The sequence below is a fragment of the Podarcis pityusensis genome (genome assembly GCF_964106645.2).
Source record: "Podarcis pityusensis genome assembly, chromosome: 10".
In the NCBI taxonomy this organism is placed as follows: domain Eukaryota; kingdom Metazoa; phylum Chordata; class Lepidosauria; order Squamata; family Lacertidae; genus Podarcis; species Podarcis pityusensis.
Window position 1 is genome coordinate 65679321 of NC_138035.1, and position 72089 is coordinate 65751409.

Consider the following 72089-nt stretch of genomic DNA (forward strand, 5'->3'; position numbering starts at 1 on the left):
GCCATGTCTTTCCACTCACATTTCTAGTGCTGTATATTATTAATAAATTGTATACAGCTGCCCCAGTGATCTAGAAATTAGTAAAGGTAAAGGGACCCCTGACCATTAGGTCCAGTCGTGACCGACTCTGGGGTTGCGGCGCTCATCTCGCTTTATTGGCCAAGGGAGCTGGCGTACAGGTTCCAGGTCATGTGGCCAGCATGATTAAGCCGCTTCTGGAGAACCACAGCAGCGCATGGAAACGTCGTTTACCTTCCTGCTGGAAGTTCCAGAAATTACATGGGGTCTAATAATAAGTGCTTTTGTTTTGTTGAAAGGACTAATGCAGGTGTTTCTAATTGACTCATTTTGAAAAAATATAGTAGATATTGGTAGTGGCAGATAAACCCCAGAGAGTTAATTAAGGAGTCTCTCAGTGCCAGGCTGCTTTCAGTGACTCCCGGCTGGTTGCCCAGGAAGTATGAAGACAAGGAAAAGTTTCTTACAGTCCTTAGAACCCAGCCTCTTGGATAATGGTGTTGTCCAGAGTGAATCTCCACTCCTCTTTTCTCCCACTTCCTCATTCTTCACTTCCACGGGTGCTGCTACGTGCCCTCTGTCTTTGAGCTCTTTGCTCTCCTACTTTTAAGGCTCGCCGGGTTCTGGGAGTTGGTGGGTCTGGAATGTTTCCTAGTGACAACATGTCAGCCAGCTGCTGCTCTAGCTCTGCCTATTCCTCCTCTCCCATTATTTCCCAACTTTCCCTCTCATCTGCCTCTGAGCTGTGATCTCCCACAAACCCCTGTTGTATATCTAGACTGTCTTCCTCCTTCCTGGAAGGGTCAGGATGGGGAGGCAGTCTCCAACATTCCTCCTCTTCTGCCCAGTTCCTGATACTCAGAGAGAACTTTACATGGAAACTTCTGGGTAGGGGAGGTTCGTGTACAGGTCTGTGCCTTATAATGTGTAAAGATGACAAAGTCATTGAATTTTCCTTAATTTGAAGGCAAGTTATAATACTTCCAAATTTGTGTAGTTGTGGCAAAAAGAGACAGAGGGGCTTCCTCAGCACAGCGTTGCACATAGGCGCACAGTGTTTTCCTTTGTTAAGATAAATTAAAAATAGGGGAAATGTTTTATGTAAAGCATTGCATATGCAACAATCACATGGACAAAAACAGACACCATTGAATTATCTTGTAAACACCATTCAGAAGGCCATGCATCTAAACTGTTCACACATTTTTTAGTGCATGAGATGCTCCCCCCACCCTCTCTCCACAAGGAAGAATTGCTTCCAATTAACTTAAAAAGGTAAAGGTAAAGGGACCCCTGACAGTTAAGTCCAGTCGTGAACAACTCTGGGGTTGTGGCACTCATCTCGTTTTACTGGTCGAGGGAGCCAACATTTGTCTGCAGACAGTTTTTCCGGGTCACGTGGCCAGCATGACTAAGCCGCTTCTGGCAAAACCAGAGCAGTGCACAGAAACGCCGTTTACCTTCCCGCCAGAGTGGTACCTATTTATCTACTTGCACTTTTGGGGTGTGCTTTCGAACTGCTAGGTTGGCAGGAGCTGGGACCGAGCAATGGGAGCTCACCCCGTCACAGGGTCTAATTAGGAAGGTTTATAGTTCGAGGCAGGTGTGCTATCTCTGAGGGCCCATGGGGGCTGAGGCCACCTGAAAATTTCCACTGAGGGAACCAGGCCCCTTTAATATTTCACAGCCTGGCAGGCTCCATTGGACCTTCCCACGGCTGTGACTAGGCCCTCATCGAGCCTTTCGGTGGGCACAATGGGCCTCATCGAGCCTCCTCCTACCTCATCGAGCCTACCTTCTACATCAATGGTGGGCAGAATTCAGCACACCTGGTTCAAGGGTAGAGTACCTACTTTGCAGAAGGTCTCAGGTTCAATCCAGGGCATCTCCAGGTAGGACTAGGAGGTACATTTGTCTGAAACGATAGAAACCCATTGCCAGTATTGTTGACAATATTGAGATAGTTGGCCCAATGGTGTGACTCAGTATAAGGTAGCATTCTTTTTCTTTTTCTTCTTTTTTAAGAATAATGCTTAGAATTCAACAATAACAAAGGAAAAAACCGCAGTAGTTACTACATCAATTCATTGACCAATTTTGACAATAAATAAATAGTAATTGAAAAAATACAAAACATCACTTTTAACTTACTCAAGTTTTCATATTTAACTTTTATCTCTTTATCTCATTCTATGTATATCAAAGAGGGACAGACTGAGGAAAGAGGTACAGAAGAAGGAGGAGGAGGAGGAGGAGGAGGAGGAAAGAAAAAAGAAAAAAGAGAAGGAAAGAAAGAAAGAAGGAAACAAAACAGAATAAACACTTTTGACTTCCGATTAGACTCATTGTATTATTATTTCTGCTATTTTTTCACACAAAGTTCCAAATTATTGTAATGCTTTCTTTGTTTTCCTCAGATATCAAAATACAATATATTTGTTATTTTACAAGGATCATTCTATTTCTTCCAGGAGATATTTATTATTATAATACTTTTCCAGATATTATTTAAAGATTTTCCATTCTTTCTGTACTTTCTGTTTTGGGCAACCTATAACTATACCTATCATCATGGTCATCTGTAAATATTCTATCATTTGGACCTGCCACTCATAGGTGTTTTGTCACTTTTCCAGTTTCTTGCAATTAAGATCCTGGCTGCTACTGTTGTATACATAAAAAGTGATCTAATTTCTTTTTTGATTTCTGGTGACATTATTCCCAGGAGGAAGGCTTCAGGTTTTCCTTAAATGAAAACTTAAATAGTTTTTTTAAAAAAATTCATTCTAGATGTTACTCCAGAATTCTTTAATGGCTGTGCATTCCCACCACATGTGCATATATGGCCCTATATGACCCTAAATGCAATACAGATGGCACCACACTGCAGCAAAACTCGCAAATATGTATAAAAACAGATCACCAACTTGCTGTAGGTGTAAAGATGGTATAGGGTCATAGTATAAGGTAACATTCAGTATTCCTCTGGATTGTGTTCCGGAGACAAAGCATATTTTCATGGCCTGGACAGTTTTTTCTGCATCTTTTACAAACAGCAGATAGGTGAAGTTCTTCTGACTGGATCCCAGAATGTTCCATTTTTTGGTTGGGAACTCTGTTGCAGATCATCTGGCTCACACTAGAGCGCCAAACTGAAAGGCGTGTGGGTTTTTTGTCTCGTGCAAGTCAGCTGGCTCCCGCGAGAGCTCAAGACCAAAAAAACAAGCATCCTGCAGGATGCTTGGGAGGTCAGCAGGATGTTGGGAGGTTTGCAAATGTCTTGCTCCATTCACATTTGAGAAGTCTCAATGTCAAGTGAGACATGGCAAAAATCCATGTGTTTAAGCATAGAGGAGCTTCAGTATTGTAGAATGAAGACAGGTGGGTCCATTCTGAGAAGGAAAAGGAGTGCAAAATCCCTGCCCTTCCATGTTACATTTTGGTCCCTTTGTTTTCATTAAATCTCTGATACTTTAAGTCTAGAAGAGCAGCACTTATGAACAGCAGCTACAGGGTGCTGAACTATAGGCAGAGGGAGAGTATGAATGTCTCACGTTTTGCACTGACTACCTCCTAGGAACAAGTGAAGACATTTTTTTGTTTCAACAAACATTTCCACATGTATGAAAAGGTCTGCCTTACGTGATCATCTGGAGTTGTTTTTAATATTATTGCTTTTCACACCTATTTTAGCCACTTTTATGATACGGCTGTAAATCAGCTTGAGACATATATATAATAGAAAAGGTGATCCATCAATATAGTGCTAAGAGTAATAGGAATGATGATTGTAACAACAACAATCAATTTACCATCTGCTTTCGATATGATTGGGGTAGATCCATGTATGTCGCTGACACTTCTAGCGTGGTCATCTGTGACCCAGCAAATTACCCAAAACCGTATGCTTAACTTTATAAACAGAGGAACTACCTACACAATGAATTATTAGCCCATGAGCTTAAACCACTTGGCTGGCAGTGCAAATAACTCCCCACTGTGAAGGACTGAACCTTTGTGAAGTGGGAATGACTGCAGAGTCACAGTATTGACTAAAGTAAATCAACTACAGGGGTCTGTATTGATGTGAGGTTAATGGGAGTCAGGTAAGGGGAGAAGGAGTGAGAATGTATACAGGATACATCTGTGCAATCAAGAAGTCCTTGAGCCCAATTTAAAATTAGTAGTTCTATTAAACACAATAAATGTCAGTCACTTTTTAATCTATCTTCTTCCGAGCGGGAGTGTTGGGTCCTAGTGATTCCTTAACCACACATTGCAGTCTACCAGCTGGCTGCAGTACTAGCAAAAAAACAACAACATGGGACACAGCAGTTATGAGTTACTGGTCTCTGCAGCCACAGCAGCCGCTGCGATTCTCCAGCAATTTGACTTCATCCTCGGAGGTGCATTGTCTTGAGACAGATGGATGCCGACAAGAACACTTCGAGCAGTGCCAACCAACATCCCATTTTAAACTGGGATGCTTGGATTCAAGCTGAGAGTCTCATTGACTTCCGTTGGACCAAACTGGTTTACATCTGAGAATTTCAATTTCACCGAATTGCAGATTTAGCAAGAAGCAATGTTTATATTATACAAATGTCAGTCCGTCTGGGAAAATATATAACAATTTAGCACTTGGAGCTGTATCGGTTGCCTAACTGTTACATTCCAACTGCTACTAATTAAATCTCCAAAGACCTGCAATGGAGGGAGGCCAATTGCTTTATATGTATAAGAGGAAGTATTTACCTAGGATAACTCTTGATTTGTTCTTTCAGACTAGCTGGGCAGGAGTTGTTAGCATGAGATGTACAAATTATTAGGATTAACTTTGTTTATACAGGCAGGCTGGGGGGTTGGGGACCCAGCAAATGGGCCCTCTTGAAAATTGCTTTGCACTCAGTTTCAATTAGATGGCTCAGCTATTGCTCATTCTGTTTAATAGACCTTCTGCCAAGACCGAAGCTCTCCAAATTAATATAGATGAAGGGAATAATATTACAGCAGATAATAAAAAGAAGAAATAACTTTCAACTGTAATTCACCTTTTACCATTCGCATTTCTAAAATGACTACCAAGTGTCTAAATTTATGGGTATGCCCAACAGTGTGACCTCCTGCTCTAAACCAATGGCTATGGGCTTATTTGGTGGTGGCCATTTTAATTTCCTATAGTGCCCCTGGCATAGTGTCACTCTGGGGCTCCATGGGAAGTCAAAATGGCTGCCTATCTCCATCACTGCCAGGAAAGCCAACAGTCAGAGCCTAGAGCACGGTGGAACCTGACAGGACCATGGGACTACAACAGCTACCCAAGGACACCCAGTGCTGGCTCCAGTTCTGGGTATGGCACAGAAAATGAGATAAAACTAGGGTGAATGTTATGTCCACTGAGGTTTTCTAAGAGTGAATTCTCAAGTTCACTTTTGATCAATTAGTTACTGCCCACCCCTTCACCTAACATGTTGTGTTGATACTCAGACTGATTATTTCATGTATTATCTCACCCCTTCACTGTGTGTGTATGGCTGGTGAAACCTATAAACGCCAGAGGTTGTTACACCTGTCTTTCCTTTCGACAGCTCACTTCCATCATGAGAATTGCCGTTTTAAAGCGCTTAATCACTCATTAGCCTGCATTTCAAACGCCGGTTGCTCCAAATCAAAACAATGTTTTCTTCTTCTTGGGAACAATGCCACTTACGAAGGTGTTCGCTGCCTGCGCTTTCTCTTAATTTGGCTCTCCTACGACAATTCGTGGCGGTGAATCAAGCCATTGTTTAATTGAGGGTCAGTGTGGCTGACCCTCAATTAGAGAAGTTTCAAGGCCTGCTTCCCATCTCCCTCTCCTTTTCCATCCTCTGCTATTTATTGAGACCCCGTCTTGCTGTGTTATCTGCGGGAGACATTAAGGAGCAAAGCAATCAGTGTTTCGAAAGTGAGGGGAAGCCAATCACTCTCCTCATCAAGACAGCCAACTCCAGTTACAGGCGCTGAGGTCACAGAGGCTCTTCTCCAAAAGAGGTTAGGCACACTGGTTTATTGGTTACCTCTGGTGCTTATTTTAAATCCCCTCATTATGAATATCTTTAGACACTGAGCTAATAGTCCCCTAAGGAGCAATAGGCTTTTTAGCTGTCTTGAAGAAGGGTCTATTTACTGGATCCTCATTCCCGTATTGCTGAGTTAGGTTATCTTTTCTCTGGTTGGTCTCCCTGCTCTTAGCCTTGTCACCATTTCTTGCATCTAAGGACTCTTCTCGACTCTTTTTAACTGGGGACAAAATGGAGTTGTGTTTCTGCCAGTGTCACTGTAGTGAAACAGCTCCCCCCAATGGCTTTATCCAAATGGCATGGCTATTGGTGCTGCAATCCTTTTTAAAAAAAAAGTTGGACAGTGTTGTCGAAGCATCTGTATGGATCACATAAAGAAGGCTGATCACTGAATAATTGATGCTTTTGAGGAGGAGACTCTGGAGAGCCCCATGGACTGCAAGAAGATCAAACTTATCCATTCTGAAGGAAATCAGCCCTGAGTGCTCACTGGAAGGACAGATCCTGAAGCTGAGGCTCCAATACTTTGGCCACCTCATGAGAAGAGAAGACTCCATGGAAAAGACCCTGATGTTGGGAAAGATGGAGGGCACAAGGAGAAGGGGACGACAGAGGACGAGATGGTTGGACAGTGTTCTCGAAGCTACCAGCATGAGTTTGACCAAACTGCGGGAGGCAGTGGAAGACAGGAGTGCCTGGCATGCTCTGGTCCATGGGGTCACGAAGAGTCGGACATGACTAAACGACTAAACAACAACAACAACAAAGGAGTGTCTGAGATCAAATATTTATTTACTGCTTTAAATACATTCCATACCTTCTGCTGCCTCTTCTTTTTTAACAAAAACAAAAAACAAAACCCAATGTGAAACTGATCCCGCCCCCCTCTAATTTAAAAAAGTGGAAAATTCACTTTGTAAAAGCCCCACATGAATAACTCTGCTGTCATGCTGTAGTTCTGTAAAATGGGAACAGTCATGATCTACTCCCCTGGATTGTAACAGGGATCATTCAGGCAAAGCCACTTCTGCCCTTCAAAGGAGGTGGAGTTGCGCGCTTCACAGCCCAGCCCCATGCGATTGGGGGGAGTCCCAGCCGCATCATCCCCTGGCCAGCCAATCAGCTGGCTCTGGGGGTGTGGCCTGCCCTACTTAAGGCAAGACGCAGCTAGGGATCTCCCTCTTTCCCTGCCTGCCAGCTGTTCCTGCTTTTCCCACCCTCCTGCCCTATAAGGTTTTCATTCCTTGACCTTGCTATGGACCTTGGTTGGTCGCCATTGAGGGGCCTGGTAAGAATTTTCCCACTTGGCAAATTGGCACCAGCCACTTGGTTTTCGCCTACCTCATAGCAAATCGTCACAACTTTCTTGGTATTGGCGGTTAGGCATTGGTATTGTTCTGTAGATGGAAGATGGGAGGAAGCACCATCACCTGCCCCGCATATTGAAGGGTAGTCCGATAAAGGTTTCCATGGGGGGGCCCTGTCCGAAGCCTATGGAGGTGAGGGCCTAAGGCACGCCCCCGAGCGGTGACCCTGGGGGAGTTCCTAGTTGATGTGCATCAGCAGGACTCTCCCTACTGGTGGTTAACCCTTACCGGACTTCAAGTGGACGGGCTGAAGTTGGATATAGTCGGTTAGGACCAATGCCTAAGCCAATACCGCTCATCACCTGTAACCAATAAAGTTGTGGCCTTATTTAGCCCATTAACCTTAATAATTGTGCCATGTGTCTTTATTTCCACTGGGGGGGGACTTGCCACACAATAAGATCAAGTCACAAACCTGTTATTACAAAGCACTGTGGGTCACTGAGTTGATTCCCTTGGCTTCTTAGGCACCAACAGGGGTGCCAACTTGAATAAAATATTGGGGGAGGGGATCAGGTAAGCCCCACCCCACATAATCAATCACACAATGTGGCACTTGTACACCATTGAAATGGCAATGTCCATCAGCTTTAGGGGGGCCCCGACCCCCTTAAATATTTATTACTCCTATGGGTATCAACACTTTAGGCATATATGTAGTTCAGATACTACATACCTCCGCTGCCATGTAACAGTTCTGCTGCTCTGATGCTATGACATGGAGCAGTAGTTGCAATTGTTCCTGGTAAGCTATCTCAGAAGACACCTTATTCCCTGCATGAGTGTTGATGGAACTGCTCTGACCACTCACAGCAGCATTGTTCATTGTTGCAGGACACCTGAGCTGTATGGTCTCCTAACTTCAGGCGTGTTTTGACTCTGCTGTCCACTTTTATGTCAATCGCAGGCACATACGTTTTGCAGCCTATTACAGACTGCAAAGCACATGGTGCAGCAAAACTGCGAGCAATGAAACTAGGCCTATAACTCAAATTTGGGCTGAGCAGAAACAGGCACAAAGCGCTCCTCTTACGGAGAGCACTTCTACATCACCAAAATTAAAAGACAAAACAGAACGGATATTTGCAAAACATAAATAATGCATATGCTCATTTAAATGTGGAGTTGCAAATTTTTAAATAATTGTTATAATTCAGAAAGAAATACAGTGCCACCTTGGTTCTCAAACTTAATCCGCTCTGGAAGTCCATTCCAAAACCAAAGTGTTCCAAAACCAAGGTGCGCTTTCCCATAGAAAGTAATGCAAAATGGATTAATCCGTTCCAGACTTTTAAAAACAACCCCTGAAACAGCAATTTAACGTGAATTTGACTATCTAACGAGACCATTGATCCATAAAATGAAAGCAATAAACAATGTACTGCAGTCACACAATCAATCAAAACAAAACAAAAAAGAGCCACAAAAATGCAAAATAAATAGCACAAACAGACAGACTTCAGCGTAACACTCAAAACAGAAGTGTGGCACTCAAACAGGAAGCACAACATTCAAAACGGAGCACATTCGGCTTCTGAAAAACATTTGCAAAGCGAAACACTTACATCCGGGTTTGGGTTCCAAGTTGTTTGAGTACCAAGGTGTTTGAGAACCAAGGTGCCACTGTACAGTATACATCACCATTGTATGGGAGACCATGATCAAGTGACCAGTAGGCCTGTTCAGTCTGCTGTCCAGGAAATAACTGATATTGGTGAACACTGGCTGGGGGAAAAAAGCCCTCATTGTAGGAAACTCATAGTTAAATAAGTATTCTTGAATACACACTGAATAAAAAGAGTCAATGTGCACAAACAAGTTTGGTTTTTCTATTGGAAGCTCTCTAGTTCTGGCAAACACAGTCATTGGACCCAACTTCTCCCTTCGTATGTTTCTTTGTCTTTAAACCTGACTTGGACCAAATGGCCTTTCAAACAAAAGACTGCCCCCTGTTGGGACTGACATGTGGCCAAGCTACAACCCATCCCATCCCTAATATTAATGGTTTTTGGAGAGATTTTTAAGCTCAAGAATCACATGCCTCACCTTTATTTGCTGCTGCATTCCAAAGGAATTATTGCAATGGTAATCTGGAACAGATTTACATGAAATGGAAATCTCATGTAATGCAAACGCCTTAATAACATCTAATCTCTGAGGTAGGCTTGTACGTTCTTCCACATTTGTTCAACGGTTCTGAGAGTATGAATATCCTGGATCTCTTGTCAAAGCAAATATGTCTCATAGTGTAGCACCCTGCTTGTGGTTAACGCTTAGCTGGAATGAAATATTCAACGCAGCAATAGAGAAATTAAAATAATAATTTATTTGTCAGACAAATAAATGAGAGGCACAGTGGTATATGGTTACCAAGCTCTGGCCTGGTCTCCTGCCATTATGGCCAGCACTTATATTCCCTCAGCCCAGCCCCCTTGCTCCTCCTTTGGCTGCCTCTGTCCAATCAGCCTGGTTGAATTTCCTATTGGCTGATTGCTATAACCAATCCTAAAAGATACACCCATTTCCTATTGCCTTTTATGGGATACAAAAAGCTATATATTCTTCTATCTATAAATGACAAATAAGTAGTCATATATCTTACATTTGTCTCAACAAAGAACCTTAATTACCAGCTCACCTCTTGCCCTCCTTGCCCTATTGCCCTCCAAAACAGATGGTTAATAGTTTTAAATTTTTTTATCTTAAACAGATGTCAGAGATCTTGGGTTCACATTCTCATGCATCATCAATGAAAGATCTCATTTTTGAAGGTCTTTAAACAAAGGCCTGACAACCATATATCAGGAGTGCTCGATGGCGTCTCCTGTCTGGCAGGGGGCTGGGCTCATTTGCCCCTCTGGTCTCCTACAGCAATATGACTCTATGAAATAAGAATTTAACATTTCTTTCTTTCTAGATCCTTTGCATAATTACATTCAAGCCAGTATATTTCATACATTATCATAGATAGCTTTTTAGAAGAATAAACCTTCTCAAAGTAACAGGAAGGAATCAGTTTACAGCCTCAAAATAAAATAAGAAAGAAGCCTCTTCTTCTGTTTACACTCCCCTTTCTCCAGCCAGTTGTTTTCTTTTCCATTTGCTCTTGGCCTTTAACCTTAGAAAGATATGGCTCAAGTTTAATGGTTTTACTATTTACCAACTCTTAATTATGTAGGGTGGTGTAACCTTGCTCTTAGCCTGTAATTCCCTTTTACGACTTTGAGAATTGTTTTCTGCTATAAATCAGGGGGCCCCCTTGTCCAGGAGGATAAACATCTTGCCAAAGTACTTAGGCAGCTGGTCTTCTGCCTGGCATAAAACATTTGAAAATCTTTAAGCTCATTTTAAAATACAGACCCTAATCAAACTATAAGCCTTGATAAAAATGCAGGCTATGATTAGATGCCTCAATAGTTTAGTGTTTCCTGCCCCATTACATTTCTTTTTTCTGTGGTTTAAAACTTTAAAGGAAAGCTACTAGACCAGGAACATGAAAAATATTGTTTTGATAGGGATTCTGTACCTTTCATTCTTGTTCATCAAGAGTAGCAGAAAATAGCAAATGACCTTGTACTCTTCAACCTTTAAAGTTATATAGTTCATGAAGCTTCTCAGCATCTGAATCATTCTCTCCGGTTCCTCCCTATATTTCCCCTCTCTGTCTGTTGCTACATCTTTGTAAAACTGTCAAGAATTCTTGAGAACAATATAGTCTTTCTTTTTTACTTCAAAGTTTGTTGGAAGATTGATTACAGACTTCTCTATTGATCTCTACTTGGGTCTTTGTAAATATAATTGTGGAAATATGTTCAAATGACAGACCAACATTTTAAGCAACACACTATTCTTTCTTTCTCGCATCGGCTTTTAGCACCTGAAATTGTTTTTCAAAAGAAGGGGAACAGAATGCTGAAGTTTAGCTCCTCGGATCTAATAGCAAAGAAATCTGTATTTCGATAACTTAATTATTAAGAAACCAACCCATTTTCATTAAGACCAACGGCATCTAACTGTTATCCTTGTCCTGTGGATATACAGACGTCCTGTGATGAAAACCAAAGTCAAATTTTCATTTTTTAATCCTTTTCCCATAATGAATATTTCTTCTGAACCTTCCTTTCATGACATATTCCATGTCATGAAAACTAATGCAAAAGCTCACTTCTGCAATAGAAGGCGTCAGGACCACTTCACTTATTGTAGTTTTAGGTATGCATTGAAGATGTTAAAAGTAATAAAGTAAATAAATAAATGTTTTAAGTGGACATCTAAAAATATCAAGTGTGACTATGACTCACACTTGTTTGCAAATATGTGGATCATACAAGTATTATCACCAGAGGCCCATGATTGGTTGTAGCTCGTGTTTTGGTGGTAAATCTGAGTTTGCCTCTTCATATTGTACAAAATAGGCATCAGAGGATAAGCAGATAGACTTTTCTATGTCCCCATAACTGCCTTGTCCTATTGCAAAAAGGAAGAACTAGGAAAACATCTGATAGCAAAGGGCATATTTACCTCCTTATTAGATTTATTTCCCATCTTCCTCCTTAACATGATTCAGAATAGACCACAAGAAATTCAGGAAAAATAAATAAATCCTAATATATAGTCCCATTGTGTGGGGTGTGGAGAGAGTCTCTTCAAATTCCTGGGAGTTTACCTTAGTGAAGACCTCACTTGGAAAAACAATATAACTCAGGTGGTTAGGAAGGCCCAACAGAGACTCCATTTCCATAGGGTCTTGCGAAAGAACAATGTTAAACAACGATTGATGACCTTCTTCTACCAGTCCACAATAGAAAGTGTCCTCTCCTATTGTATCACAGTGTGGTACGTTGGCTTGACAGCCACGGACAGAAAGTCTTTACAGAGGGTGGTGAACACAGCACATGATGACATCGCAAGGGATCATTGCCTTAGGAGAGCGAGAAAAATTCTCAGGGACGATTCACACCCCGGCCAGCACCTCTTTAATCTTCTACCCTCGGGCAGGAGATATAGAAGTATAACCAGTGGTACCAACAGGCTAAAAAACAGTTTCTATCCGGGAGCTGTTAGACTGCTGAACAGAAAATAAAATAGTGCAACTGACTTTCGAGGTTGGTGTGTTGTGCGACAAGCACACAGAGTGCAATGAGATTGAGTGTTTCGGGGGGGAGGGAGGCTCGGTTAACTTCATTGTACACAGGTTGCACATTGACTATAAAGGTATTATTATTAATAAGAGCAAAACAGTAGTGTAACCAACAAGAGAAAAAACTTTCATGAACAAATTATGTAAGCCTGCTGAGGGGCGGGGGGATCCAAATAGCATACTGGACCAGAACTGGTCACATTTTATCTTTGGCTAGTGTACTTGGTAAAACAGGTTGGCAATATTACATTCTGCTTCAAAAACCTGAATGAACTGACTGTGAATGGAGAAGCAATGGCTGAATTATAATAATTCCCTTAAAATTGACCCTGTGTCCACAATGGTCTCTTCTAGGGACAAGTTTCCATGGAGAATATAGAAGTTCCAAAGATGTCTTTGCTTCTGTGCTGGAACTGAGATGTTCTTAGTTCTGTGTCGCACTGACAATGCAATCCATGTATGGATCCTACAAATTCCCCTATAACAACATCAGTTCTCTCTCTCACTCTGTTTTCTTGTATCGGGCAGGTTTAAACGTTTTATATTTTACTGGAAAACCCAGCTAGTTGGGCAGGTAATAATAATAATAATAATAATAATAATAATAATAATAATAATAATTCCTTATGAAATATATCAGCATTTTGGTGTGAATTTCCCCTATCTTTTTTTGCTAAGCAAATTTCCTTAACATAATGAATTTTTGTACAATTTTTTCATGCATACATACATTTTTAGTCATACTTTACCCTAGTTTATGCATTATTGCACACATTATGCAGCTTAAGGTAAAGGGACCCCTGCGGCGCTCATCTCACTTTATTGGCCGAGGGAGCCAGCGTACAGCTTCCGGGTCATGTGGCCAGCATGACTAAGCCGTTTCTGGAGAACCAGAGCAGCGCATGGAAATGCTGTTTACCTTCCCGCTGGAGTGGTACCTATTTATCTACTTGCACTTTGACGTGCTTTCGAACTGCTAGGTTGGCAGGAGCAGGGACCGAGCAACGGGAGCTCACCCCATCGTGGGGATTCGAACTGCTGACCTTCTGATCGGCAAGCCCTAGGCTCTGTGGTTTAACCCACAGCGCCACCCGCGTCCCTTATGCAGCTTACTTGGCTGCAGAACTGAACTGCAAAATTCAGAGAATTGTGATTCCTTCCCCCCAGACGATAGCTGTGTTTTGGTTTGCTTATTGTTTCAGAAAATGTGAACAAGATCAATTCATCTGTAAATGTGAACTGAATCGAACTTTTCCTTCCTCTCCAGCTGCTGGTTTATAAATCTTAATAAGTTCCATTTCCAACTAATGTCATTCATACGTCTTAAACATATTTAAGGTCAATCTTATTTTGAAAGACACAAAGAAAGTGTGCTTATTTCCTTATGAGCTTAATATTTACCCATTTTTAAAATACTGAAATAGCAGCATAGAAATCAACGTTTTGCCCTTTACCATTCCACACCCACCTGCCCGTTATCAGCCATGCTGTTAGATGCCACAGAATAACCTATCCTTTAATTCTCTTCCCTGCTTCCTGTCTCATTCAAAGTGGAACCGCTGGGGATTCCTTCTTGGCCAGTACAGACAAACTCAAGAGGTTTTTGGCAGGCCTTTGTTCCCTTCTCTTGACTGTGAATTCTTGTTAAGATTAATTCAGTATCTCACCTTTCATTTTGAGGGTGAATAGAACAAACCACTTACTTACGATTTTACTTATTAAATATATATTTAAGCTGACCTTCCTAGATACAGGTACTCAGGGTAGAGTACAATACATAATACAGCTAAACCGTGTAATAAAATTGTAAAATATGTTCTCCCTAACAGAGAGCACGTGTTGTGGTGGGGGCCAGCAGGCCACCACACTTTTGCTGGGCAGATCTGTTTGGATGTCTACAGGCAGTGATTTGGGGAGATTCGATGTTGCCAATTTGGGATGGGGAGAAAGGTTTTAAATACTGGACATGCAGCTTTGGGCGTCCTCTTGGGCTGCGTGCCCACCCTCCCTGAATTGGGGTTTTATTTTTGCTTTGACCTTGCTATGCCTGTCATGTGGTCGCCTGCTGTTGGGGCAGGGGCCTGGTAGGAATTTTGTCCATTTGGCTGATTGGCTGGTGCCATTTGGTTTTTGCCTACTGCGTAGCAAATCATCACAACCTGTAAGGTTTGCGGTTAGGCATTGGTTAAAATTGGTTAGTGGAGAGGGAAGTGCCTACCCCTCCAATGGTGGTGCTGCAAGGGAATTCCATTAAATGAATCCAGGGGCTTGCCATGCTTTTGTCCAAGTCCCTGGCATCGGGGACTGCTATGGGGAGAGAGAGCATTGGTGTGCCACCACAAAGAAGGCTTGTGCTGAATCACCACATAATGCACTTGCCCTAATGCTGGAATGCAGAGAAGAGTTCCTGCCAAAGTTGTTGTGGCATAGGCAAGCTACTATGGAGGAAAGTGATTCTTCAGGTATTTGGGTTCTAAGTCATTATCACTAGCACCTCTGAAGAAAATAGAGAGCCACTGTAATTTTCAAAATCAGCGTAGTATGATTTCATCTGGCTAAGCCACCAAACACTATGGTGGTCAAATTTTGTACCATAGGAGCCAACTCCTAGAGGCCATGGGAGCTTCAGCCCCCACAATAAAGTATTTGAGGGGCCTGGTCCCCCACAAAGTTGGTGGGCATTCCCATTCAAATGGTGTGTGTGCACTGCGTCATGTGATTGATTATGCAGGGTGGGGCTTACCTGGGCCTCCACAGTATTTTATTCATGTTGGCATCCTTGTTTTGCACTACTTGAAGCCTCCAAGGCCAGCTCCATGTATGACACATTAAGCAATGCAATAGGGAGGTTACCAAATCATGGGTCACCGTAGAAAGACTATTCCTGCCCAGGAATGGTCAATAGGTGACATATCAGCTGAAGTTGAATAAATGCTCTTGTAGGGACTTTATGACTAAGAATTGCTACTCCATTATAAGCAAGTTGGAGAGCATAGGGGGGTACACACATTTCTTGGCAGTGATTGGATTAGATTAGAATAATTTACTTTGCTTACTGTGTCTAAATTGGTTTCATATCGAAAAGCCTCACACACTGATTAAGTTAACAGTGATTTTTTTCCATATTCATAGGAAGTTTATTTCATTTGCCACTATAATAAGACAGATTAAGCCAGCCTTGATGGCCACTTCGCCTTATGAGCTCCCTTATGATGAAATGGCATTTCAATCAGCGGACAAGGAATGTGTTGCAATACATGCATGGATGCTACATAAACATAGAGCACCAGTTAATATGTACACATTGTTTCCAGCTGTACTTTACAAAAATAGCATTCAACATTGTAATATATATATATAATGTGTGTGTGTGTGTGTGTGTGTGTATGTATGTATGTGTGTATATATATATATATATATATTCCCAGCATATACATGGATGTTGGGTTCATGGGTTCCCCAGGCACATTTTAGTGAGTCTATCTAATAAGTATTTTTATTTAAAGTTTTCAACATAAAATACAATAAAAATCAATCTAAAGAACAAAAATAATAAGAAACAGGAAAGGGGGGGGGGAGAGAAAAGATAAAAAGAACTACACGTGGATGTTGGGTTCATGGGTTCCCTGGGGATATTTTAGTGAACTTTTCTGGAATATTTGTGCCTTCCAATTGTGACTTTAATTGAAACCCATATACCTAGGGTTCATGGAGCAGTCAGATTGTACACTGATTCTGGATTTGTGGGTGCTATTGTTTCAAGAGGACATATATACAGGAAAAGTAATGTGCTTATGATTGCAGTTTAAAGGAGTAGAAGGTTCTACAGTAGGGTTAGCTACCATGATGGCTTTCAGATATCATTGGATGCCAACTCCCATCAGCCCCAGCCAGCATGACCAAAAGGTAGGGAGGATAGGAGCCGTAGTCCAGGAACATCTAGAGGACCCACATTGGTAACTCCTGTTCTATAGAATTAAAAATAAACTCAAAAAAATGGGGAATATCCATAGGTCAGTGATAGAGCAATCTGACTTTCATACAGAAGGTGTCAGGTTCTCTACCATCTCCAGGTAGAGATGGGAAAGATCTGAAACCCAGGAGAACTGCTGTAGACAAGACTAAGCTATGCTTTTTAGCAGGGGTAAATTTGCCACAGACACCCTTCTTGGAGGAAGACATGAGTTGGTGGGGATCACATGGACCAGTATGTCCAATAGGAGAGGAGCGATCAGGCTGCTGTTTTAGAATGCAGCTGTTTACATGCCCAGCAGTGTAGATAAATGTTCCCCTAATATACAGTGGTACCTCGGGTTAAGTACTTAATTCGTTCCGGAGGTCCGTTCTTAACCTGAAACTGTTCTTAACCTGAAGCACCACTTTAGCTAATGGGGCCTCCTGCTGCCGTCATGCCGCCGGAACCCGATTTCTGTTCTTATCCTGAAGCAAAGTTCTTAACCTGAAGCACTATTTCTGGGTTAGCGGAGTGTGTAACCTGAAGCGTATGTAACCTGAAGCGTATGTAACCTGAGGTACCACTGTACCTTAATTCAAACTCACCTGCCCATATTTACATGATTTGTTTGTTGTCTGGCAGATCTTTGTAACTATATTTGAATAAATATGGCCTTTTCACCATTACTCTGACTCTCCAGTCATCTTCCAGGGCGTGTTGACAATTCATTTTCTTTTTACCTATGATTGATAATCACTCAGATGGTACTGTTAATTGGGCAGTATACAAATGACACTGATAAATAAATGATATTTATAATAATTATTATCTGAATTCCGCCATGATGACTAGTTCAGTGCTATGTCTCTTCAGGCTCACCAGTCTGGGCCCTGTATGTTCTACTATTCATTCCTAAAGTTAAATCTATTTGAGGACATTTTGACCTGAATGCAAAGAACCTCTCCAGCCCCACTATCTTTCTGCCATTGTGTTTTATTCTATGCCTTTATAGTGGTGTAGATTTCAAGGTTAGCTCATCAAACCTGACCTGCTTTATAGCATAAGCCAATCGAATCTTCTCTGTTTATTACTGTACCAAACTAATTAAATTGCATTTGTCGGAAACAGACCTTTTAGAAGTGCTTTGAAAAAGGAACTTGTTTCACACTCTCAGCCACCCACCTTATTCATTTAATTTCCCCACAGTTTTTAGAAACATAGGCATGGGCAGCAATGGGACTGTATGTGCAATGGCTTTGATCTAACAGTCTATTTGTTTTGATTTCTTATTCATTGCCTACCCACGGATTTTCATGTCTCCGGCAAGATTAAACCCGAAAAGGAAAGTAAATAAGCAAATCCAGTAAGGTAAGTAATGAAATCACTGTTCAATTTAATTCCCAACTTTCAAGATGATCCAAAATAGTCCCCACATTAAGACCCCATCAGAAGGTTCCAGGTTAAAAAAAAAAAAGGAGGAAGAAATATCCCTCTAAATGAAAACTTGGAAAGCAGTTGCCACTCAGAATTGATAGTCCTGAGCAAAACGGAACAGGGTGAATTGGTGTGATGGAGCAATCTAAGGGTGGGGGACATGGGGAGATTCTGTGGTAGACCGACCACCACATTCTAAATCTTGCTGGCTTACAGTGGAGGTAGACGCTTGATTTTCCTTTCCTGCTGTTTTCTTTTCACCTCCCATTGCAGTCGGTGGGAGAAAATTTCGGGGATGACGTGGTGTGGGTGTCAGGAGAGCAAGTGGACTTAGGAACCTGCATATCACTGAGCATCCCTGGTAAGCCCACCACTACTTGACCACAGAATACTCTCCTTCAGTCCCCACCATGAGCAGAACACTGTCAGCAGGTCAGCCATGGCCACTGAGCTTTTGAGTGGGTCCCTGGCAGTATAATGGTGCCTTCTCTGCTAGCAAAGCCAAGCAACACTTAAAACTGCTTCCTACAACCTCTCAGCCAGCCTAGGGCATACTGTCCAAGGAGAAAGAACTTGCCCATGTGAAGACCACCTGGTGGAAACCCTTACACATATGGTTCTTAATTGCAAACTATATGCTGATCTCCATCAGCAATTTCTAGATCAACTCTGTATCCCCACATGGAAACCAGAGTTGGAGGTCATACATTTTCTGTTACTGGGGAATGATCAGGAGCTCACCAAGTTAGCGGCTAAATGTCTCTATTTGGTTTTTTGTCGTTGAAATACATTGCAGACGTCTGATCTCCCTGGAGACCTAGAGATGTGACGATAGACTGCTCTGCCTCCTTCCTTTTAGCAAATGTTTTGTGCCACTGGGGAAGTGGTAATTCAGTATTGATTTGTTTTGGATGTTTGTATATGATGCCAATAAAAGGTCTCATGATGATACTGTCCAACATTTTTCTGATGAAAATAGGGGCGTCCTTTTCTGTTGTTGTTGTTGTTGTTGTTGTTGTTGTTGTTGTTGTTGTTATACCCCACCCATCTGACTGGGTTGTTCCAGGCAGCTTTGGATGGCTTCCAACATATATAAAAACAGAATAAAACATTAAACATTAAAAAACCCCAACCTTCTACATACAAGGCTGCCTACAGATGGCTCAGGGGTTGCTTAACTCCATGCCCTTCGTCATTTCTCCCATGAAAACAGGAACATCCTAAGAAAAAGTGGGACATTCCAGAACCAAATCAGAAACTGGGATGGCTTCTGTAAATTTGGGACTGTCTCTGTGAAACAGGGACATTTGGTGGGTCTCCTAGGGCCAACTGCAGGAAAGCTCCCAATATTTCTACTTTCCCCTCAAATTTCAAGGGAAGTTCAGATGCCAATACACAAGTCAACAGTATTGCAACGATAAGCAGTGTTTAAGGATTTATTACGCAAGTCCTTTGTGTTCAACTGGGCTTGGTGCCAGGTAAGTGTTCATAGGCCTGCAGCCTTTACACCATTAAAAACAAAAACAAAAAAAGCTAGAGACTCAAATGCATCCATTTGATCTCATTGCATCTCATTACATATGCTAATCTTCTGCATACTGTCCCTTGCTTTTTCCTGTAGGACTAATTGCAGCCGTTAACAGTCGTCAACAGGTTTACCATACCCATTGAGTCAATCACCCATCTCCTACTACCCTCCTGAAAAAAACAACCCACCCCACCCTCCCACTATATATAAGGGTCTGGTGACTTCTGTTTCAGTGTATCTGAAGAAGTGCGCATGCACATGAAAGCTTATACCAAGAACAAACTTAGTTGGTCTCTAAGGTGCTACTGGACATTTTATTATTTATTTATTTATTTATTTATTTATTTATTTCAACTGCGTCAGACCAACATGGCTACCTACCTGCATCCAGCAGTTGTGCTGCTCCTGTTTAAGAAATGTCTGTGCAATTGTGTATATGCAAAGTTGAGCCAGTGTATACTGACAATTTTATCCCCATTAACTTGCGAGGAATAATTTACTATTCTTGTGCCAGTAATCCTGTGGTTTGGCAATCGATACTTGGCCTAGTTTTACTCTCACAAAATGAATTTGCAACAGCATCCCTCCACATGTTTTATATTATAGAATATGGATGGTTTTACTAATGTGACACACTCCGCTCCTCCACACACACATATTACCTTCTTCCTTTTTCAGCACTTTGTTTTTAGTAAAGTTGTATTCCTTTTTAGTTCGTCTACAAGCGTACAAGAGGATAAGAAGCTTAGAGGATAAGAAAAATTAGCTTAAGGAAGTTCACAGCAAGAAAGTTTCCTTCTCCACTTCCACCACTTCTGCTCTCCAGAAGTGTGTCTTTGGAGAGTGAAGGATGGGCCATGGATGGGGAAATCTGAAATGATGGAGGGAAAATCAGAATTAAAACCTACGTCCGCATAGAGGAATGTTTACATCACTGCCTCCTGTCTTTGAGTGGATGTTTCAGACATCTTCAAGAAGGTTTCGTACTGCCAGCTCCGGAGACTCATGGCTTTGATGGATGCTCTCTTTCATCTGTTAAGGTGTTCACCAATCTATTCTTTTCTGCCCTTGACTTTCTAATTCTGCTATTCTTTCGACTCCTTTTCCTTCTGTGAATTCATTACGTCTAGGGGGACAGAATTAAGGCATGGAAGAGGCAAGAATGGTCATTATTTTTACTGTCTTTGTTAAGAGATCTTAACCAAGATCAGTTCACACACACACCGACATTTACAAACACAGCCTCTTTTCTCTGTTTTCCTCCAGTGAGAACCAAGCTCAAAGCAAAACATTGGTGGGCAATGGAGCCTTTTTATATCAGAGCTGACAATACAACACAACACACACTCTTGTTTGTTTGCAAAAGAGTTATGATATGGCTTTTGACTTTTTAACCTCCAGTTCTCCCATGTGAAAGATTCTGAAATCCAGCATGAAGGAAACCAACAACCACATGAATACTGGGAAATTTTCAGTTATGTCTCTCCTGTTCTTCATATGCAGCAGTGTTTATTTTTGTACCTTCCTGTGGCTAAGCAAGAACAACTGACCAGTGCACAAACAAGCAGCCCAGAATTCTTCTTCCTGAGCTGCCTTGGAAAGCGGATGACCTCTCCTCTCATTTTTAACTCTTCACCAACTCAGCACATTAAGGGTCTATTTGTGCATTGATCTTCATAGCCCCAACCCAACTCCAATTGCTTTTGTTGTGCACATGGTAAAAAGCATCCTTTGAATCCCTGGATGAAATAAGAAAAAAAAGTACTTTTGATACCTCTGTTTACATAATTCCCTCCTCCTCCTTCTTCATCTAAGTCCATAGCTGTCAAGTGTCCCTTATTTGAAGGGACAGTCCCTTATTCCAGCGCCATGTCCCGCTGCTGTCCCTTATTGATGGATGTCCCTTAAATGTGCCTTAAATGATGTCCCTTAAATTTCAAAGGAAGCAGCTCCTCTCCCTCCCTCCCTGCTGGCCAGAGAGGAGGGAGGCTCCAGCTGTGTTGCTTGGCTGTGTTGATCACCCAATAAGAAGTCTAAGAACGACTGGGGGGTGGAGCTTGCATGCCTTGTGTGTGGCTAGTTAATGCAAGCTGAGGGGGTTTTTGAATGCTGAATGCCATTTTGTTGCACGTGCTGCTGCAAAGCCAGGCCGGGGAGCCATCTTAAGTTGAGGCTGCATAGGCCTTGTGGTGCATGTGATTCAGATTCTATTCAGTTGAACCTCTGGTTACAAAGTTGGTTGGACAGTGTTCTCGAAGCTACCAGCATGAGTTTGACCAGACTGCAGGACAGGAAGACTGGAGTGCCTGGAACAGGTGAGGCTGCAGGTCCCTTATTTTGGCTGCTGGCCCCTTATTTTCAAGGCTGCTGGTCCCTTATTTTCAAATCTGTAAGTTGACAGCTATGTCTAAGTCTCACATCCATTCTTGGGTATACGCTTCCTCAGGTTCTCTCCACTGTTCTCTGTTGTTTGAAGAATTGTCCAAACAATTAGTCCTATAGGAAAAAGCAAGGGATAGTTTGCAGATGACCAAAAATAGCTTTAGCATATGTAATGATACAAGAATCCAATATCTCTATTCAGACCCGGTCTCTCCATAGTTTTCAGTTTAGTAATAAGTTGTAATTTAGCAAATTCTCTTTCAAGTCTATTTCTGAAATTTGTTTGTAATAAGACAGCTGCTTTGAGATCCTGTATTGAATGTCCTGGGAGATTGGCGTGGCTTCTCTGTCTTGTGTTTCCTGATGTCGATTTATGTCCATTTATCCTTTGGCGTAGGGTTTGGCCTGTTTGTCCAATATAGAGAGCTGAAGGGCACTGCTGGCATTTGATGGCATATACAATGTTAGAAGATGAGCAATTAAATAGGCCTGAGATGGTATGCTTGAGAAAGACATTGACAGGTTTACCATACCCATTGAGTCAATCACCCATCTCCTACTACCCTTCTGAGAAAAACCCCACCCCACCCTCCCACTATATATAAGGGTCTGGTGACTTCTGTTTCAGTGTATCAGAAGAAGTGTGCATGCACAGGGAAGCTGATACCCAGAACAAACTTAGTTGGTCTCTAAGGTGCTACCGGACAATTTTTTAATTTTTTAAAATTTATTTTGACTGTGTCAGACCAACACAGCTACCTACGTGGCTCTGATGTTGGGTTGCTGCATCCATTTAATTCCTGCTGTTAGTTTTAGATTGTCCACCCATCACATAGGCGGTCATCCTTTGTATCTTTTAAAATTGTAGGGTCTCCACACTAGCACTGCTTTATTTCATTGACACAAGTCATCTCTTGCTATATGCTCTGCATATGTCCATTTTAGCTTTGCAGCCTTTCCCACAACCGTCATAACTATTGACCTCTGCTGTTCCCAATCATTATAAAATCATAGAACGGAAGGGACCACGAGGGTCATTGAGTTTAAGCCCTGCAATGCAAGCATACTTTGCCCATTGTGAGGCTCAAACCCACAACCCAGAGATTAAAATTCTTACACTTTCAAGATCTCTGTCAAAGAATGACAACCAAATCAGCCAGAGCCCCCAATTGCACTATACTTTTTTTCAAATAATAATAATAATCCACACACAATCTGTAAAAATAGTGGAATAAGAAAAACTACTCCCACATTCAAACAATAAAAAATCTTGTCCTATGGGGGGAAATCTGTATCTCTTTCAGGGAAGAATTTTGACGCACCTGATTTCTTTCCTTCTTTTGTATTTCCTACCAAGTTTAGGTTAATTAAAGACCAAAATCATCTTTTTTAAAAAGAAGAAGAAGACATCATGTGGATGCAAAGGAAGAGCTTGCTTCTGAAACTAAAAAATAAGGGAAACAGACTTGTCAGCCTGGCTAATGGCTCTGAATATTGATCAAACAGATTCTTTATTAGATTTTTGAGACAGATGATTGCAGTTTAATACCTAGCTAATGATCATTCTTATGCCAGTCTCAGAAATGATAATTACTTTATGATTAGCACCATGATTGAAATCGGTGTAATTTTTACCCCCTCAAGATGTTTCTGATGACTTCTCTCTCCAGACAACATGTTGTCATGAATGGCTGATAATTATTATGGGAGCGCAAAAAAAAGACCGAGTAATTTCTCCATAAACCTTTTACTTTACTCCCCCTCCCCTCTCTAACCTTCTTTATTCTTCTTACTCTTTCTACATCCACATAGAGTACTGTTCACACCATCACTGCCTCCTGTCTTTGAGTGGATGATTCAGACATATTCAAGAAGGTTTCGTATTGCCAGCTCCCAAGACTCATGGCTTTGATGGATGTTCTCTTTCATCTCTTAATGTCTTCACCAGTCTGTTCTTTTCTGCCCTTGACTTTCTAATTCTGCTATTCTTTAGTCTCCTTTTCCTTATCAAATTCACTCAGTGGCCATCATTCACTGCATTATAGTTTGACTGTGGCTCCGCATCCTTCCTTTTCCATACCTGGTTGACATGCAGAAGAGCAGGTGCCAGGTGTAATTGATGGCAGGTGGCAGTGCTAAGTTCAAGAAATTTTACTACCTTTTTGTGGCATTTGAAGGCAGATAACACTGCTTTTGCACAGGTTAGATGCAGTATCATTATCTTAGGGGCACTGGACTACAAGTTTAAGGTCAACTTGTTTTTAGGTATTTGTTGTTTGTAGTCAATACTATTTTTCTAGTTAAAGAGGTGCCAGAACTCACCATGAATGCCTCGCTTGTTCTCTGGTAATGGCAATGGCACCCACCCTTTTTCTGGCTGAAAAAAGCCCTGTTTGTAGTCTTAGTTTTCTGCTCTGGGTTCTTCAACGGGTCAATTTCCCTTACATTTCTCTTGGTTTGTCACAGGAAGGAGCTCACAAATTAAGAGTGAACCCTGTTTTATGTGTTTAAATTCCAAAAAAATCATTTTATTTGGTTTTATATGCTGTTACGTGCTTTTACACTACTGATTTTATGTTAGATTTTTGTTGTAATGATATTGTTTATTATTTTTAGAGGGTTTTTAAAAATATGTGGTTTATCAATGTTGTAAATAAATAACTAGGGTGGCACTGTGGGTTAAACCACAGAGCCTAGGACTTGCTGATCAGACGTTTGGCGGTTCGAATCCTTGCGACGGGGTGAGAGCCCGTTGCTCGGTCCCTGCTCCTGCCAACCTAGCAGTTTGAAAGCACGTCAAAGTGCAAGTAGATAAATAGGTTCTGATGGGAAGGTAAACGGCATTTCCATGCGCTGCTCTGGTTCACCAGAAGCGTCTTAGTCATGCTGGCCACATGACCCGGAAGCTGTACGCCGGCTCCCTCGGCCAATAAAACGAGATGAGCTCCACAACCTCAGAGTCGGCCACAACTGGACCTAATGGTCAGGGGTCCTTTTACCTTTAAATAAATGACTACCCCACTTTTCTTCTGTCATAGAACCCCTTATGTTTCCCAGGTGCTCACCTATACAGGTACTGACCAGACCCAGACCTGCTAAGCCTCAAGAATGGAGGGCTTCATGTGCTTTCAGACCATACGCTGGGTCCACTATGACTACAAGATTCCTTTCCTGGTCTGTCACCACCAGCTCAAATGCCACCAGTGTATATGTGAAGTTAGGATTTTTTGCTTCCATGTGCATGATTTTGCACTTACTATACTGAACTACATCTTTTATTTTAATGCACATTCACCAAACAGGACTATTGCTATTGCCCCATTCCTGGTTTAGGGAAATGCTACAATGGGGCAGAAGGTTAGGAAATGGCTTGTGTATGTATATATAAGTTATGGCTTCTGCCTAAGTCTCTGTTTTTTCAAAAAGCGCAAGGGTGAGTTTGCTCAAGTGAGAATGGAAGATTTGTTTTCATTTTCTGTTAAGTCAGTGTGCTTCTAGGAAGCATTAAGAGACAAGTTAATGTTTACAGCAGCGGGGTTCCAGAAGAGAAAATGAGAGCACGCAACAGAACCAGGAAAAAAAAAATCAACTGCAACCACCCTCAAGAAAATAAACACTATATTAAAAAAAAAACTTCTACTAAATATAGTCAGAGATGACTTAAGCACTAATTGATTGTGCTATCATTAGGCTCAGTGTGTATTTTCATGCTGTTTCCATTCCACAAAAATAATGTCCTTAATAATTATCATCATTTTAAGACTTGCGGGTCTCTCAATGCATTGGGGAGGGGCAGACACAAACGCTACGATTATACCGCATAATATTATTTCCACACAGCTTAGAGAAGAGAAATCAATTCAGGTAAAATTTGTCAGTGACATGAAATCCTTTACTCGCATTTCCCCAAAGTGATATTAACCAATGGCATAGAATGTCTGGATTATGAGCAGTGATACCAGGTGGGTCCAAAAAGAAACCTAAGGCGTGTCCATGGGATTTTGGGCTCCTGCCCTTTGAACTTGACGTCTTGCAACCTGCTTTTGAAAGCCCCCTTACTTTCAAAGGTAGGCTTCCAGCTGGCAGGTGCAGCTGGTGAGGGATGCTTTTTGAGAAAAGGAATCCCAAAACATTCTGGGGTATGTAGAACATTCTGCATGGCTATGTAGATCCTGCCCGAACACCTAATAGAATGTTTGTCTAGTATTGCCATGTGCTTCCTAACTCTACTCCTGGTAATTTTATTTGAATATTGAAATACTTTATTGTCACTTGTACAACTTGTATACAGTGAGATTACACAAGCACCCCCCACTCAGCTCTCTTAGTCTTAATTCCCCTCGTTTACTGACTTACACCCACCAAACCCAAAAATCAGTTGCCCTGTGTGGTGTAGTGGTTAAGAGCGGTAGTCTTGTAATCTGGGGAACCGGGTTCGCATCTCCACTCCTCCACATGCGGCTGCTGGGTGACCTTGGGCTAGTCACACTTCTTTGAAGTCTCTCAGCCCCACTCACCTCACAAAGTGTTTGTTGTGGGGGAGGAAGGGAAAGGAGAATGTTAGCCGCTTTGAGACTCCTTAAAGGGAGTGAAAGGCGGGATATCAAATCCAAACTCCTCTTCTTCTTCTTCTTCTTCTTCTTCTTCTTCTTCTTCTTCTTCTTCTTCTGTTGCTATCTTTTCATTCAGCAGCCTAACAGCCCACGGATAGAAGCTGTTCTTTACCCTGTTGGTGTGACTAATCATGCTTCTATATCTTCTGCCAGAGGGCAGGAGATAAAGAAAGTGCTGGCCAGGGTGTGAATAATCCCTGGGAATTTTCCTCACTCTCCTGAGGCAACATTCTTCCGCGCTGTCTTCCTCTGAAAGTCCAACACCATCTCCTTTGTCTTGCTGATATTAATGTGCAAGTTCTTCCCTAGGCACCATGTAGATATTTTTTGGACCTCCCCTCTATACGATGATTCGTCTCCACCTGTTATTAAACCCATTATGGTGGTGTCATCTGCAAACTTAATAATTGCAGTAGACGGGTCAGATGATACACAATCGTATGTATACAATGAATACAGGTAGGGACTTAACCAAATCATTGGGAGAAGCCTTGACCATATCAAAGTCAAAGCTTGGCTGCCGGTCATGATGGCTATGCCTCCTCAGTGTTGGAGGCAATACGCCTTTGTATACCAGTTGTGGGGTATCACAGGTGGGGAAAGTGCTTTTGCATTCAGGTCCAGCTTCTATGCATCCCTTAGGCATCTGGTTGGCCACGGCTGGAACAAGAAAATGGGAAAGGGAATCAGTTACCCACTAGGGGAGAATGGTTATGTAAGTTTTCAGAATATTTAGAATTAGCCAAATTGACAGATATAATAAGACAAAAAACAAAAAGTGAAGTGAAAAAGGAATGGGGGTGTCTAAATGAATACCTTAAAAGGCAAGGTTCGAGGACAGAGATCTGGCTGAGTCTGTAATAACCTTGTGAACTGAAAGGATAAGAAAGAGGGATTTATATCTAGATGCTAGGATAGGGATGAGAAGGAAAACAGGAAAACAGGAAGACACAATGAGAGGTAAAGGAGGTGTTATGGGATTGGTGGAAGTCAATGTTTGTTTTTCTTTTTAGTGTTTATATTACTAACTTGTAAGATATGGATTTGTGGGGGGGTTTTGTATGTTGGTTTTTGTGTATTGCTATTTTTGATATTTTGTTGTTGTTGTGTGGAAAATACTTTGTTAATAAAAAAAAAAATAGAACATGAAAATGGACTAGATGAGCCTTCAACCTATTCTAGCAGGGCTCTCCCTATGATCTTATGAAGGGCTTTTTTTCAGCCAGAACTCATCAGAACCCAGTTCTTGCACCTCTCCATTTCCATTTTAAGAGAAGGTTGGGTTCTGGTGAGTTCTGGCACCTCTTTTTCTAGAAAAAGATCACTGATCTTATGGTAGAGAGAGAGTTTTGTATTTGATATCCCGCCTTTCACTCCCCTTCAGGAGTCTCAAAGCGGCTAACATTCTCCTTTCCCTTCCTCCCCCACAACTAGCACTCTGTGAGGTGAGTGAGGCTGAGAGACTTCAGAGAAGTGTGACTAGCCAAGTTCACCCAGCAGCTGCAGGTGGAGTAGCGGGGAAGTGAACTCGGTTCACCAGATTATGAGTCCACCGCTCTTAACCACTACACCATACTGGCTCCCTATCATATCCATACCTCCAGGGACTTCCTTATCTTATTATCTCCCCAGAAAAGATTTCTGAGTAGGAACAGAAGCGTTAAAGACCAAATGTGAAGTAAGGTACAAGCCTTTTTCATAGCACAACTATCAAACTACTATTAAATACACTGGCTAACCAATTGGTGTACTAACCACATGAGAACGTATGTGCAGCACTTCCTTACATTGAAGTAGACACCAGCGTAGAGATTGTCTCTGAGCAGAGAAATTACGGTATAACCCTGGAAGCAGTATGTAGCTTTTTGTGATATGTAATATGGCCCCAACCTTTCTAACAGGGATCCTACTACCCTGCTTTAGGGTTCATTGGAATCTTCCCAATAGCTGAACCTAGCGGTGGTGGATTAAACAAGCTCAAAAATATTTTAGCATTTTTCTGGGAGGAAGGCTAGCCATCCTTCAAAATTCACATTTTTTCTCAATTTTGACGGCCAAATATTGTGAGCAAAAAAATGGAATATACTAGTGTGCACAAAATGAATATATTAGCGAAAATAACATGCAAAAATATGTTATATTAGGGGAAATTGTTTTGCAAAAATGTGAGTATTTGGCAAAAATGCATAGGGAAAAGTGCATATTGATGAATTTTCATGGGGACAATCACAAACTCCTGTAGAAATGTGCAGAACTGAATTTAAGATTGTGGCGGCGGTGGGGGGGTAGATGAGAACCTGAGTGAAGTCAATATTGACAGATTTGCCCATTCTTACCCATTTCATAGCAAGACAGAAGTGGCTGGCATTTAAACAAAAAACACAATTCCACTATGCATTGTACATTGTGCCTTTTTCTGTAGAGCACGTCACATTCCTCAGCTGAATCATTAGGAGTCGGAAGGATGTGCAGTGCGTTCCACAGCATCCTGGCAGAATTGATTTCATCGTCCCATGGGAGTCCTTCATAGAGTAGCCTAGCCTTGAATATTTCCAGCAGAGGTGATAACACATCCTCTCTTGCCAGCTTGTTCCATTTTCTCCAAAATTAACTTATATTTTTCTCTGCTGCATCTTAAAGCCAATTACTTTTTGTTCTGTCCGCAGCAACATGTGAGAATCAATCTCTGACAGCTTTTCATCCTGTCGGGGTGCCTGAAAGAGATCCTGGCGTGGAAACCACCACTGAATTTTGAGCGAGACTGCACTCCAGAGCAGGATGTAAATCTTATATTTCTCTCTCTCTCTCTCTCTGTGTGTGTGTGTCTCACGCACATCCCTAATTTGTATTCTTGCCTTGTTATAGCAACACGGAAAACTAAAGATTTGCAGGCAATGTTTTGGCTGGTATATTCCCCACTCATTCATTTCAGTCTCATGTCTCCTCACTTTCTCATCTATATGTGCCATAACTGCCATGTCCCCCCTCCCCAGGGGTGCTTAAAACTACGGCAAGCTGTCTCCCTAGCTAGTTTGCGGGTCACCCCTGGTGTAGGTCAAATAAATACTCCCCCATCTCCCACATTCTCTTAGACAGCGGAGGGTGGCTGGGGCAGCTAAGAAGGGCCCTCACACAAATGCCTGTGCATGAATAATAATAATAATAATAATAATAATAATAATAATAATAATTTATACCCTGCCCATCTGGCTGGGTTTCCCCAGCCACTCTAGGCGGCTTCCAGCAACATATTAAAATACAATAATTCATCAAATATTGAAAGCTTCCCTAAACAGGGCTGCCTTCAGATGTCTTCTAAAAGTTAGATAGTTGTTTATTTCTTTGACATCTGGTGGGAGGGCATTCCACAGGGCGGGTGCCACTACCGAGAAGGCTCTCTGCCTGGTTCCCTGTAACTTCACTTTTCGTAGTGAGGGAACCACCAGAAGGCCCTTGGTGTGGGACCTCAGTATCCAGGCAGAATGGTAGAGGTGTGGCTGGGAAGCTTAAAGCCTGTTGCTGATACACGGGAGACAGATGGAAGATTGAGCAAGCTTGCTTTTGCCTGCTGCGGAGGGCAGAACCCGTAGCAATGGATTCAAGTTACAAGAAAGGAGATTCTGATGAAACACCAGTAAGAACATTCTGACAGTAATAGCTGTTTGACAGCTCCCTTGGGTTTTTTTTTTAAGTAGAGGTTGGATGTGTTGACACTTCCATTCCACCTGAAGGAGCAGACGTGTGGAACTGTCGATTGTCACATGTCTGTTTACATTCCAGCACAACTTGCTGGGAACTTCCGTTGTGTATAGCTTCTGCTTTTCCTGTTCTCTCTGAGAAGACAAGAGAGAGACGACCTGTTTCTTTGTCCTGATTTATGATTACTAAATCTGTAGTTGTAGTATGCTTCCACAAGCCTCATGCCTATTCTGTGTGCGCAGTTCGCTCTGCTGATAGTGTGCCCTGGCTTTGAAGCATGGGTCGCTGATATACATTGGGCAGTGGGACGACTGGAAGGGAAAAGCTCAGCTGGGGCTAGCCAGCTGGCCTGCCGGTCCTCCGCATGCTGACAGGATGGCCATCTGTCATGGATGCTTTAGTTGAGATTCCTGCATTGAAGAGGATTGGAACAGATGACCCACAGGGTCCTTTCTAACTGAACAATTCTCTGACTCTATGATACTAAGAGTAATAAGGCCAGATAGAAAGGCCTGGAGGGCTGCATTTTGCTCCTCAGTCTGATGTTTCCCACCCCTGCCTTACATGGATGGAAGTCTCCTTGAGTCCACTGGGCTTTCTGCCATGTAACTGTGCATAGCATCACAACTTTTGCTCACATTTCAACAATTCCTAGAAGGAATTCAAAGTCCCTCACTACCTACTGTCTGATGCTTAGAAGTCCCAGGTATCTTTGCAAAGGAACCAAGTAGAAGATGCTGAAGATGATGGTGATGCTTCTGACAGTGAAGCACGTGAACGCCAGCAGGTACTCGCTTGGCGTTAATAAGGATCAGGCAGACGCAGCAATGGAGAATAAGAAGGTGAAGTTTATTGCCAGGTAATAAGGACCCAGTTTGGAATCTCTTCCAAAAGGAACTGGGACCCCGATTGACAGAAATCCAGAGGTCTTTATACCTGAGCAGATCACAGCAAATCATAGATCATGAGACAACCATGAGGCAGTCACGATATTGCCAGTGAAAATTAGCCAATTAGCAAGCTTCTTGCCATGCTTCCAGCTCCTGGTCAAGCACTGGTCAAGCACGGAGTTCTAGTTCTGCTTTCCGCTGCTTGCAGTGACGCTCTGTCTAACCTCTCCCCTAGTTATGACAGGACAGGGAGTATTGGAGATTTTGTGGTTTGCTCTTCCTGTTCTGTGGATTAATTTAGCCTGTATCTGAGGGGATTTTGTACCAGTATCTCTGATTCATGTCTTCCCCTTGTCCAGGGTACACGGATGTTTGTAGGGGAAAGGTCGGCTCCTAATTTTGCTGTTCCAAGCAGCTTGCAGTTAGCTAAGGCACAGCTTCCCTTTGATTCAAAATGGATTATAAAATACTGTAAGCCCTGATTATGTGTGAGCATATACGAATATATTGATTACTGATAACTGATTATATGAATTGCATAAGGGTAGCCCTTCTTCCTTGCCTCAACAGAAGTCATCTTGAGAATGGCTTTTGCTGGTGGTGATGGTGGTGGAACCACAGCAAAATGCTTCCTTGAAAAGTCAGTCAGCTGCAACGGCTAAAGACCTGATACTAATGACTGAGAGGCATGACATGTTCTTCTTTTCCCTCTCTCAGAGATAGTCATATCTTCAGTTTCAGGAGTAAACATTTGTTGGATTTAAGCTGCATTGGGCTTTAACTGAAGAGCAAACAGATCGACAGCTCCTCATAATCAAAACGCGTAATATTTCCATGCAAGAGGAGCACTGGTCACAACCAAATCCATAGGAGTGCCTGTAATAGTTACTGCTGCCTCAGCCATTTTGTGAATCGTAATTACTTCTGTAAAAACGCAAGTACTGAAATACAAACTTGTCTGCGAGCCACATTCCCAGGCTCAAAAGCCCAGCCCTCTATTCCTATGGTGTTTGAAAATGGTTTTTGTTATTCAATGGTGAGGGGAATGACCTTTGTTCCTTAACGCGTTCCCAAAGCTGGGTCTTGGCAGCGAAAATATATCTGAAAGATGAGCTCTGAGTCTTCTTGCACAGGCCTGTCTCTGAGAGAAAAGTAGGAAAGGATAATATGGCCTAGCAGGCAAAAAGGAGAGATGGTATAGTCCCCAATTGAGCTGCATAATTCTTTCCAGAAGGGAAGCCTTTTGTAATAATCACACCAAAAGGCAGTGCTAGCCACATGCAAATGTGACTTGTTTTAGAAGGGCTTCTTTAATAAGATATTACAGTGCACCATTTTCAGAGTGCCTGTTTCCCATTGTGATCAATTAATTTAACAAGACAGAACATTTAATTACTATATTTCTGCGGCTGTGTTCTTCGGCAGTAATTGGTAGCTCATTATCCTTAGCCCCACCAATGTACTGCCATTCTCACTCCCCCCTTCCTTCCTTTTTTTTCCTCATGGGCCATTAAGCCATGTAACAGGTACGTTGACACAAGGCAATTGCAAGGATATCCATGCCTTATTAAACTGGCAGAGGTACATCAACATTCAAAGAGACTTCAGGGAGAGAAGGCTGCTTGCTACATATGAGCCTGGAGAAACAATGCAAAATTGTGAAAGATCCTTGAACAGACCTATAGACTCCCAAACAGCATGCAAGAACAGAAACACCAGTAGTCAGTAGATGCTGGTCAATTTGGCCAAATGGGCCACTGCTGGACCAACTGCAGTCTGCTCTCAGCCAGCTCTGCCTGCCTGCCTCCTTACATACAGCCAGCCTATGGGATGTTGCTGTCTGTCAGCTTCCTCCTCCTTAGTTTCATTGTTGTGCTTGTAGAATTCAACAGGGATGACGTTGGAGACAAAACTTGGATTAGCTGGCTCTGCTTATTATTGGCTGTGGCTCCATCTACTGTTCATCTCCCTGCCTTCGGCTTCACCGGTCCCAATGGGCACCAGCGACAACTGCTTGGTGTTAGATCAAGGTGTTAGATCCCAGTGCCCTCCAGATGTTTTCAACTACATCTCCCAGCATTGCTACCAATGACCCTGCTGGCTGGAGCTCATGGGAGGACAACAGCATCTGGAAAGCACCATGTTGGGGTGAAAGGCGCTAGAATGTGAATTCAGTTATGCATTCATAACTGAATGTACCAGCTCCATCTGGTACATAGGCTGAGACCCTATCTGCCCGCGGACTGCCTCGCCAGAGTGGTGCATGCTCTGGTTATCTCCCGCTTGGACTACTGCAATGCGCTCTACGTGGGGCTACCTTTGAAGGTGACCCGGAAACTACAACTAATCCAGAATGCAGCAGCCAGACTGGTGACTGGGAGCGGCCGCCGAGACCATATAACACCGGTCTTGAAAGACCTACATTGGCTCCCAGTACGTTTCTGAGCACAATTCAAAGTGTTGGTGCTGACCTTTAAAGCCCTAAACGGCCTCGGTCCAGTATACCTGAAGGAGCGTCTCCACCCCCATCGTTCTACCCGGACACTGAGGTCCAGCACCGAGGGCCTTCTGGCGGTTCCCTCACTGTGAGAAGCCAAGTTACAGGGAACCAGGCAGAGGGCCTTCTCGGTAGTGGCGTCCTCCCTGTGGAACGCCCTCCCACCAGATGTCAAAGAGAACAACTACTACCAGACTTTTAGAAGACATCTGAAGGCAGCCCTGTTTAGGGAAGCTTTTAATGTTTGATGTATCACAGTATTTTAATATTTTTTTGGAAGCCGCCCAGAGTGGCTGGGGAAACCCAGCCAGATGGGCGGGGTATAAATAATAAATTATTATTATTATTATTATTATTATTATTATTATTATTATTAATTATTATTATTATTATACATGTGGGTTTTCCCCAGTGCTTGCAAGGCATCATATTTAGGAGGAACCAGGATTGACTCCAAGGGCTTGAGGGGAAAACTCTCTTATCTTAAACAGCTATCTGACTTTTAGAAGACATCTGAAGGCAGCTTTGTTTAGGGAAGTTTTTATTGTTTGATGTTTTATTCTGTTTTTAATCTGTTGGGAGCTGCCCAGAGTGGCTGGGGAAACCTGGCCGGATGGACAGGGTATAAATAAATTACTACTACTACTACTACTACTACTACTACTATTATCATCATCAAAACACAGACCAAAATTGATTTTTCCAGTCAATTTTGCTATTTCTGCGTATTCTATGAGTTTCTGCTGCCATTCTTCAGCTGTGGGTATTTCAGGGCGACGAAGCATTCCAAAGAGATTGGATGAAATTTACAACATACATAGAAAAGAACTATACGCAAATAAAGACACTCGCGGGACTGAAATAGACCTCATAATGTTTATTAAAAATGATTCATTTCGGATTTAAGAATATTGAACAAACATATTACAACAATTGAAGGCTGTACATTAATGAAATTTTGAATAGTATTATTCCATAGTATTAAGTACACATAGAATGTAAACATGACAAATGCATACATATAAAGAAAATATAGAGAAAGCAGAAGAAGGTGGGAGGGAAGTACAAATTCATTTAGAGTTAAAGTATTAAGGTTAAAAGAAGTAAGGTATGTATTATGTATTATGATGGCGAAATTTGGAAAATCTGTAAAACCAATAAAATCATTAAAAAAAAAAAAAGATTTCTACCATGTTAGTCAACCAAGGAGGAAATTGTCAATATTTGTTTTAGACACAGATAATATTTCTTCTACCTCATTTTGTGAGGAGTAAAACATAGAACACAAAGGTGGACTTGAAACTCACACCCCATTGTTGTGGGAACCTTGACCCTCCACAAAAATGGGAGCAGGGTGAGTTCCTGACAATTTTGAGCTGGGAGTGGGTGGGAGAATTGTTTATATATCAATTTATGTATAAAAGTATTTGCATGCTGCCAGTTCATCCAACATACCATTGTGATGTACAGTAATATAAAAATGTAAAACACCATAAACACAGGTAAGCAAAATCAGTAGAATGAATTATTCTGATTTTGGGGTGGGAGCGAGGGTTGCTATACTTATCTCAGTAAAGTTTATGAGCTGGGCAAGGCTTTTCCACCTTCTTCTTCCTCTTAAAAAGAATGGTGTCTTTCCTTTGGTTCCTGATGCTGCTACTTTCCCTCCCCCTTTCTTTGCACTTCAAAAAGATGCCAGCATCTCTCCATTGCTTCCCAGGCCCCACTAGCTGCTGCATTCACCATTTCTCTGCAGAAAAGGACTGTTGCTACAGAGAGCCAGTGTGGTGTAGTGGTTAAGAGCGGTAGTCTCCTAATCTGGGGAACCGGGTTCGCGTCTCCGCTCCTCCACATGCAGCTGCTGGGTGACCTTGGGCCAGTCACACTTCCTTGAAGTCTCTCAGCCCCACTCACCTCACAGAGTGTTTGTTGTGGGGGGAAGAAGGGAAAGGAGAATGTTAGCCGCTTTGAGACTCCTTAAAGGGAGTGAAAGGCGGGATATCAAATCCAAACTCTTCTTCTTCTTCTTCTTCTTCTTCCTAGGAGAGCGCCAAGCACAGGATGTTAAATGGGTCCTTGGATGTCTTACCTGGCTGGTGGCTAGCGATGGACACATCTGTCCATTATGGTTCCCCTTGGTTCCTCATATTTCCACTTTTAGGTTCAGTTCTCCACATTTCCACATCCATTTGCAATTTTAAATGCCTCACAAAAAATCATCCGCATTTTAGTGCACATTACTCCCATTGTACACATTTCAATGCAGTTCTGCCTTCTAGACATATTTCTGCAAAACCATTTCTCCATATTTGTTGTTTAGTCATGTCCAACTCTTTGTGACTCCATGGACCAGAGCACGCCAGGCACTCCTGTCTTCCACTGCCTCCCACAGTTTGGTCAAACTCATGTTGGTAGTTTTGAGAACACTGTCCAACCATCTCGTCCTCTGTCGTCCCCTTCTCCTTGTGCTCTCAATCTTTCCCAACATCAGGGTCTTTTCCAGGGAGTCTTCTCTTCTCATGAGGTGGCCAAAGTACTGGCACCTCAGCTTCAGGATCTGTCCTTCCAGTGAGCACTCCTGGCTGATTTCCTTCGGAATGGATAAGTTTGATCTTCTTGCAGTCCACGGGACTCTCCAGAGTCTCCTCCAGCATCATAATTCAAAAGCATCAATTCTTCGGTGATCAGCCTTCTTTATGGTCCAGCTCTCACTTCCATGCATTGCTACTAGGGAAACCATATCTTTAACTATACAGACCTTTGTCGGCAAGGTGATATCTCTACTTTTTAAGATGCTGTCTACATTTGTCATCACTTTTCTCCCAAGAAGCAGGAGTCTTTTAATTTTGTGACTTCTGTCACCATCTGCAGTGATCAAGGAAGCCCAAGAAAGTAAAATCTAAAATTTCTCCATATAAAATTTCTCCATATATAATAAATCTCTTCTGCACACTTTGCCCTAGTCCAGGGTTTCCCAAACTTGGATCTCCAGATGTTTTGGATTACAATTCCCATGATCCCTCAGCACGGGTCCTGCTAGCTAAGGATGATGGGCGTTGTAGTCCAACCAGAGACAGAGACACAAATTTGGGAAACCCTGCGATTAGTATATGCATTTTGCGCACTGGGAACTGTAAATGTGCAAGGATGGCTGTGTTTCAGGTCACATATTGCTTCAGAAAGTGCAAAATAGGCCGGTTCACCTTTAAATGTGAACTGAATCCATTCCACCACTGCCCCGTCCCTACTGATGGCCTGCATTAAGCCTGGTTGCCTGCAAGTTATGTCAGCTTGTTCTTTACAACGAGCTTCCTACATTTTTCTTCATAATTGATAATGGGAGAACATATTCTCCCAAGTGTTAAGGAGGGTCTCATCTATCAGGCCTGCAGCAAAGTGATTTACGAACTTCAGCAATGTGACAAAGCAGACTCAGCCACTGATGATGGGAATCTCTGAGCACTTGACAATTAGATAGGGGTTGGCAGAGGGAAGATGAAAGATATCAAGAGTAGCGGAACCCACTTAGTGTGAAACACTGTGAATGTCCCAAGGAGCTCTGATGCATTTCAATGAACTCAGCCTATTCTCTTCTAGAAAAGTTTCATTCCACTTGAAATCCCTGCGCAGGGCAGGAAATAACACCACACAGAGATACAAGTGTTAACCATTGCACATTTTGGAGACAGTTGCTACTCGCTCCCTTACGTCTGACTAGTTGAAACAAAAGCAGAGTGAAGCATTAATTTGTGATCCCATGTACAGTGGGATTCCACGTACCGCTGCCAACAGTGGTACCTCGGGTTAAGAACTTAATTTGTTCTGGAGGTTCATTCTTAACCTGAAACTGTTCTTAACCTGAGATACCACTTTAGCTAATGGGGCCTCCCGCTGCCCCTGAGCCACCGCCACACAATTTCTGTTCTCATCCTGAAGCAAAGTTCTTAACCCGAGGTACTATTTCTGGCTTAGCAGAGTCTGTAACCTGCAGCGTCTATAACCTGAAGCATCTGTAACCTGAGGTACCACTGTACCAAGAAGTCCCCCATGTTTTCTGCATTGTGGTCATTTCTTCAAGCTGAGAGCAAATGGATACAGACTACCCAGTGGCAAGTTAATATTTTGTGGGGCACTTTACATAGCTTTTTGGGGGACTCTATTCATTCAGGAAGGGATGTGGGTGGTGCTGTGGGTTAAACCACAGAGCCTAGGACTTGCTGATCAGAAGGTCGGTGGTTCGAATCCCTGCAACAGGGTGAGCTCCTGTTGCTCGGTCCCTGCTTCTGCCAACCTAGTGGTTCGAAAGCACATCAAAGTGCAAGTAGATAAATAGGTACCACTCCAGCGGGAAGGTAAACAGCATTTCTGTGTGCTGCTCTGGTTCGCCAGAAGTGGCTTAGTCATGCTGGCTACATGACCCGGAAGCTGTACACCGGCTCCCTCGGCCAATAAAGTGAGATGAGCGCCGCAACCCCTGAGTCATCCGCGACTGGACCTAATGGTCAGGGGTCCCTTTACCTTTACTTTTATTCATTCACCTAAATAAATATGACCATGTCAAAATTAGGGACACATGAGACAATGATATTAATAATGTTTCTGCCTTGGCACTCTTCTTCCTCCCCTTCCCAAGCAACTTAGGATCTATCAGGGCTCCCCCCCCCCCCGCTGGAACTCTCAAGAACTCAGTTCCGGCACCTCTCAGGTGGGCACCATTACCATTATAAGAGAACAAGGAAGGCATTCCCGGTCAGTTCCGACACCTTTTTTCTAGAAAAATAGCACTGGGAACTATCCCTGCTGTGGGCCACATTTCAAAGGTAATATGTGTGTCCCTTGGCTGCAAGAGGGGGGGACTAATTCTGTGCATGCTGCTGAGGGCCTGAGGGCCCTGTTCCTGCCTCTCTCCACTTGGCTTAAGGTGGGGCCTGACTGCTGCCGCTGCTGCCCAGGAGGACTGGGGTATTTGGGGAAAAGTTTTCTTGGGATTTTTTGCTGCTGTTACTGATATTAATTTTTTGTATCTTTATTTTTATGTGGAAATTGTTCAGTTTGGGTATGTAGTTTTTGATGTGTTTTATTTATTTTTATGTCTACTTTGCTATGTTTGTAATTATGTAAATCTCTTCATATTGTAAGCCACCTTGAGCATTTAACTGTGGAAAGGCGACATACACATAAAATGATGAATGAATGAATAAGGTAAAAGGCAAAGGACCCCTGGACGGTTAAGTCCAGTCAAAAGCGACTACAAGGTTGCAGTGCTCATCTCGCTTTCAGGCCGAGGGAGCCAGTGTTTGTCCACAGACAGCTTTCCAGGTCACGTGGCCAGCATGACTAAACTGCTTCTGGTGCACAGAGGACTGTGACGGAAACCAGAGTGCATGGAAACATTGTTTACCTTCCTACAGAAGCAGTACCTATTTATCTGCTTGCACTTGTGTGCTTTTGAACTGATAGGTTGGCAGGAGCTGGGGCAGAGCAATGGGAGCTCACCCCGTCATAGGGATTTGAACTGCCAACCTTCCTATCGGCAAGCCCAAGAGGCTCAGTGGTTTAGACCACAGCATCAGCAACGTCCCTGAATGAATGAATATGTGCAAATCCATCACTGATCATACGCATGTGGTTCAGTAGATTAACATCTCACCTGTGCTATGGGGCAGGGGGATTAAGAGAATTATTCAAGGTCATATCCACACCATATATTCAAACTAAGGATGTGCATGGCATCCCTGATGTGATTTTGGGCCCAATCTGGTGCTTCAGAATGGTCGTGATGCAACCCAACTCAGATCTGCCCCCAAACTGATTTGGGGGCCTGGCACAATCATCATCATCATCATCATCATCGTTTTATTTGTATGCAGCCTTTCCATAGTTGAAACTATGCTCAAGGCAGCTCACAACATGACAAGATTTAGATAATTATAAACATAGCAGAAGTCATAAACAATAAATAAAACACATCAAAATGTACACAACCAAATGGAAACAATTTCCACATAAATCGTAAGATCCAAGACTAAAGATACAACAGCAATAATACCAATAACAGCAACAAGCTCTCTCAACCCCCCCATAAACAATACTCCAGCCCAAGAATCTGTTCAACAGCCTCAGTTTCTGTAGCTGGAGTCAGTCCGCACTCCACTCTCCCAGGCCAGATGGGAAAAGGCCAGCAAGGCAGGGTGCAGGTTTCCCAGGGCTCACAGCCAAGATGGTGTAATTTAAAACAACACAGAGAAAAAACAATTTAAAAGAGGAGCCCTCACTGCTGAGCAGCAGCCACAGTACTTGTGGGGCCTGTCAAGCCCCACCCCAAGCCAGGTGGAAAGAGGCAAGAGCAGGGCCCTTCGGACCCTCAGCAGGCAATCCTCCTGGGCAGCAGCAGCAGTCCTTAAGATCATGCTGTCAGCGGTAGAGGTGGGCAGAGAAGGAGGCATATCTCTCCTTCTCCCACCTTTCAACCACACATTTAATCTGGATTTTAAGCCCTAACAAGCATATGAGGGTATGAGAAACTGCAGAAAGGGCATTTTGATTCATTTGGTCAGCTAACAGTTTGGTGTTGCATCAGCTATAAGAACCAGTGAATACAGTGGGACTTGCTCTGAGTAGGGGAAGTAGATTTGCAGCTTTATATCCATATGGATTTATTTATTTATTTAAAGAAGCCAAGTAAGGACTGCAGATAAGAAGAGAGCCATTTAACAGTAAGCCAGTTCCTTTGGAAAAGCAGAGCTTACTTGCCAAGACGAGAGAAAGGCTTTAGTTGCAGGGACAGCAGCTTTCAAGACTCACCCTGGGAGCTCTCCAAGGTCCTGAAGGTACTCTGAATGGCTTGAATTCTTGACAGGATATTGCTGGGCTTCTCCTGTGAGCCTGGAGCTCATACAGGACAGGCACAGTTCCTGAGCAATGAATTATTGGTCTGTCTTACTCAGGGATAAGGTTTTCAACATGGGAATGAAAACCCTAATTGACCAGGGTTCCCTCGCATGTGTTGGATGTTGGAAAGCCTACAGGTGAGTAACGCAGCCCCCTTCAGTCTAATGCTGATCTCATAGTGACTGAAAAGAATGTCCAGACCATGAAGCATCATAAAGCAGGCATGTCCAACTTGTAGACGAGCACCTTCTATATCCTTGTCACAAATGTTCACAAAAGTTCATTAGCGTAAAGTCTAAAATAGCACAAAAGTAGATCGCTGGACGTTTGTGGTAGATCACTGGTAGATCACTGGCTCCCCTCAAAGAAGCTCAACAACTTAGGCTCCCCCCCAAAAAGCTCAACAACTTTGACCTGAACCCCCAAAAAGGGAGTAGATAACTGCCAGTTTTTAACTCTGTGAGTAGATCGCAGTCTCTTGGGAGTTGGCCACCCCTGTCATAGAGGGGTCTGTGCTGACAACCAAATATTCCTGATTTCCCATTTGCAGATTTATATCGAATTCCTTATGAGGGTTACTGCCTTTGAACCCAACAGGTTTTGTTCAGCTGTTATTGCCAATATCCACTGATAGACCATCAGTTATTTTGTATAGCTACAACTACTAGTACTGAGCATGCTTTATTTAGGTTCAGTGGTGTGCTAAAAGAAGACGAGTTATTACTTGGCTCAAATTGTACTGCAGACAGCTTCACTCACTTTAAAACTAAAACAGTTTCTTTGCACAAGGGATTTCACTTGAGATGTGCACACACCTTTTTCCCTCTTGGCATGTTCTGCTTAGCAAATGAAGGTGAAAATTCAACTTGATGATCAAGATGCCACTGCTACGTGTGTAGCTCAGTTTTATTTCCTTTTATAGCTGTTCTAGCAATGGACGAGCAGCTTCTATATCCTTGTCACAAATGTTCACAAAAGTACATTAGTGTAAAGTCTAAAATAGCACGAAAGCATCATGTAACTTTTTAAAAAAACCTGAAAATGAAACCAAGGATAGAAGCATCTAAAGGTGTCCCTAATTAATGATCGCATTCCTGAGAGCACAGCACCAACACAGCAAATTTCAACTCAACAAAATGTCAAGCACAGCACAACACCAGGGGGAACTTTTAACAGTGCCTTTAATTAAAGAGGATCTATGAGACCACACAGAATATATTGGTTACTGGGTGGCTTAGGTGCTGAAAGGTAGTCTCCCAAAGTTTCCAAAGATGTTTTCCGTTGGGTTTCTCTTCTGGTTTGCATATTGAACTGTGGGTTCTGGGGTGGAGGTGGGGAGACAGGACTTAAATTAAGCAACAAAGGGGATTAACAAGAGTGTTTAAGATTGCTATTTATGCTGCACCGATAAATTAGCCTGGATTGGAATTGTGGTTTTTTATCAGAGTAAGTAGAAATGTGAATAGGAAAAAAAACTGTGGAGGACCATTGTCTTATTTGTAACAGCATGGCAAGTTTGAGTGGCACTTAGATTGATACACAACACTTTTTGATTATTATTATTGTTTATTTATTTAAAAAACAGCAACACCATAAACACATCTTTGACATGGTCAAAGTCTTGCAATAGCATTTCAGGAAATTCTGTCCAGTTCCAATCGATTGTTGTGTAGTGATAGATCACAGTGACAACTGTTTCTCATTTGGAATGCCCAGGGGAGTCATGTGGTGTTCACACTTTGTCTCAAAGATACCTATTGTTCCACACGTGACTTGATCAATGCCAAGTATTCTGCAGAACAACCCAAGCAAAGTGTGGGAGCATGGATATCTGCCTGGTGTTTTGGTGTGTTATATAGATTTCCTAAATATTCTTTAAATTGTCTGAATTAAAACTTTGCATGTAAAATGTTTGAGGCCCTCCAGAAAGATGTTTAGTTTCTTACATTAATGCTTGGATGTCCTAGGTAGGGCAAGGACAACAGGAAGAAGGCCAAGCTTAGGCTTTCTGTTGCTTTTCATGTAAAAGGTTTGTCCTGAATCCTTCCCAAGAGTTTTATAACAATCAGTCCAATCCTATCCAGATTTAGGAGAGGAGAGGATACTCCTCCAGGAGAGGAGAGGATACTCCATGCCTGGCAGATGGACAGGGCATTATTATTATTATTATTATTATTATTATTATTATTTAGGACATGGGTAGGCAAACTAAGGCCCAGGGGCCAGATCTGGCCCAATCGCCTTCTCAATCCGGCCCGCGGACTGTCTGGGAATCAGCGTGTTTTTACATGAGTAGAATGTGCCTTTTTATTTAAAATGCATCTATGGGTTATTTGTGGGGCATAGGAATTCATTCATTTCCCCCCCCCCCCAAATAAATGGTCTGGCCCCCCACAAGGTCCGAGGGACAGTGGACTGGCCCCCTGCTGAAAAAGTTTGCTGACCCCTGATTTAGGACAGCCCTATTTTCATGGGAGAAATGTTGGTGGGTATGAAAACAGCACTTTAAATTGGGCTTAGAAATGCTCTGGGAAGCCAGCATAGCTAGTGTTGAATGTGCTAACTGACTGAAGTTTCCCAAAATAAACATAAGAAGGTGCCTTGCATCGAATCAGACCATCAGACCAGTGTTGTCCACATTGGCAGAGGATGGTTTTTTCCAGCGTTTAAGGCCAGGAACATTCCTAGCCCTATCTGGATATGCCTGAGATTGAACCTGCATGCAAAGCAGATATTCCACTGCTCAGCTACAACCCCCATCTGTCTCTTCCATTTATAGGTTTGCAAGCATGGTTTTATATCGGTGCAAAGCCAAGGCTCATTCTGGAATTAAGAATGACATTTGGACGCGGCTGTCTTGGAGGAGAAATTTGTCGTTTGCTGGATCCTCTAGCTGAACGTGCTGTTTTAGAAGCAGAGGTGCTGTTCTGCTATCACACGTACATGTAATATTCTGTCATGGCAACAGTGTGCATTGGACAGAGCAAAAGTGTTCAAATTTACAAGCTTTCCATTCAGTTTTATAATCAGAATGCTTCAGAATCTGTAAGGAAAACCACTGTCTATAATTCCAACTGCTCTGGGATCGCTAAGACACATTTTCATAGATTTTTCTAGATGCATCAAACAGAGGCACAAAACTTTGGAGGATATTGGAATAAAACAAAGAAAACTGCGGAGGAACTGAGCAGGATTCAGACTCAGGGTTTTTGTTTACTTTCCAAATAATTTGTCTCTATTATTGGTGAAACTGGCACTTTTAGAAATGTTTCTCCACCCTTGCAAAGAACCGCTCTTCAGTGTGGTAGCGCCTGCTTCCTGGAACTCTATGTCTATACACATTAGGCAGATTCCTTCAGTGTATTGTTTTCAGTGTCTGCTGAAAGAGATTTTGTTTAGGTAAGACTACCCAGGGATGCTATTTTATTATGCATATTTGCTTTTCAACTTCTTATTTTTCCTAGTTTTCATTAAACGTTATGTCTATTTGCTTTTAAAGTTTGATTCATTTTTTCTTATGACCATTTTATATTGTTTTATGTAAACTACCTAGAGGTTTTTGTTAATTAAGCAATATATATATATATCTTGTGAAATAAATAAATATCACAGATGTCAATGCTTGGGGTGGGCAAATTTCTTAGTTTCAGTTTCTCTCAGTATCTTATTAATCCAACCTTAAATTCTATAGTCCACATTTCTACCTCAGCTTGTGATTTTTTAAAAAAAACAACTCATGAAAATTTCAGTGTTTTGCGCAAACACACATCCTAACATGCATTTTTTGCCTAATATACACATTTCCCCCCAAGCAATTTCCCCTAATATAACACATTTTTGTATGGCGTTGTTTTTTTTACTAATGCATACTTTACTATATGCATTTTTAAAACACTTCACATGTCTGGAGGACAGCATTGCAAAATTAATAAAAGTGCAGATTTCAAAGGATGGCTGTGTTTCACTTTCCATATTATTTTAGAAACTTTCAACTAAATATGCCAACAGAATCAATTTTCTCCCCCATGCCTAGACATCAAATGAAGCGTTGCTTTAGATCCTAGCATTTAGTGTTTGTTCATATGGATATCCTACTGTAAGGATGATAATGACTGAATCCATATACAGTGGTACCTCGGGTCACATACGCTTCAGGTTACATACGCTTCAGGTTACAGACTCTGCTAACCCGGAAATAGTGCTTCGGGTTAAGAACTTTGCTTCAGGATGAGAACAGAAATCGGGCTCTGGCGGCGCGGCAGCAGCAGGAGGCCCCATTAGCTAAAGTGGTGCTTCAGGTTAAGAACAGTTTCAGGTTAAGTACGGACCTCCGGAATGAATTAAGTACTTAACCTGAGGTACCACTGTACCTACACAGAGCTATAAACTGTGCAATACATCTAGAGATACTTCCAGTCAAGAGATTCCTGTCCTGTTGTTCTCTAAACTGGGGCCAATTTCTGATTTCTGACCACCTCTATAGGTTGAGAACTTCAGGTCTTCTCATGTGGTCATTCTGTTACCTCCCTCAGAGAAGAACCAGTGTCCTTGCCCTGTCTTGAGATCTTTCCCCACAACTTTGGTAGCACAACGCTCTCAGGTCCTGCATCCTGTATCTGGCATCAGCTCACAATCCTGAATCCCTGATGATACTGCTGACCTTTTTCTTGAAGTCTAGGCTTTCCCCCTCTCAGTCCTTGATCCTGCTGCTCTCACAGGGCAGTGCCAATTCTGGCTAGGCTGTTGTGTTCCACAGCTGTCACTCGTTCCTCAGCTTCCTACTGCTGGCCTTATTAATCCATTCCCATGGTGTCAGAGTGTCAGTCACAGATGAGTCCAGAGACCTGCACCAGAACAGCTTGCCCAGTCACAGATATAGCCATCGTGATGTTGGAAAGAATCACATGCCTGCGAGCAATGGCTGCCAATTATGGTACCATCATTTAATCATGCACAGAATAAGAAAATAGTTGTGTAAATGAATTATTATTATTATTAATGGTGGTTATGTAGAAAACTTTGAGCAAAGGTGAAAAAAACATACTGAAAATGTATGCGCTCTGCATCTCTAATAAGTTTATTGTTCAGACTTTTACTTATGTTATTCTCTAGAGAGGCGTATGATTGCCAGCAAATTGAAGGCTGTAGGCCTCCTTAATTGCTTTCTTGTCAGTATCCCGAGGAAGCATTTGAGTTCTTGAATTTTAAGCTGTCCGGTTTGTTCCTTTGTTTCCTGAGCGTAAGAAAGTTAAAAGTAGCTGAGGCATGCTGTTGCAGGTCTATCAAGCAAAGTTCCGAGTTGCTGTAAGCATATTCTTAACTTCTTTAACTATATATCAATCAAATTATAAAGATTCTCTTGCCTGCAACGCAGCAAAGTTACACTGCTATTTATCTGGCAGCTCCAGACATTCCTTTCCTGTATAATCAGAACTTTCTAATAGGTCTAGTTTCTCTCTAGTTCCTACAATTGCTTCCCATGCAGAGAGTTATTAGTTCCTCAAGGTTCCTTCGTATAATATGGAAAAGAACGTGTTTTTGCAGTTTGAGGACCAAGTATGGATGAGCATTTCAATTGGTCTGCATTTATAAGTGAAGCAGCCTCATTTGTACCTCCCAGAATATCATTATTTCTTACATTTTTCGCTTCTCTCCATTTTGAGAGAGAGTCGTTGAGTAAAATAACATACTAAAAATGCACGTTTTAGAATGAAATACATTTAGAAATGTCTACATTGAGATAAAAACACACATCTAAGTATGTATTTTGTGATAAACTACATATATAAAAACTAATTTGCATATGTTTTTTCTTTTAAAAATCTCAGATGAAAGTGGAAATGGAACAGAATGGACTTACAAAAGAACATATATGACCCACAGACCAGAAATAAACTGATCCACCCATCCCTAATGTGGACACTATAATGTTAGTAGGGGGGATGCTGTCTGCATATGTATAGGCTGTTATTCTGCATGTTACATGTCACCAGACCATTCATTATCATTATCATTATCATTATTTATTGAATTTATATACCACCCTATACCTGAAGGTCTCACAAAAAAAGATCAAAATATATAAAATAACGACAATGACTCAATAAGATTCCCCCCCCCCCCAAAATAGCCAAATTTTAAAAGGGTATAGGATGTTTATCAGGTCAACCAAAGGCCTGGTTAAAAAGGATCTGCCTGATGCGTAAAGCTGTGTAATGAAGGTGCCAGGTAAACTTCCCTGGGGAGAGCATTCCACAGATGGGGAGCCACTACAGAGAAGGCCCGTTCTCATGTTGCCACCCTCCTGACCTCTCAAGGAGGAGGCACATGAAGGAGGGCCTCAGAAGATAATCTTGGGGTCCGGGTAGGTTCATATGGAAAGAGGCGGCCCTTGAAGTATTGCGGTCCTGAGCCATTTAAGGCTTTATAGGTCAAAACCAGCACTTTGTATTGGGCCCAGAAACTCATTGGTAGCCAGTACAGGTGGACCAAAATGCTCAAACCGTCTTGCTCTGGTGAGCAAAAACAAATAATTAAAAGGTGATTATACCATACGTAACTTAGAAACAAGGACAAACGGTCAAAAGCGACTATAATGGAGGGAACATAAAGGAGCTCAGGTCGTGCATTTTGAGCCTTCAGTTTAGGCCTAGTTTGTGGCACAGACCAACCGTCAACAAATACCCACGATGACAGTGCAAAATCTAGCAACTGAGTATGTCACATCTGGGTTTTCACCTTTAAGTAGTAAAGGTAAAGGGCCCCCTGAGCATTAGGTCCAGTCGTGGCCGACTCTGGGGTTGCGGCGCTCATCTCGCTTTATTGGCAGAGGGAACCGGCGTACAGCTTCCGGGTCATGTGGCCAGCATGACTAAGCCGCTTCTGGTGAACCAGAGCAGTGCACGGAAACGCCATTTACCTTCCCGCTGGAGTGGTACCTATTTATCTACTTGCACTTTGACGTGCTTTTGAAGTGCTAGGTTGGCAGGAGCAGGGACTGAGCAATGGGAGCGTACCCCGTCGCAGGGATTCGAACCGCCGACCTTCTGATCGGCAAGTCCTAGGCTCTGTGGTTTAACCCACAGCGCCACCCGTGTCCTACCGTTAAGTAGTAGAGAGGTATAAAGTTGTTCTGTACAACCTGGAAATTTATGCAGTGAAAAGGGGCATGTTTTGTTGTTTCCAGTTGCCCAGAGCCACACGGACATTTCCTCTTCTTGTAGAGTGTCTTCCTAAAGCGGCCTTCCTGAGACTGTTAAGATGTAGCTCCACAGTCTCTCTGTGTTTGTGGGTTGTGTGGAATTGTAACCACAATAACAAGCAGCCAGCGAATAGAACAAATTGTTACTCCCGGCGCATATTTACAATGTGTTTGTAGATTGCTATACGGCTCCTAACTGCAAAAACACATTTTGTGTAAAGCCGTCCTCACACAAACTATTCCAATGGAATGCAAATTATGAGAGCAACCACCAATACCCTGTACTGTATGCTTTTAGCCTGTGGCCAGATCAGGGTAAGATAATTAGAGGAACCTAGCCAAAGCCAAATGCCGAAATGTAATTAAAGGTTGGAGAAGCTAGTAATTTGTAAATGTATCTTAGCGTCAGTCTGAGGAAACATGAATAAAACTGTCCCCGTTGCTCAAATCAGTTGGATATTAACTAAACTATCGAGTAAATATGTGGGATGGGAATCTGTTATTTGCATCCGTAATTTGGACACTGCACATGTTCAAAGAAAGCGATAAATTCATTGCTTTGAAATCATCAGATCTTTCACTGCCTACTTCCTCAGAATTACAGCCTATTGGCTGTGGGAGGCTGGGTGGCTCCTGCCTTCAACAACAGGAGATGAACGGATGATAATCACAGTGCACTAGCTCAACCATGTTGTTGTTTAGTCATTTAGTCATGTCTGACTCTTCGTGACCCCATGGACCAGAGCACGCCAGGCACTCCTGTCTTCCACTGCCTCCCGCAGTTTGATCAAACTCATGCTGGTAGCTTCGAGAACACTGTCCAACCATCTCATCTTACCCCACGTCCCCTTCTCCTTGTGCCCTCAATCTTTCACAACCTCAGGGTCTTTTCCAGGGCGTCTTCTCTTCTCATGAGGTGGCCAAAGTATTGGAGCCTCAGCTCCACGATCTGTCCTTCCAGTGAGCACTCAGGGCTGATTTCCTTCAGAATGGATAGGTTTGATCTTGCAGTCCATGGGACTCTCAAGAGTCTCCTCCAGCACCGTCATTCAAAAGCATCAATTCTTCGGCAATCAGCCTTCTTTATGCGATCCATACAGATGTGTAAATCCAGAAAGATGGAGCAATATGGCAGTTTGGGCAGCAGAGTCACACGCTGAGGAAACTGTTTGCAAAGAAGTGACAGGGAGGGGATTAGGTCAGGGCCAGAGAGAGAGAGGGACTCTTAAGGATGGAGAAGGGAGGAAGAATCAAAAGGGGAGGCGAAGGAGAGAAATGGGAGAAACCGCAAGCAAAAAGCTCCAAGCAGCAAGTGTACGATGGCCTCTTACATTCCACTTGTGCCCCTTGTGACCTGGAGCGATAAAGCAAACCTCAAGCCAAGAACATACAGGTCACCTTAGGCCAATCATATGCTCCTAGAGGTGGACCACTGAGCTTTAACCGCATAGCCAAGTGGTCAGTGACAGATTCCTGACAGCTAACCTGGCCTGAAACTGTCAGCACATGCTTTTAAATGCCACTGCATCTGACAGCAGGGGCATCTCAATAAATGCTGACCCTGAATTTAATAGAACTGCACCAGCGCAGCCGCCGAATCTTCCCCTAATAAGCAAAGAGATTCTGGGTTTTGCGTCTTTTCTATATTTAAGAAAGCTCAATAAACATTTTGGCAAGTGGAAACTTTTCATTATTCCAAGCTGCAGCTTTCTCAAAGACATCCTCATTAGTTCTAAATACGAGACTCCCACTGGCAAGGTCATTCATCGTCTCATTCAATCTTTTTTATTGTTAGCACAATACCAGGAATAATAAAAAGACCATCATCGCAAAATCAGCTTCTGGGGAATCCCACATTTCACTGATAATGCTATTAGAGTAACCCAAAATTGTATTCATTAAAATCCACCCTGTTTCTCTGGGTCAAAGAGAGAGCCTACAGAAGGAAGTTTAAGATCTCCCATTTGTTTCAATGAACGATAACAAATGAATGACTTTTCATTCTCTGTTTATGCAAGTAATGCCAATGTTCATCATTGGCACAATGAACCTTCCATCATTAATGAACTGTAAACAGGCACACATATTTGGCAAGGATTTTATGCATGCCCTTGTTGATTTGGTGGCGGGGGGTGGGGATGTCATTGTTCAAGAATTATACTCTCAGCCTGATCCTTGGAGACATTTCATTTAGGGCTGTTTACCAAACGATCCTCTGTTTGCTAAAAATTATGTTTGTTTATCTACATAACTAGAGTGGAAGAAACAGAAAAGATTCTCAATGATTTGGAGTGTGTGAGACTGATTTGACCAGGGTTTTTAGAAATATGATAACCAGGTCACTAGCGGCAACCATCATGGAAAGAATTCATTATACACTGCTACTAGAACAACATGTAATAATGAGAGGGATAGGGAGAAATTCATTTGGGTTTTGCATCTTAACGAGAACCTACCTTTGTCACACTTTTTACACCAATGTGAGAACCAAAGCACAGTTATCCCTCAGAAGTCACACTTCTTTGAACTTTGAAATCGAATTTGCCTCAAAAAAATGCAGACATTAGGTGAAAATATGCACAAAGAAATGTGCATTTGTGAAGCTAATGGGCAAGAATGTGTAATATCAGGAGGAAAGGCATACACACAAAAAAAGTAAATATTGGGAGTCATTGCCTGAAAATGCATCAAATTTTTGTGTGTGGGGGGGGGGGTCACAAACTGAGGCAGAATTGGGGTGAACTGAAGATTGCAAAAATGAGAAACCGAGATTGCCAGATTCTTCCATCCCTCCAAATACAGCAACAGCTGCAACAAAGCTATTGATATCACAAGAAGGCAGACACTACCTCCCCCAAACCAAAGTCTTTTCAGCCCGTTTCCATGACACTTAGGGCCTACACAATGCCAGACCCCCCACATGCTCCTATTTTCCAGGGACAGTCCTGAATTTAGAGAAGCCTTCTGATCTGACCCAGACTATCCAGCTTTTCCTTAAAGGTAAAGGGACCCTTGACTATTAGGTCCAGTCGTGACCGACTCTGGGGTTGCGGCGCTCATCTCGCTTTATTGACCGAGGGAGCCGGTGTACAGCTTCCGGGTCATGTGGCCAGCATGACTAAGCCGCTTCTGGCGAACCAGAGCAGCGCACGGAAATGCCGTTTATCTTCCCACCATAGCGGTACCTGTTTATCTACTTGCACTTTGACGTGCTTTCGAACTGCTAGGTTGGCAGGAGCAGGGACCGAGCAACAGGAGCTCACCCTGTCACGGGGATTTGAACCGCCGACCTTCTGATTGGCAAGTCCTAGGCTCTGTGATTTAACCCACAGCACCACCCACGTCCCTAGCTTTTCCTTAGGACATCCCTATTTTTAATCAGAGAAATGGTGGAGGGTATGGAGTTATGTGATCCCCAGGCCAAGAAGAGAAGTAACCTAAAAACCTTCAGAAGACACCTGAAGGCAGTCCTGGGTAGGGACGTATTTTTTTTTTTTAATGTTCAATTTTTTATTATATATTTTATATACAGTGGAACCTTGTGTTATGGACGGGATACATTCCGGAGGCCCGTCCGTAACGCAGAACTGATGCAAGCTGAAGTGCCGTGTCTGCGCATGTGCGCGGTGCGATTTAGCGCTTCTGCACATGCGTGATGGCGAAACCCAGAAGTAACCCATTCTGGTACTTCCAGGTTGCCACGGGACGCAACATGAAAACACGTAACCTGAAGTGGATGCAACTTGAGGTATGATTGTATGTTGGAAGCCACCCAGCGTGGCTGGGGCAACCCACGCAGATGGGCAGGGTACAAATAATAAAGTTGTTGTTGTTGAATAGGACGTCCCTGTTTTCATCAGAGAAATGTTGGAGGGTATGCAATACACATTACATTCTTCTTGCGGCCATGCCCTACAAACAGCTGGATACGATATCTTTATTGTCATTGTCAACGAAATTGAAAAATATACATAAGACATTCAAAACCCAACAAGCCTGCTATACCAGCTATCCCAACCTGGTTAGCCCCCTAAAAACTCTTATACCCCATTTTTAAATACAATATACTCCCATACAGACGCCTTACAATGCGTTTAAAACCAAAATCACATTTGGGTAGAAACTGTTTCTCAGGCGGCTAGTCCTAGTCTTTATAACCCTGTACCTTCTTCCAGAAGGCAGAAGCTGAAAGAGATCATTTCCGGGGTGCGCACTATCCTGCGCTATCTCTGCAGCTTTCTTATGGCACCTGGAAGCATAGATTTGATCCAAGGTGGGAAGAGTGCACCCAATTATTCTCTCCACAGTCTTTACAACCCTGGACAGCATTGTTTCTTCCCTGACCGTGCAGCTCCCAAACCAAACACACAGACCATAAGTTAATACTTTGAAAAGGAAAAGGAAAGCTGAGGTCGGCTGCTTTTGTTTTGAAAGAAAAGCAGCTGTGCGGTCCCAGTCTGGATTGGGGAATCTCAACAGTTTCCTGTTTTACTGGGCTTGTAAATGTCCAGGAATCATTACCGCCAATTGCCTATAGCTCTGCAATTAGGGGAGGTAGCCTGAAGTGCCCTTAACTACAAGAGCCAGTGTGGTGTAGTGGTTAAGAGTGGTAGACTCGTAATCTGGGGAACCGGGTTCGCGTCTCCGCTCCTCCACATGCAGCTGCTGGGTGACCTTGGGCCAGTCACACTTTGAAGTCTCTCAGCCCCACTCACCTCACAGAGTGTTTGTTGTGGGGGAGGAAGGGAAAGGAGATTGTTAGCCGTTTTGAGACTCCTTCGGGTAGTGATAAAGCGGGATATCAAATCCAAACTCAAGAGAGAGCAAGAAGGCAGGTTGGTTTGCAATTGCTCTCTTGAGTTTATGGGATGGGGTGATTTATGTGCCAGAAATATATCCTCCACATCTCACTAGTTCTTTTGCATTAGGAAACTCTGGTCAGAGTATTAAACAAGCCATCAGCCACAGTGCATCATTTCCTATATACAAGCTTCAATAACTAATAAACAAAGGCCAGGATGTCTTAGGTCATTCTTGATGCTATACTGAGGTGTAACAGAAAGCCACAAGTGAACTGCATTCTAATTATTCTTCAGATTCACAGGAGAAGCTTTCAAATTATTTCCTAGAGCAGGTTTCAAAATAAGCAGCATAATGGATTCATTATCGAGCATCAAAGGAGAAATGCTACAAAAAAAGAGCAGTAAACTACCACTCTGCCATTGAAATTATCATATGGGTTGTGTGTTCTATAACTCTGAGGGAACAAAAACAAAGTGCACACTCTTCTCCAATTGGCCCCTGCTCAGATTTAAACAGGACAGATGGGTGCATTTGGAACATCTGTAGAGATGGAGGAGGACTTTAAGAAGATTGGAAAAAATTTAAAATATATCTTCAGAAATACTGTAATATAAAAGAATGTTAGAAAAGGTTGGAGAAGAATATTAGACCGTATTGGCAGACAGAGTATAATGGAATAAGTAAATATGAAGTGTAAAATAAAGATAGAGGAGAATTAAATACTTTCGAATGTTAAAATAAGTAAATGAAAAGAAGGTTAGAAGGATTTGCTGGAGATACGATTCAAACTAGAATACAAAGCAGAGAGGTGAGAGGAAGTCACGGAAATAAGTAAATGGGAAAACGGTTTTAAAGGTTTAATTTGATTTTTTGTTACCTTTTTATGGTGATTTTTTGTCTTTTGTATTTTTCTTTTGTATTGTTTGTTTTTTGTATAAGATGTATGTGATTTGTTTTTCTTTTTCTACTTTTTTCTTTTTCTGTAATTTTTAAAATTGGAATAAATATTTATAAAAAAAAAAAAGAGAGAGATGGAGGAGGACTTTGTCTGGTCCATTTTTCACAATGGATTGACCCAATTGGTTACTCCTAAACTGGCTCGCCGATTCAGCTCACAAATGTATCCAGATTTTTGCAATGCTCTTTTGGTGGACAGAAGTATGTATTTAATGGTTTTGGTGAACAAAAATATGTGTTTAATGTAAAAAACACACACCAAAAAAACCCCATGTGTACTCTAATTTTCTGGCACTTTCCAATGACATGATGTGGAGTCTGGTAAAGGTAAAGGGACCCCTGACCTTTAGGTCCAGTTGCGGACGACTCTGGGTTTGCGGTGCTCATCTCACTTTACTGAGTGTCAGGTATGCTTGCAGGAGCCAGGCCCTATGACCAATAGGACGCTGCAGGACTGGGGCCTTCCTAAGTTTGTTCTGAAGAGGCAAGGCGCAGCCACTTAGGTGAGGCCGATTGGTAACTCACAGCACCTGGTGGCAAGAGCCGGGAAGGGATATAAGGTCAGCATTTTCCCTTTGGCTCTTTGCCACAGTAACACGTTCCCTGCCTTGCTGCATTTGGTTCCTTGACTCCTTGCTTCTTGATCCTTGGACCATTAACTTCATGACCCCTTGCTTCTTGATCCTCAGACCCCTGACTTTGTGACTCCTTGCTTCTTGATCCTCGGACCCTTGACTGTGTAACTGCTTGCTTCCTGACCCTCGGCTTCTTGACTCCCGGCTCTCTGACCCTTGGACTCTTGGCTTCCTGACTCCTGGCTTCTGGACTCCAGTTCCTGCTCCCACCCCGCCATCTTGCCCCTGGTCCCGACATCCCCAGCTGGGACTTTGATCACTCATAAACTGGACCGTGACACCGAGGGAGCTGGTGTACAGCTTTTGGGTCATGTGGCCATTGTGACTAAGCCGCTTCAGGCGAATCAGAGCAGCACACAGAAACCCGTTTACTTTCCCGCCGGAGTGGTACCTATTTATCTACTTGGGCTTTGACGTGCTTTTGAACTGCTAGGTTGGCAGGAGCAGGGACCAAGCAACGGGAGCTCACCCCGTCGCGGGGATTCGAACCGCCGACCTTCTGATCGGCAAGCCCTAGGCTCTGTGGTTTAGACCACAGCACACATTAGGGCAAATGTGGCCAACCAACCAAGTCTTCCATCTCTTCTTGCTTGCAACCAGCCCAATGGTTGGCCTCAGCTGCCAACTTCCTTTTCTTTAGGTGCTACTGGACAATTTTAATTTTTAAAAAAATATATTTCTACTGTGTCAGACCAACATGGCTACCTACCTGAATCTAGTTCCTTTTCTTTAGTCTCAGTATTGCTCAGTATTGCTTTTATAGAATTCAGCAGGGAAGATGACAGGGACAAAGCTAGAATTAGTTGGCTCTGTCTGTTATTGGCTCTGGCTCCACCTAATGATGGCTTCCCTGCTTTCCACTACACCAGGATCAATGGGCATCAGCTACCAATGATTATATACCAGGCCTTCATTTTGATTTTGCTTTACAAGATAACTGGTAAAAAAAAATCCCATTTTCCACATGGAGTTTTATCGAATGGGGAACATCAAATCCCTACCTTGTAATGTCTCTATGAGAATGCTGAGAAGAGATATATAAGTGGCATAAAGTTACCTTACTACACCAATTTCCATCTGAAGGGAAACATTGTCTCTCACACTAAAACAAGCCTCAGATATTTAATAATTTCAAGTGACAAAACCATTTTCTTCGTCAGGTAGAAAAGATTTTGAGAGTGAGGCTTATTTCACATTTTCTTTTTCCTCCTACTCCTTTTATATAAAATTTACCTCAGCAATATTTATCTTTGTCATCGTTCGTTTATGATTCTTTTCATTTTAACGCCTTTTATAAAGTAGATTCAACACACTTCTTGGTACGCTTTCCTTTCTTCGCAGCCCACCATATAACAAATTTATTGGCAGAATCTTATCTGGAGTTAAAATACGGTGATAGAAAACATCTAGAAGCCGGTGGCTTTCCACAGAGAGACAGTACAACATACCATTTTGTGTGGCTCACCCACTGAACTGGCTTAAAGGCACATAACTCGACTTGACCTGCCTGGGAGGCAAAACTGAGTAGTTTGTACCCCATGAGATCCCAAAAGTGATGAGCGCCTTTTAGGCAAACGTGAACAGATATGTATTCATTCTCAGCAATGCTGTTATGTGGGCAATTTGACCGTGAGGCAGCTTCCAACTGCGCTTCGCCCAGGATTTATCGCCATTGCTCTGAAAGCCACAGAAAGACTATCCCATATTAATTTATATCTAAATCACCATTACTAGAGCTCAATGTTTCTTTCACAGAAAAGGTGAAAAGTCTTTCACAAAATGACATGCACGAGGGCCATCAACCATTGCAATCGCAGGTCTCTATAAGTCACGAGAAACATGGAATACCTTTTTTTAAATTTAATTTTTGTTAACATATAAAACACATACATATACATTTACATAATACACGTACACAACACAGTACCTTATTTTTATAACATAAAACATACCTACATTACTCTATATAATACCTACCTATACTGTACATATCAACATACCTATACACCTACCCCGCATGGACACCCACCAAGTGACTTGACTTCCAGCTGTTCTTGATACGCTACTTTGTTTTCCCAACTAGCTTAAACACATTTCATTATTTCTTTAATATCTTCTATCTTGACTTTACTCTCCTTTCACTCTAATCATTTTCTGGATTCACTCCATATCTGTCAGAAATTCTACATTTTTCACATAAATTTTGACGTATTCCTTAAAGATAGCCCACTCCTTATACACTTTTTGTACCATATCTCCTCTTATCCTCCCTGTTAGTTCGGCAACATGGAAGTATTCCATCATTTTAGATAACTAGTCTGTTTTAGTTGGGAAACATGGAATACCTTCAATACCTCGTGTCGAGAGGCACATTTCCTCGGGGTAAGTTGTCGAGAGATGCCTGCCAATAGAGGGTGGAGCCAGCGTCAGAAAAGAGGGGGCATCTCTTTTCTCTCTTTCTAACATTCACTTCCTTTCTTTTTCCTTCCTCCCTATCCAGAAGATTGCCAGGGTAGGGAGTTGGGAGAGGAAATGGGTCACTTTTCTTCTTGAAGATCTGAACCAATTCCATGCAGAGGGCTTTTTCATCTTCCGTCTTTCCATCATTCCACACACTTCAGCTTTGCCTAAATTTCCCATATCCTTCCTTAGCTCTCTTGTGGGCTCTGCCTAAAGGGTAAAGGTAAAGGGGACCCCTGACCATTAGGTCCAGTCGTGACCGACTCTGGGGTTGAGGCGCTCATCTCGCTTTATTGGCCGAGGGAGCTGGCATACAGCTTCCGGGTCATGTGGCCAGCATGACTAAGCCGCCTCTGGCGAACCAGAGCAGCGCACGGAAACGCCGTTTACCTTCCCGCCGGAGCGGTACCTATTTATCTGCTTGCACTTTGATGTGCTTTCGAACTGCTAGGTTGGCAGAAGCTGGGGCTGAGCAACGGGAGCTCACCCCGTTACGGGGATTCAAACCGCCGACCTTCTGATCGGCAAACCCTAGGCTCTGTGGTTTAACCCACAGCGCCACCCACATCCCGGGCTCTGCCTAGTCATATGGAATTACCATAGATGCCCTCGAGCTGGCCACCCTTGCTTTTGAGGGTATTCAACTGGCTTCATTCAAATCACTCACTTTTCTGAAAGGCTGTGACGGGTGAGCCAACATGCTGAATCCAGCCCACTTCCCTCACTCAGCTGTGCTTCAGCAGGACCAAGGCAATAATGAAGCATTATAATTCCCCCCAAAGTGTTTCATTAAAAATGAAATAAAACTAAGACATTTAGCAGAAATTATGTAATTATGTCTGTCAGGAGAGAATAAGTTCAAAGGCAGACTTTTTTTTTTAAAAAAAGAAGAGGAATGTAATTGTTCGCCAATGAATTTTAAACTGGCTGGATTTATTATTTTTTTAAAGGTGTGTGAGGAGGGAAGGAGGTGGAGAAGGAAGTACATCAGATAATTTATTTTTTATATATAGAAAAAGGATAGCAAAATGCACTCTGCACTAAATACTACACTCTTCTTAGATGAATGGGATGCAGGAGCAGGCTAAGAAGTATTTTGAAGAAGTATCAAACTTAAAACACCTGGTATGTTAGGGATGCAAGTTCTACTATATTAGGGATGCAACTTTTTGTGCAGGGTATACAGCAGAGATGTCCAACAGGTTGATAACGATCTACTGGTAGATCCCCAGGAGGTTTTGGTAGATCACGGTCGATCGCTGGTTCCCTTTCCTCAGCGGTGGTAAAATAGAATCGGGCCCTGGGCCCTCACCCCGTCCTCCATTGTTGCACGATCTCCAGAACGGAAGATGGAGCTTTTGCAGTGAGGCTGATTGTTTCCTTAGTGATCTTTTGGGGAGCGAAACCCCCTGCTTGGCAGGGGGTTGGACTCAATGGCCCTTGTGGTCTCTTCCAACTCTATGATTCTATGATTCTATGATTCTATGACTTTTTCCCTTTCTCCCTAAAGAAACTCAGCAACTTTTCCCTGACCCTCTAAAAAACCCAGAACTTTCTTCCCTAAAAAAGTTCAACAACTTAGCCCTGGACCCCTTAAAAAACAGGGCTTTCCTCCCTAAAAGAAGCTCAAAAACTCCCCAAAAGGGGTAGATCACTGCCAGTTTTTTATTCTGTGAGTAGATTGCAGTCTCTTAGGAGTTGGTTGTCCCTGGTATACAGTATATCTTTTGTGCCCCTCCCCACATTTGTAAAGAAGTTTCATGATAAAAGCTTTGGGAAGAAGGTTATGCTTATAAGAACATACAGTGCTTTTTTCTAAATAAAATGTTAGGGGTACTCTCATTTTGACCCAAGTAAATAAAGAAAAACATCATTTTATAGTTCAAATTGGAGGGAAATAAATACAGTGGTACCTTGGGTTACATACGCTTCAGGTTACAGACGCTTCAGGTTACAGCTAACCCAGAAGTAGTACCTCAGGTTAAGAACTTTGCTTCAGGATGAGAACAGAAATCATGGTCCGGTGGCACCGCAGCAGCCGGAGGCCCCATTAGCTAAAGTGGTGCTTCAGGTTAAGAACAGTTTCAGGTTAAGAACGGACCTCCAGGATGAATTAAGTTCTTAACCAGAGGTACCACTGTAGAGTAAATGGACAAAAGTACAAAGAACATGCATTACTTCATATTATATAGCTGATAGCTCACAGTAACTCCCACATTGGCATGAGGTTGTGCCAATATTCCACATTCCACACTGCTTCACACATTAAACGCTCGCTTCTGTCTGAGACTCAGGAAACACCGTGACAGGAAATGAGGCCGCCATCAAAACTGATGATTCACCGTGCTAGAGAAGAAACTAAAAATGTTATTTATTTTTTTTAGTTTCTTCTGTTAAATTCACAAAATGTTTAGGGGTATGCGTACCCCTGCATCCCCCCAGAAAACAAGCACTGATAATACAGCAAATTTGAGGGACTACAAATTAACCAAATTCAGAAAGTACAGGCAGGTGAGGATTTCAGCTTGCTCTGGCTGGGAAAGTTCCCACTGGCCATATGATAGCTTTGCTTCCCAGAAATGGATGGGGAGAAATTGACTCCCTCCTTGCTATGTGAGTCTTTGGGTACAAACCCAACATGGGGACCCAGGCTCTGCTGTCCAGTGTTCATGCAAAATGTTCACCCCAAATAGAATGCAGCCCCCAAGCTTAAAAAGGTTTCACACCCCTGTCAATAAATCCATGCATAAACACACACACACCACCCAAAAAAACCAAAACACCCAGCATTATTAATTGACATGTGTTGGAGCTGCTTGCAATAAAATGGTTCACCTTTGGGTTTTACCTTTGCTTTCGGAATCCTTATATATCTCTGGGGCACCTTTTGTATAATAAAAGGCAACAAACATACGGGAGGATTATGCTGATGCAGCTCTTTAAGTTCACTGTAAAATGTAAGCTATTGGGGGGATTAGAATTCCCTTCACATCAGTAACGTATGATCTAGCTGAAAGGAAATTCAGCCACAGAGGAGAAATTGTCTGGGCATTCTTTCACCGCCAGGGCCACAGTGGATAACATTTTATGTGAATTTACAACTGATCTTTTATGCTCTCTTTGTAGAATAGCGTGTGGTTCGCAAGCTAACAAGATAATGCCTTTTAATGTGCATCTTATCTCAACAACATCGTTGGCTAAAGGAGCCACTACTTTAGGATACTTCCCTTTTTCTTTTAAACCTGCAAGCTTGTGTTCCTTTTCCCTTTTTCTAAATCCCAGCACAGCTGAGATGATGCCTCGCAAGCTGTTCCTATGAAGAAGTTAGCATTAGTTGCATTGGAAACCTGATTGTTTTCACATTAAACATTAAACTGCATTCAACGTGTCCTTGTTTCCTAAACTGAGCATAATAGCTATTGGCAGTGTTAATTGCTCTTTGAAAGGGAACCCTTTACACTTGTGAGAATTGCTCTGCCTTTTATCTGTGGAGACGAACGCTTCTGACACATTCTGATTCTCGAGATGGCAGAAGCTTACCTCCGGTGCTTGCAAGTGGCTGGCCCTTGCCTGGAATTATGAGACAGAGAATCTGGCTTCAGCTACGAAGCAAATATTTAACACAGCATGGAAAAAAGCTGGGGGAAGCATTTCAAGGTTGGGCACTGTTGCGATGATATACTTTCAGCTAACGTGAGATACAGAAAGATTTAGTCTGCAACGGATATCTTCCCAGGGAAATTAATAAATAATAAATAAATAAATTTTATTTGTATCCCGCTCTCCCCAGCCAAAGCCAGGCTCAGAGCGGCTAACATCATATAAATAAGACAATATGCATAATACAATATACAATATGCAAATAAAATAACATTCAACATTCATTAAAACAATATAGAATAATATTAAATATCAGCATTTCAAAATTAAACAGAAATCCACTCAACAGTTACAATAAGTAATTTCTAAACTCCAATCAATAAAACAACAGCAAACCACAGTGCACAACATAATACAACATAAAAATTAGAGCAATACAAAAAAACCTGTTGTTTATGCAGTTAAGGGGAGCAAATTTGAACACACTTTCACATAGACTCCATTGAGCCAGGGTCACCCTGTGCATTAGGCAATCTCTTGATCGATTTGCTCAGCAATATTTATCTTTGCCATCATTGCCATTATATGATTTTTTTCATGTTAACACCTTTATAAAGTAGATTCAACAAACATCTCTGGCTTGTGAGGAGACCCTATCAAGAGCCAATAGATGATGTCCGCTTTGCGCTCCAGGGAAGGGCTTTGCTGAAGCTGGTCACATGCTGTCCACCTGAGAGGTGCCACAGGACAGCTCCAGTGTGCTGTGGCTCAAAAAAAGCTCATGGGCTACCAGGAGTCAGCAAACTTTTTCAGCAGGGGGCCGGTCCACTGTCCCTCAGACCTTGTGGGTGGGCCGGACTATATTAAAAATAATAATGAACAAATTCCTATGCCCCACAAATAACCCAGAGATGCATTTTAAATAAAAGCACACATTCTACTCATATAAAAACACAAGGCAGGCCCCACAAATAACCCAGAGATGCATAAAAGGACACATTCTACTCATGTAAAAACATGCTGATTCCCAGACCATCCACGGCCTGGATTGAGAAGGCGATTGGGCCGGATCCGGCCCCCGGGACTTAGTTTGCCTACCCATGGGCTAGAGGCATAGCTGTCAACTTTCAGATTTGAAAATAAGGGATCAGCAGCCTTGAAAATAAGGGATCAGCAGCCTCACCTGTCCCGGGGACAGTCCATGGGATATCTAACAATCTCGGATAGCAGTGGGAAGCAGCAGGAAATGGTGCTGGAATAAGGGAATTCTCCCCCCCCCCAAAAAAAAGGGAAAGTTGACAGCTATGGCTAGAGGTTCCCTACCACTGATGCAGAGGATCTCACTATAAGAGGTTAATGGCAGGGACTGGGCAGATGAGGAATGGTGGAGACCACTTCCTCAGCCTGATCCTTCCAGAGAAGAAGAAGACTGTTCAGAATTACAACGGGGGTTTGAGGGAGATCACAGAGAAAGATGAGGGGGGAAGTTGGGAAATAATGGGAGAGGAGGAGGAGGCAGAGCAGGAGCAGCTAGCTGACATGTTATCACTAGAAAGCATTCCATACCCACCATCTTCCAGAACCCGGCGAGCCTTAAAAGTAGGAGAACAAAGGGCTCAGGAGCAAAGGGTCCTCAGCGCCACCCATAGAAGAGATGACAAATGAAGAAGTGAGAGAGAAGGGGAGGGGAGATTGACTTGGAACAACGCCATTATTCCAAGAGGCTGCATTCCCAAGCCTCTCTCTGTAAATATTGAATAAAATCAGATGGTAAGGACTTTTCCTTGTCTTATCCGTTCCTGGCAACCTGCTGTGGGGGTTGGTTCCTCTGCTGCTGACAGTTATTTTTAATCTGATTATGGAGCAAGGCATTTAACTGTCTAAATTTAGTTATAATTTAAAAATCAGTGCGTTCCATCCCATATCAACTTAGACATTACAGCCGTACCTTGGAAGTCAAACAGCTTAGTTCCCGAACATTTTGGCTCCCAAACGTCGCAAACCCGGAAGTGATTGTTCCCCTTGCAAACTATTTTTGAAAGCCAAACGTCTGACGGGGCTTTCCAGGAGCTTCCTGTAGCCAATCAGAAGCTGTGCATTGGTTTTCGAACGTTTTGAAAGTCGGACGGATTTCCAGAATGGATTCCGTTTGACTTCCAAGGTACGACTGTAATACTTCTGCGGCAACTGATAATAATAATGAACACTCATCCTTTACATTGTGTGTGCCCTTTGTGGGATCACGTGCGGTGCTAGCTACAGTTCCCAGGGAACTTACTGGCAAACAGGGACTGGCCTGCCTCTCGGTGTTAATTTTTGGAGGTTCACGCCCAGCCTCTGCAGTCAAGCTTCATTGCTGGGAGGTGGGGCCAATCCCATATATATAAGGGGGTGGAGCTGACAGTATCCAGGCAGTGGGCTCTGGAGATTCTTTCCACCTCTGGGAGTAAGCTCTGGTTGCGGCATATCAGGCATGGCTTGATGGAGAAGTTGGAGGAAAGATGAATGGTTTTTCCGGATGTAGGTAGTCTTGGCGGCGAGACCGCGAGTTCACAGTCTTGGGTGGCAGTTATGGCCTTGGGTGGAATCTTTTAACCTTTTCTTCCCTATAATGGGGGGTGGGGCATGAAGTGGTGACTCACCCCCCTGCAGTGGCGATTCCAGGGTCCCCTCTTAAAGGGGTTATATATAATGGGTGTGACTGGCCATACACCGAAAGGTTGTCAGTGAACTACCCTACGTGTGGGGATATGGGCTGGGCTGCCTGCTACACTTACATCTCGCAGAGCACCCCCATATCCCATTGACCCTGATGTGCCCCAGTTCCCCCGGCCGGGGGCTGGGAGGGGTACACGCCCAAGGCCTAAGCCAAGGTCTTCCTACAGTTGGAAGTGTAATAAAGTTGTGGCATAATTTTAATTCCATGTAAAATTGTCAGAGTCCTTATTCCTTCCTTATGATCCCTGGGGGCTGGGGCTGCCACCGCCTGGTCACGCAATATGCATCGCCAAAGTAGCCCCACCTATGGATATTCCTGATGTAGCAACTTTCTCTGTTTGGGCTGCCAAAAAGATCATGCACATCAGCTGATGCAGCTGTGGATTTGTTCCCATTCACTGTTATTGCAATTGATCTTTATCTCTGAAACCGCACAGGGAACTCTTCAAACCTCCATCTCAGTTTCTTGCTGTTAAAGGATGCTTTTGCTCATGACCCTACCTGCTACTGTTGTTGAGCTACCTTTGGCCACAAGAAGTCTAATGACTTGGAAAAAAAGAGGCAGGTCAAGCATATCACTGCTTGATATTAAATTGGCACACACTTTTAATGCAGTGGTAACTCGGGTTACAGAAGCTTCAGGTTACAGATGCTTCAGGTTACAGACTCCTCTAACACAGAAATAGTGCCTCGGGTAAAGAACTTTGCTTCAGGATGAGAACAGAAATTGTGCGGTGGTGGCACAGCGGCAGCGGGAGGCCCCATTAGCTAAAGTGGTACCTCAAGTTAATAACCGTTTCAGGTTAAGAACGGACCTCCGGAAGGAATTAAGTTCTTAACCCGAGGTACCACTGTATCATATTGAAGATTATTGCTAAAGATGAAGGCATTAGGCAGAATCAAGGGAAAGGGAAGCTGAAGCCACAGAAATTTCAGTGGAAGGAAGAAGAACAGCATGCCATCTTCGCAATCTGCATATACTGGCTCTTGCTGGTGTCAAGGCTATCCATAGATACTGATTTTGCTGTCCAGAGGCTTGAAACTTTCTAATTTGGTTCCTCAGCTTCGTTTTTGTCAGGTTGGTTTGGTTAAACGTTTAGTTGGGGTTGGCGGTTACTTTAATTTGGGTATAGCTGTAAAATGTTTATTATTGTTATTATTCTTTTTATTATACTTGTCATTGGTTTTACTGATTTATTGGTTTGTTTGTTGCTTGTACAGTGAAACCTTGGTTTTCAAATGTCTCCATTGACGAACGATTCGGAACACAGACACCGTAAACCCGGAAGTAAATGCTCCCATTTTCGAACGTGTCTCGGATGTCGAACTTCTGAGGCGGCTTCCATATTGCGTTTTTCGTATTAATTTTTTCGTTTTGAGGCTTCTGTAGTGAGTTTCCAGTTTTTGAACATTTCGGAATTCGAACAGTCTGCTGGAACAGATTCCTGTTGAAAACTGAAGTTCCACTGTATAGGATATCTTGTTGTTTTTTTAATGTTAGATGTTTTGTTGTGTTTTGTATGTCATAAGCCACCCAGAGTAGCTGGGAAAACCCAGCCAGATGGGTGACATATAAATAAAAAATTGTTGTTGTTGTTGTTGTTGTTGTTGTTGTTGTTGTTAACTTTAGAAGCTCACAGATCACCTTTGCTGAAGAAATATACAGATGAAAAAGAAATTGACACATTTGAAATATTCTTTTTGGGCTATTTTTGGACAGTGTGATGTAGATGAAGGGATTTGACATTGGCTGAGGATGTTGACGGGCAAGACAAACAATAAAGGTGGTGTAGAGATGATAGAAAAGGCTATGGAACAGCACATTCAAACATTTGTTCATCCCTCAGAAGAAGACAGGACAGGAAGCAATAAAGGTGGATTGAGGTTAAATGTTGGCAGGAACATCCTGGAGACAACCATAGATCACCAAAGGAATATGCTGCCTAGGGGAGTTGTGGCTGAATGGGTACCTGTCAGATATATGGTGGCTATAGAATATCTTGTTCATGGGGCAAAACCTTTCTGTTGTCCCTTCCATCACCCGTCTTTGATTCCATGTGTATTAGAAAATATACAGCAACCTCATTCGCCAAGAATAGAGAGGACCCATGGCTTGGAAGCTATGTGAAATAAAGAAAAGTTTAAAAAGCCACATCGCTGCTCAGTTATGTGTTGGGGATGAATATTTCCAAACTCCTCTCTGTAATAATAACTGCATGCCCCCAATTACACATAATCTCCAAAATTTAAGCCCTAGGAAAATACGTTAATATCTGATGATGACACTGACATTTATCTGGGCTTTCCCTGAACTCATCAGTTGGCGAACTGAGGAGTCTATCCTGCAAGTTGCAGTTGTCTGCTTTGCCAGTACTCTCCCTACACATAATACACTGATGAGACAACAGTGGGCAGGATTGACCCTCCTGCTTTCTGTTGTGTGGTGCTGGTGGGGAGACAGAACACCTACTTCCTCCACCACCTACATGTTTAATTAAGTGTTTTTAAAAAGTGTTTTAAAAATTTAGTGTTTTTAAAAGCCTAATTAAACATTGGCCTGATTTCTAGGCCAGATCTGAGGTTGAATGCCCATTGGAAAGGTCAGGGGACATCCAGGACCCTGGATCAGATATGGGGTACTGAATATCTTCTCTGTTTGGGTCAAGACAAATCAAATCTTGTAATTTGATTCTGGCAAATGTTTGATGTTGTGATTGCCTCCCACCCAGATATCTTGGTCCTAGATATGTTTGTTTATGGAAGCTAGTAGAATTTTCCAGGTAGCTCTCTTCCATGGTTGCTGTTATGTGTCAAAAAAGAAAAGAGAAAAGAAAGAGAAAAAGGGAGGGGGAACCAGTTTCCTCCCAGTGTGGCAATACTAGTTTAGAAAGCTTTTAAACAGATCATGCCAATGGAAGCTCGCCCGTCACTACGGTATTGTGTGTGTTTGTTATGTGTGTTGAGATTAAGATCATAACACTAAAGTTAGCAGCTACAGTCGTACCTCTGCTTACGTATCCTTCTGGATACATAAACTTTGGGTTGCAAACGCGGTAAACCCAGAAGTGTATACTTCCGGGTTTCGCCACACACGCGCGCAGAAACGCTCTGTTCACAGCACGCATGTGCAGAAGCGCTCATTCACACCACGTGCATGCGCATAAGGGTGCCTCCAGTTATAAAGTTTTCAGGATGCGGCTGGGCCTCCAGAACAGATCCCGTTCATAACCAGAGGTACCACTGTATACAAAAACATACCGAGATTCAGTCTCAAATAGATACACATCCTTTGTGAAACTGCAGATGGTTTGGTCTATAATTCCAGCCAAGGTCTTCATGCGATGAACATATTTTATTTCATTGTACATGTGCAGCTCTTTTGTCCACAGTTTGGAGGGAGGAAATCCGATGATATATTCTTTTTAAATAAGAGGTTTTGTTTTTAAAGAGATGCAAGTCAGTTTCGTGGAGGCTTAAACATTCGGCAAACTGTCTTGGGATCAGGCCTGCCAATCCCTCCAGACTAGCTGCTACTGTTTTCGCAGATCAGCAAGGCATTGAAACACGTGAAGCATGGATATCAATAAGAAACTGTGGACAGCAGCTATTTGGAAAGAAAAGACATTGACTTGTGACAGCTCTCTTGATCGGTTCATATTTTATAGTTTGCCTCTTCTTTTTTATTCCTTTCGAGCTGCTTGTGGTAGCGGATACATGCTTTTAAAATTAAATAAGCAAGCAACAAACTGGAACTTCACAAACCGAGCAGAAGGCATGAGCTTGTTTTGAATTTTTTTTGAAATTACAAAGCATAAAGAAGAAAGAAAACAGGGGAGGATAGTTTAGATAGATTTGATGTGACTGTGCTTGAGGTATGTTTTTAATCCACTATAGCAGTGGAAAAACTGGCATCATAGGAGCCAAAAAGATTGCATTTCCATTATTGTTATTGTTATTATTATTATTACTACTACTACTACGATGATGATGATGATGATGATTTGTACCCCACCCATCTGACTGGGTTGCCCCAACCAATCTGGGCAGCTTCCATCATAAACAGAAACATAATAAAGCATCAGACATTAAAAACTTTTCTAAACAGGGCTGCCTTCAGATGTCTTCTAAAGTTTATAGAGTTCTTTATCTCCTTGACATCTGAAGGGAAGCTGTTCCACAGGGTGGGCTCCACTACCGAGAAGGCCCTCTGCCTGGTTCCCTGTAGGTGGACCTCAGTGTCCAGGCTGAATGATGGGGGTGGAGGCACTCCTTCAGGTATACAGGGCTGAGGCCATTTAGGGCTTCAAACACACCAAGACTTTGTATTGTGCTCGGAAACGTACTGGGAGCCAATGTAGTTCTTTCAGGTCCTGGATTATATGGTCCCGGTGGCCGCTCCCAGTCACTAGTCTAGCTGCCACATTTTGGATTGGTTGTAGTTTCCAAGTCACCTTCAGCATGAGCCTGCTGAATCAGGTCAAACACCCATCTAGTGCCCAACTGGATGCCTGTGGCATCCATGCAAGCAGGACATGAGCAAAACAGTTGAGTAGAAAATCAGTACCCAGTAGCGAATGGTACTCAAGGAGTCATTCACATGCTCATTCTGTGTTAGAAGGACTGGGTGCCCAAGCCCCACCTTCCAACCACACATTACAAACATTGCATGATGTTGTATTCCAAATGTAGGCCCAATTACATGACCCTTTCCGTTCAGCAAAGGGCAGGGGGCATAGGAGCCAACTCCTAGGGGCCGAGGTCTCTTGACCCTGCCAATAAAATATTTGAAGGGACCAAGCCCCCTCAAAGTTAATGGGCATTGTCATTCCAATGTGCGTGCGCCACATTTTGTGATCGATTATGTGGGGTGGGACTTACCTGCCCCCCAAATATTTTATTCAAGTTGGCACCTGGTGGGGGGGGGGGACATTGCACGAATGAATCTTAACTCGTATAAATGTGCACTAAAAAGCTACACATGTATGTACTCTTTCCAGAGCATCAGAACCATTTTCCTCCGTTATACTTTGGGCTCTGTCATTTGGTAGAATAAGGCAGGTGTCACTGGAAGATGCTTTTGTGGGTCACTATGAGCAACAAGTGGGTAATTTTAATTTTTTTAAGTTTCTGGGACAGTGTTTTTGTTTCTAGGGAGGCAGAGAGCAGAGGCGGTTTTAGGGTAGTGGGACTAGGCGCCATGCTGTAGGGGGGCTACAACAAAACTTAGAATGGAGAGATGGGAGGGCACTGAATTTTAGCATCTTACAGGCCACTGTTGAAATTTGAGAACCTAAAGTCCACCACCGGGGAGAGGTTCTGCTAGGATTTTCTTCTTCCAGTGCCATGATCTGAGGCAGATCCACACACATGGAGCAGGAAGGGGGGCACCATAAATAAGTCAGAAATTAAATTGTTATAATGAAAGGGGGGGGAATGCTATGGAAAAACACTTAGAATTTTTTTCTTCTCTCTCTCTGTTGCCATTTGGTGTTGCATGTTTATAACGTATTCAAAACACTGTTTCTCAACTAATGTAGCTGAGTCCCTGGGCTGCCCTTAGGTACTATACATTTTCACTTCTTGGGCTTGTTTGTTGTTCCACCTCAAGCAGCAAAGTGTCTTGGGCCAGCCGTGAGTCCAGAGTATGAACATGGGTGCAGAAAGAGAATGTGCTTTGTACATAGACTCTCTGCTGCAATTCTGCCTCTACGACTAAAGATGGTCTTAGCTTTTTCATCAGAGCTTTGAGGTGCTGGTACTCATATCTTGACAAAAGTGTCATGGGTGCGTATACATATAAATTGGCATATGCGTCCCCCCAAAAAATCTGTACACTCTTTTGTTCATTTTGGTACTGTACTCACAGTTTTTAAACAATGCACAAGTGGCAATCATAGCCTTATCTCATCTCCTTGACCACTAGCCGCTGTGTTTCATTATGGGATTATAAACTCCCTCCTTCCAGGGATAATAACACTAATTTTACAAGAGGTGGTGAAAGTGATGAATGATGTAATGAGCTCCTGGCCTTGTACATTATTATTAATTCCAAGTTAATCTCTCTCTTTTTAATCCCTGACAGTTTAATCCCTGCATTTAGCAGTTGCACTGCAGGCAGAAATTCTGCAGAAATTTTTGGGCCCAACATCTGCAGTGTTGCAACTGTTCAGTTTTTGCTTTCCCTGAAGATGTTTCTATACCTTCTCACAGCCAGGCAGTGCTTTTCGTGTGACGGAACTCACCAATATGAAGTATCAGCGTCTTTCCTTATTTTGCTTCTCATGGTGGCCATTTTGTGCAGGCACCTTTGACTTTGGCATGGCTGTAATGTATTTTCCTGCCCAAAGATAAAAATTGTATCTGTTGTTTAAGCCACTTTTACCTCTTGCCATGCCCATTTTGGCTCTGGCTGCACACAACTCACTGCCGCGCAGCCTCCAGAAGTATGCCCACAATGATAGACCTAGAGATAAATAAAGTTCCTCATCCCTGCTCTCTATCTTGCTTCTGTAAATATTGATTTTAGTGGCTTAGACTGCTGCAGTGTAACTTGAAGCAGAATCCACTATCAAAATGAGTTGATGTTTAATTTTAGAGATGTAAGAGCTATTAGTATATGTGATTTTTCTTTTCACGAAAATCATCATATTCTCTTAGAAAATACTGTCTTATTTTATTGCATGCAGCGGCTATATTTTCTTCTTCTTACTTAATATGTGTTTAATCTACACTGAAAGGAATATTAGGGCTTACATATCTTCAGGGGCATTCTCTGTCTCTGATGGATAAACTTTCAAAGCTGCAAGAACATTTTCTTCTAAAAAGCTTTGATTTCTGCTACTGCAGTTCCCTTAATTGGTGCCTTATTTGGAAGGCAGCAAACTCCGAAGCCAGACTTCCTTTCATGATATGATTGGAAGCCACAAGGAAACAGCTCATCAAGGCTAGCCACAAAACTATTATTGATTGCATGCAGGCTTGACTGCACCTTTTCTGTATTACGGCTTTGGAATAAATGATGACATTTTATAGCATGCACTCTTGGGTTATATAAGAATATGTTTAAAATTAACATAAAAGGACAAGATGTATTCCTTCATCCATTGTGGGAAACACATTTTTCATTCCAAGAAAGAAGGCGTGAGGGTCACAGCAATAATTCACAAGGCAGGTCGTGATGTGCTTAAGACTTTCTCATATATATATATATATACATATATGAGAGAGCCACTGAATAATTGGGGAAAGGTTATGTCAGATAAAAGGTGAATTTTGGCCCTTCACAGATCCATTCCAAAAGTCACCATGCTTGGTGGAAGGGGGCATTTATACTGTGCAACACCATGGCTCTCTTCCATATCTAAAGCCTACAAAGGGTTGGAGGAGAATGTCATCGTTATAAACACACAGAGAGAGTGTTTTGTTGCTACCTTAAACACACACAAAAATCTGTAAGAAAATGGAGCAAGATTCCAGGGGTCAATAAATAAATGAAGGTCACATCCACACCCACACTTAGAAGTACCGTACTTTTCCGTGTATAAGACTAGGTTTTTTTCATTAAAAATGATGCTAAAAAGTGGGAGTCGTCTTATACATGGATAGTGCATAGGGTGGACGTTTGATTGGTTGCTGCTGTGGGTGTCAGAAGCTATTGGGTGTGTTATTGGTTGCAGCATCAAGGGCTGGTGTTGATTGGCTGACATTGCGGCGATTGGGTGGGCGATTGGCAGCTTCTGCCGGCGAGGGGACAGACGAGAGGTGGAGTTTACGATGCGTGCAGGTGAGTGATTTTCAATTTTTAGCAACCCCCCCCCTTAAAAAACAACTCTGAGGCCATCTCCCCCCATTTTCTTCAATCTGAGTCACCAAAAATAGGGGGCGTCTTATACATGGGGCCGTCTTATACATGGAAACATAAAGGTAAAGGTAAAGGGTCCCCTGACCGTGAGGTCCAGTCATGACCGACTCTGGGGTTGCGGCGCTCATCTCGCTTTATTAGCTGAGGGAGCCGGCGTACAGCTTCCAGGTCATGTGGCCAGCATGACTAAGCCGCTTCTGGCGAACCAGAGCAGCGCACGGAAATGCCGTTTACCTTCCCACCGGAGCGGTACCTATTTATCTACTTGCACTTTGATGTGCTTTCGAACTACTAGGTTGGCAGGAGCAGGGACCGAGCAACGGGAGCTCACCCCATCGCGGGGATTTGAACCGCCGACCTTCTGATCAGCAAGTCCTAGGCTGTGTGGTTTAACCCACAGCGCCACCCGCGTCCCGCGTCCCATGGAAACATACGTGGTACATAAAGGTAAAGGTAAAGGGACCCCGGACCATTAGGTCCAGTTGTGACCGACTCTGGGGTTGCGGCGCTCATTTTGCTTTATTGGCCGATGGAGCCAGAGTACAGCTTCCGGGTCATGTGGCCAGCATGACTAAGCCACTTCTGGCGAACCAGAGCAGTGCACAGAAACGCCGATTACCTTCCTGCCGGAGCGGTACCTATTTATCTATTTGCACTTTGAGGTGCTTTCGAACTGCTAGTTTGGCAGGAGCAGGGACTGAGCAACGGGAGCTCACCCCATTGCGGGGATTCGAACCGCCAACTTTCTGATCGGCAAGTCCCAGGCTCTGTGGTTTAACCCACAGCACCACCCGTGTCCCTCACATGGTACATAGCTTATCTTAAAAAAAAATCCAATGAACTGTAGTTTACCCCTCATATAGGTATGGTTCCCAGCATATTTAGGAAACTACATATCATGAGGTCAAGGGTCAAGATGAGCAGGAAGCAGCAAGATAGGGCCAGGAACTACAAGCATTGTTTCCAACATCTGGCTGCTGCTGGAAGCTTTGCTTAAGAAGGCAGAAGCCAGCTGGTGCTCATCAGCACCTTCTCCTCTGAGTTCTTGGTTGATCAGCTGCAGGTGGAGTTAGGCTGTTGTTCTGCTGGTGAAGCTGACTCCTGGTCCATGACAGGGCGCCACATGGTGTCGGATGTTGCCTCCCTGCACTCTCATGCATGCATGCTCAAACTTACATGAACACAGAAAGAGCAAAGTATGGTGTGCCCAAAGGCAGCCCCTCTCTGATCATCAATTGATTGATGGCAGGGTCCAAATTGCATATCCTTCAGGGCAGTGCTATTTTCTCTAGAAAAAAAGGTGCCAGAACTCACCATGAATGCCTTCTTGGTCTCTTAAAATGTTCTCTTATGCAGTGGTACCTCGGGTTACAGACGCTTC

General features: G+C 42.8%; 2 long non-coding RNA genes across 3 annotated transcripts; both read left to right on the forward strand.

Annotated features, from left to right (window-relative positions):
* The first annotated feature begins 13022 nt into the window (after window positions 1-13022).
* LOC308486776 lies at window positions 13023-29359 on the forward strand. Of its 2 annotated transcripts, none has more exons than XR_013991296.1 (3): window positions 13023-13158; window positions 17867-17907; window positions 29163-29359. It is a non-coding gene; the product is annotated as an uncharacterized lncRNA (long non-coding RNA). The 2 variants fall into 2 exon arrangements; XR_013991297.1 differs by lacking the exon at window positions 29163-29359 and adding an exon at window positions 18247-18334.
* A 12832-nt stretch (window positions 29360-42191) lies between these two features.
* LOC308486747 lies at window positions 42192-43971 on the forward strand. The gene is made up of 2 exons (XR_013991262.1): window positions 42192-42319; window positions 43253-43971. It is a non-coding gene; the product is annotated as an uncharacterized lncRNA (long non-coding RNA).
* Window positions 43972-72089: the final 28118 nt, after the last annotated feature.